We start from the raw sequence: 72,089 nt of genomic DNA, 5'->3' as shown, positions 1-72,089 counted from the left end.
TCCAAAGTTTTTGAGCACAATAACTTCTTGCAGCAATATACTCAGCTTCCGCAGTTGAAGTGGAAATTTACTTTTGTTTCTTGCTAAACCAAGAAACCAATCTACCACCAATAAATTGGCAGCTTCTTGAAGTGATTTTCATATCTGCTTAACTTGTAATCCCACAGTATAACTTAACTCTCCCATCATGCTCATTTGATATCTAGACAACATTAGCTTGGCAAACCTCTTATAAAGTTTATTATTGGTAGAGCCAAAAATCATATCATCAACATATATTTGAATTAACAAGTTCTTACCATGGTACTAATAAAATAGAGTTTTATTAATTGTACATCTTTTGAAACCCTTAAAAAATGATAGATCTTGTTGTAATGATCGTTTAGGTGCTTGAATCGCTTGATTTCAATTTACGGTTCAAAAGTTAGGCCTATTTTAGTCAAAATGATTTACGCGATAAAAACTGCTACAAATTAAGAACTTTGGAAATAGAAATGATCGACTTAAAAATATTCAAAAATCATGAAATTTTATAAAGAATAAGAAATGGAGTTTATTAACTTCCATAAAAATTTCAAGTAAAAATATGGATGTTTCAATTTTATAAAAATGTCAGAGTTGAGACCGCGCGAATTGAAATCCCTAAAAATCGCGAGTGGAGCCGAGGGGCGAAATGTAAACGATATTAACGAACGAAAGGGATTATGAAAAGAAAGCGAATATGACAAGTACTTGTACTTATTGGAATAATGAGAGTAAAGTGAGTCACGTAAATAAATAGTAAGTATCGCGTATGTACAAATAACGATAAATACGAACGAAATCTAACATGACGATAATTTTTCATGATTATATATTTCCGGACGGACCATAGAGCACCCTCCACCTCGGAGCACCCAGGAAAGTTCATGAAACCTATTCTATATAATGTTGTGTTGTGAAGATTATTTTACTGTTTTCATACAAATGTCATATTTTCCATGATAGTAAAATATGAGTTTTACGTATCAACATTGATTGAATTTACGATGAATATATCGTAGAATATTTTAACGCTATGATAGAGCGTTGTATAAGTTGATGAAAACTCGGAAATATTTTGGTGGTGTTTTAAATAATAATATTAACGCTAGCGAGTAGCGTGACATATATTTAGACCGAGAAGTGGTCGGTATATTTATTTAAAAAAATCGGAAGTATTCCAGAGATGTTTTTGGAAGAATAAAGTATATACTTATTATATTTCAAGGGACATGATGTCCTCTTGCAAAGTATTAAATACCTCAAATTTATTTAAAACGATTTCCAAATATTGTATTCACTCAACTATATTTAATTGTTGGGTTTCGAGCACATAAACGCAACGGAAACAATAATTAAAAACGTAAAAAATCATAATTTTCGAAACCCGCCGCAGGATCCATGCGAAAAATATATATTTAATTCGTAAATCAGATTGTTTACCTTAAGAAGCTTTACCAATTGGTTGACTAATGGAGATCCAAAGCTTGTTCAATCACCACGCATCTCGCTCTCGCGATCTACGCTCTATCGGTATCCACACGAATGCTTGAACTCAAGGATTAGATGTGTACTAGCACAAACCCGTTTCTTCTTGCTCTCTCCATCTTCTCTCTTGGTGGCTAGGGTTTTAGTAAAAGTCTTGCCCACCAAAAAATCAGTCACACAAAAGATATTATATAGAGAGTAGAAGAACGAATTATAACTCTTAACTAATTAGGAGTTATTATTAATTCGAAATTCCTATTTGTATTATAATTAAGTCTGACTTAATTATTTAACAAATAAATCTCATAATTATTATTAGTAAATTTGAATATCATTATTTATCTAATTAATTAAGTCAAACTTAATTAATATTATAAATGATTCAAATTACTTTAATTTAATTTAAATCCAATTTAAATTAAATAATCCTTCAAGCATTCTTTATGTGTGGCCCTATAGGTTATTATTACATTGGCAACGAATTTTAAATCTAATTTAAAATCGTAAACAATGAGCGGCATCTATTAATACATCATCGCTACCCAAGTAATAATAATTGAATCGATGATCGATTAAACCTTTCGTGAATAATGTACAATGTAATATAATCCCTTTAACCACATATTATAGATTAAACTAGAGGAATGTAATGTGTCATTCTCATCAATGTTTAATCCAGGTTTCCTTAATCAAGGAGTAGACTATCATATCAAATCAACATTTGAGCGTTGCCACACATTTCGTAGTCTAGCTCACACAAGAGGCCAATAATATCACTCCTAAAATAGGAGGGTTAAATCCCTTCTAGATCATTCATATTTCTCATACAATTCATAATATACCCAATGTCCACTTTTATTATTACCCGGTCAAGGATAACTTTTAATGGAATCAATGTATATTAATTCTCGTATAGAAATATAATGACTTCAGGTTTAAGGACCATTAATCATTATCACTGTGAGAATTACTTATGACACAACAGACATGTAGAATCTTACATCGGGTCTGTCCAGCACCATGTACATGTACCTCTACCTGTGTCTTTGACTTTAGTATCATTATACCTATGATCAATGAGATGTGATCATCAGTCAACAAACACGCTAGACTTAATACATTATTATTGTCCCTTAATAATAATACTCGAATAGGGACCTTTAGGAATATTGATACTATTCTCATAATCTCATTTCTAAGTCACATACTTAGAGATATAAAATTGCATATCATATTCCAAGGACATTTATTAATCTAACATTTATATCGCAGTAAATTAAGAATTAATAAACTATAAAGGGAATAATCGATAGAACATAAACATTAATAATCCTAATTTCTTAAACTAAAACATCACAATGTTGTCTCTATGGCACAAACACTAGCAATCTCCCACTTGCACTAGAGCCAATCACCCATGTATCTAATACTCATGGAACTAGTATGACCATCGTGCTTATGCTGCGTTAAAGCCTTAGTCAGTGGGTTTGCAACACTATCATTGCTATGCACTTTAAATTTATATCTCATTGATCATTAATCTCATTAATAAGGTGATATCGCTTAAGGACATGCCTAAACAGTCTCCTTGGCTGTTTCGAAAACATCAATATATTCGGCTTCCATAGAATCATCAATGTTCTTGCTGTGAGCTATTCAAGCTAATATCAATTATATTTAGACAAAACACAAACCAAATATAGACACATAATTATCCTTGTATATCCATAAATTAAGTTAAGAAACTAGTATAAGTGTAACACTTTACAACTAGTTCCCTATCTTCTCCTTACACCATCTTTAGTCCTCTTTAAGTACTTAAGAATATTCTTGACAACTATCCAGTGACCCTCACCTGGATTAGACTGTTATATGTTCGTCATGCTCAAAGTATACGAAATATCAGGATAAGTACATATCATTGCATATATTATAGATCCAATTGCCAAAGCATATGGAGCTTTTCTAAGACGACCCTTATCATCTAATGATTTAGGGGAAATTATCTTTTGAGATCACTATCCCATGAGACATCGAAACATATCCTTTCTTTATCTCCTGCATCCTAAAATGATGCAATATTTTATCAATGTATGTACTCCGACTAGGTCGATTAATCTTTTCAATCTATCTCTATAGATCTTGATCTCTAATATATAGGTAGCATCGCCTAAGTCTTTCACCGAGAAACTATTTCCCAACCAAGTCTTAACAGCCTGTAGAGAAGGTATGTCATTCCTTATTTGTTATATGTCATCTACATATAATACTAGGAATGTCACATGGCTTCCACTAACCTTCTTGCAAACACATGGTTCATCTTCATTTTGAATAAAGCCAAACACTTTGACCATTTTATCAAAATGAATATTCATTCTCCTTGAGGCTTGCTTCAATCTATAAATAGATAGAAGCAACTTAAAAACTATCTTAGCAAACTTTGGATTGACAAAACCATCAGGTTGTATCATATATACATCTTGTTCAAGGCTCCCATATAAGAAAGCAGTTTTGACATCCATTTGCCAAATCTCATAGTCAAAGTAAGAAACCATTGGTAACGAAATCCTGATGGACTTGACCATAGTAACCGGTGAAAAAGTCTCATCATAGTCTATACCATGAATTTGTTTGAAACTTTTTGCCACTAGTCGCGTCTTATAGGTCTATACTTTACCATCCATGTCAGTTTTCTTCTTGAAAACCCACTTGCATCCTATAGGTTTTACCCCTTCGAATGGATCAACTAAAGTCAGTACTTTATTTTGATACATGGATTCCATCTCAGATTTCATGGCCTATAGCCATCTCTCGGAGTCTGAACTGTTCATAGCATCTTGAGAGGCTTATCATTATTCATAAGCATCACATCACCATCTTGAGTCAGAATGTATTCATAATTTCTCCCGGACTCATGGTGAATCCTACTATATCTACGAATAATCTGTGTTTCCTAAACATGATTACTTTCAACATTTTGATGTACATCTTGATCTTATTCCAACTCTGGTTCAATGTTATCATGTGGTTTTCGATCTTCATCCAGATGTATTATCCTCCCACTGATTTTCTTAGAAAGTAGTTCTCCCTCAAAAAATACAACGACCCGGGCAACAAACACTTTGTTCTCGAAAGGATTATAAAACTATACCCTAGTCTCACTTGGATATCCCACAAAATAGCATCTATCTAATTTTGGTCCATGCTTGTGAGAGGCTAAACGTTTTACAAACGCTTCACGTCCCCAAATTTTCATAAATGACATGCTATGACATTGATCACTCTATATCTCATACGGAGTGTAATAACCCCAATTTTTGGAAATTTTTGAAATCCTGATGAATAGTAACTTTTGCTGACTATGCTGATTAAGGAAAATTATTAGACCACGCTATATAGGAGTACTGTTATGAAAATTCTAAGATCATTTTAGTATTCAATAAAGTAAATGAATGTATGTAAAGGTCGTTAGAATTCGAATCCGGACACTTTGATTTTTTCCTAAATCCACCAGATACCGAAAGAATTGAGTATAAGGTAACATAATTAAAAGGATTTAAATTCAAGGATTATAAGAGAGGATCATAAAAGTAATATAAAATATTGAGAAAGGTTTAGGGGATTCCAAGTAATAAGATCCCGAATATGATCCCTCAAACGACAAATGAAAACAAAAGTTAAGCGAACCGTATAACATATAAGCAGTCATTAGCCAAGTAATTAAGCACTAATCAAGAAAATAGCACAAGATGAGATCATTAAGCTTTAGGGAATTGACATGTGGCAAGTTGATGACATAAGGAAGGTGATGTAAGCATGGTTAATAGATATTTGTGCAAGTTGACAAGTAACCAAACTAAACACCACACAAATCACCAAGACAAATCAAAGAAGCATTCTCCTTCATTCTTCTTCTCTTGCTCACGGTTTTTCTTCAAAAAAGCAAGGAGAAATTTCCAAAGTTCATCATCCAAGGAAGCATAAATTCCTAGGTTGGTTTGGTTGGATTCTATAATTATAAACTTAGTTATACCATGAATCTAAGCTCTTGATTTCAAGGATTTCATGGCTAATCAATTCTCTAAAGTTTTGAGTGAATAGTGATTTCAAAACTTTAACTTTGTGTTCTTGAATTCTTTTACAAGATCAAGCTTGTAGGAGGTTAGATCAAGGCTCCCTAAGGCTTCCTAAAAAGTTATCACCCACCAAGGAAGCTATAAACTTCAAACCCTAACTATTACTTAGCCAAAATCTGTACAAATTGAAACACCTCAAACACCAAATTCTCCCACACACTTTTTGGATGTTGACATGATTCAAACATCTCAACCATATTCTCCATCTGTAACTCTGTTAGAGAATCCAAAAATCCATGCAAGTGAGCATCATCTTCTAGATGATTTGTTGGCTCACTTGCCATTTCTTTATGAGACTGTTGAGACATCTGTGCCAAAATTTTCATCAATCTGCACAGAGTCTACAATAGTCTCCACTCCACACTAATTCATTTATACTCACTCGATGGATATTGTTCATCCGTCGAGTCGTGATTGTATCCCGACGGATGTGCCTAACAGCAGTCATCCTTCGGATAGTCAAATTACTAACCCGATGGATATTTCTCATCCGTCGGGTGTCTCTGCACAACTCCAAAGTTCAACTATAGTTACAAGTGCAGATAACTTAGTAATTATGCAATCACTATTAGGATTGAGGGAAGGTAGTGACTTGAGTGAGAGTCTGGGTTGCTCCCAGGAAAAAGGAGGGGAAAAGAGTGATCCAATGCAGTCCATTTCTTCAGGATTGGAAAAAGTGACTGTGAGGAGTCCCACCTTAGACGGTGAAGGTGAGGGTGTGAGGGTGAGGAGCCAAGGTGAGACCTTGATGTAAGAAAAGAGAGAAAATGAGAAAAATGCAGGTACTGGAGATATAAAGGTGGATGTCATTATAAGTGAGTTAATAAATGTCCAGGATGCAGACAGGGAGGGACTATCTCAGCAAACTCAAGCTGTTATAGATTCTACCTCCTTGGATGCTGAGACATTTACTCACCCTGTTCCAGCATATCAACTTCTAGCTGGACAGGGAAATGACAATGCAGAAAGAATGCTCAATTTGGTGCACACCACACAGTCCATGCAAAGAGCTAAGGATGTCATCACAGCTTTTCCCTCAACCACTGGTGATGTTGATTATGAGACTGGTGGTTCAGAAGAATTCTTTGGAGGTGAGGGTGGATATAGGGGAGAAGTAGGCCCTAGTTCCCGATCAAGCATGCCATCATGGGCATTCTCCAAGAAATATGATGATCACCATTTCAAGACCACACTCATCCAACTTATCAGCCAAACATAGTCTGCACTTCAATCAACCACAAATGCTAGCACCAAGAAACTTCTACAAGCACATCTTGCTTCTCTCCAACTATAGCAAATCTTAGGCTACCAACAAAGTCAAAATGTTTCCCTCATCAAAAATGAAGTTGATCAACTTAAGAAAGACATCTCTGACAAGTTGGAAGCTAGACTTCCAGAGACAACAATGACAGATATCAAAAGATAGTTCAGGAAAAACTCTGATCTTCCAACCAAGGTGGATTCCTTGGACAAAAGAATGGTTGCTATGGAAGCTTATCTTACAGCAATCCATCTACACCAAGCTCAACAAACAGACTTGCTTCAGAGACTGGTGGCTGCACAGACCTCCTCCTCTACTCAACTTGCTGATAACAAAAAGGGGGAGAAAGAGAGTTCTAGGAGTGAGGGGGAGCAAAAAGTGCTTAACATTCAAGTGAGTAAAGCAATTGTGCCAATAATTGCTTTCACAAAGACACCAGCTAGAGATAGCATTGATCTGATAAATAAAGCAGCAGCCACTTTGAGAGCAGCTAAGAAGAAACAGTTGAGTCCAATCAACTAGGAGAAAATTGATGAGGATATTCAAAAGAAATTTGTTCTAGCGAAGAAGCCAAAAAAATCAGTCATTCATCACTCTCAAGTCAGGCAAATTTCTGTGAATGATATGAGCATGAACTATCTGGAGAGAGGCTAGGCATCCTGCATCAAATCCCCAAAGGCAGACCTAATCATGAAGCCAAAGGTGAACTACCCAAAGTCTTCACTCAAGAACCCTTTGGACACAGTGTATGAGACATCAAAGCCTGATGAGAATAAGCTGTTGTCCAGGTCTATAGCATTCTACAAAGATCCTGCAGATTCAGCTCTAAAAAGGAGAATTGCCAAGATTTTCAGAAATGGTAAGGAAATTTGTGTGGTGGCTGGACACCCTCAATTTGCTGAAGCAAAAAGGGAAGAAAAGGCAAGATTGAAGCAAGAAAAGAAGCAAGTTGCTCTAGATGCTTAAAAACTCAAACAAAAGAAGGAACAAGCTGTTATCTTGGCCAAGTTGCAAGCTGTGAAACCCACAAAACAAATTTCTGAACAACCATCTGAAACCACTGAATCTAAAGATCAGAAAATGTAAGAAACACCTCAAAAGAAAAGAAAATTCAGATACAAGCTTCCTTCTAAGAGAAATTGGATTTCATTGATGAGGAGATGGAAGTCTACTTTCCCAAAGAGTCTACTTCTACAACAACTCAAACATCCATACAATTTGTGGCACATGAAGAATTCAAGATAGATCCATCCAAGAATTTCCATGGTGAACCTATCATTCCAAAGGATGAGCCTATAGACTGGGATAGTCTACCAATTTCTGAACTCAATCTACCTCATTTTATGAAGCCAAAGAAAACAAAGACCGGGGCAGTCAAGAAAGTGAAGCCCTCAACTCTCAGATCCAAGTCCCTAACCAAAGCTCAAACCAAGGTCAACAAGAGAGATATCATGTACATCTGTGACATCAAGGAATTCTCTGATCTAAACCTCTATCTAGATGAACTGGAAGAAGTTAGAGGGATTGATGTTTACAAGAATCTACCTGAAAGGCTAGTATTCAAGTACGAGGGAGGAAAAGAGATGACATGGCCACTTCACAGGATTCTTCAAGAGAGCCAATCTATACTGATAAAAGTCTATTCATCTTTCAAGAAGAACTTTGGATTCAATATGACAGCTAGAAGACTAGTTCTAAAGAAGATTGAAGAACTGAGGAGTATTAGAGCCAAAGATGCACTCTCAAAGACTTTAACTATTCCTTACACAGGAAGTAGAGTGCATCTAAGGCCCTACTGGCTGATGGAATTCATGGATGATAAGGGAGTTAGAAGATTCTTCAGACTAGAGGACCAGCTGAGCATCTTTAGCAATGAGACTCTACTGGAAATGCAAGAAATGTTAGATCTGTCAGAAGCTGATGAACTTGAATTCCACAGACAGCTCCAAAATTAGATAGAAGAAAACAACAGGAAGCTTGGAAAGAAATCCAGACCATCAAGGAAATAGATCAATCTGCTCAGACTAGAGGAGCACCTTGAAAATGACTATGAGCAAATCTTTGTACACTTTGTCTTGTAAATTCTTCAGTAAAAATTGTAGCACCTTTTAGTTTTATCTACTACCTTTTAAATTTTTATTTTTAGGGTGTTTTGTTATCATCAAGTTTCTCTTAATTTATGGCTACAATTCTAGTAGGCATAAATTGGGGGAGATTGTTGGGAATATGTTGTGAACTTGATGATTACATTAACAAAACACCTTAGTAGATTTAACTTAGTGAAAAATGTAGCACTCGACGGATGATCAAATATAGTCCCGACGGATGACTCAAATATAGTCCCGACGGATGATGATTTGACATCCATCAAGTGAGTAGCTTATGTAATAATAAGTATTGTAACTCATTTATGCGAACAACTTTGTATAGATTCTGTAGTAGCATATAAGTCATGCTGACTCTTATTAGATATGTAGAATAGGTTGATTAATTGTAAATATAAGATGTCTTGTAATTCTGCATAAGTGAAATGAAGTCAAGTGTCAAATAGCTACCCGACGGATGATCAACAAAGCTACCCGACGGATGATCAACAAAGCTACCCGACGGATGACAAGCATGTACCCAATGGATCATCAATTCAAATGTCTGTTGACAGTGACAACACAGTCACATGCATTGGGTGTTTGCAAAAGGAATGTGGCAGCCTGTTTAACAGGAAATGAAGAACAAAGAAGCATTACCATTTCCATGCAAGTTAAGAAGATTTTCAAAGATGCTGGAATAGAGTAGTAAAGCAGCATGGAGTTTGACTTGATAGTTTTGTTTTATTATCCTATCTTATTAGCATGTAAACTTGGTGGTATATAAACCAAGTGTAGCTAGTAGAACAAACAACCAAGCAAACACTTTTAGAAGAGAAATAGAAAAAGCTGTAACTGTTAAGAATTTCTCTGTAGTTTATTTGTTCACTTGTAAAGCAACTGTGAGACAATTTGTTCTTCACAGAGTTCTTAATTCGATATATATATATATACCTGTGGTGGATACTTTCAAATCCACCAGAAAGTTTTAAAGACTTGTGTTTTTATTACTTTGTGTTTTTGATTTATTTAACTTGTGATTCCGCACCTTACAAATCAAAACACTTATATATATATAGTTTGAGTTAGAATATTTTATAGTTCAAGAAAAAGTTTACTAGAATTACATTCAACCCCCCTTCTGTAATTCTTGTTGCATTGTTAGGGACTAACAGTACTCCTATGGGGAAATTCATGGACCTTCCTAAATAAAACTTATACTTTCACCCCCAACCACTACCCTGAGGAAACAATGTGGTAGGAAATTCTTTCAGGACCTTTAAGTCGCTAAGCTCTCAGAGTTCCAAGGAACAAGTTGACCCAGTCGAGGCAAGAGCCTGGCTAAAAGAAATAGAGGAATCATTTGAGATTCTAAATGATTGACGAAGCACAAAAGACTATTTTTGCCACTTACATTCTCAAGAGAGAAGCCACCCGCTGGTGGAAGGCTAAGGAAGATAGAGAGATGGTGCAGAAGTTTTAAAACCAGGCCAGAGGTGGACAAGTATGATGAATCATGAATCTAGATTGTGAAAGTCGTCAAGGTTCGTATGAAGGACACGAATCCAGAATGACGGGATGTTTGAAATCAATGCTTATGTTGTGTTGGTTCATGAAATGGTTGTAATAGAAACGAAAATAAAAGACTGAAAGGGGAAGGAGTATAAAGGGATATAAAGGAAATAGAGTTGAGAAGTGATAAGGGAGTTAGGTATGGGAAACCCTAAGAAACCCTTACAATAAATATAGAGAAGTGTGTCATCATCAGCGCGATGGTGACTGATCATGAGATAAATTCAAGGTTGAAGGCGTAAGCGATACGTATAATTAATCCCCTTTAAGTTGAGAGTATTCGATGAAACTTTGAGATATACCGATGGATTAATAAGGAAACACAGATGGGCTGAGGAGACAGGATAAAAAGATATTAGGAAAATGGGATGAAGGAAGTGACCTTCTAGAATGGGAAGTGTATGTAAGACCTGTGACTTGATGCCCAAAAAGGGAGACACCAAGTATAGAAGATATCTCAACATTGAGAAAACTGTTGAGATAAACAACAAAAGTAAATGAGGATTTAGTAAAAAGAAGTTCACGTTGAACACGACCAATATCTTCCAGAACATCCCTGTTATCATTACCAAATCAGGAAAGAAAAGTGGATAACCGTTGTTATCTTTTTGGAGGTCATATGGATTGACCTCATTTTGGATAAGGATATTATTGTGAAATTAGGCATAGACTATCGAGGTGAGAATGATTGAATAAAATACCCTTATCAGGGATATATGACTTGATTTACCTATGAAAGGATACAAGTACCTTTTTAAAGGTAAAATTAAGGATGGAACCGCGATAACTTGAGATGAACCATGGGGGAATGCATACAGGTTGGCATTTCACCCTTAATAGGGATAATATGAGTTTTGACAGTATGAAGTGGAAAGGATTAAGGTAACACCAACCTTTAAGGATCAGTGGAGAAATTTTTCAAAAGTATATTGACAATGGTTCTTGTATTAGTAAATGGTGTCTTGATATGCCCTGTACCTAGGGAGTACATGAGGAATGATTTAAGAATAACCTTGGAGAAGTTACAAAAAGAGTGGTGATATTTAAGTTTTTACAAATAGAAACTTTGGTAAAGGAAATATAACGTAATAATAATAATGCCAAGTGGGGCACGTGTTAAACCATGAGAAAGTATGGATCGAACCAGTAAAGGTCAAAATTGTTTAAGGCAATTAGGACCTAAGATAAAAGATGTCCTAAGTATGACCGAGAGTCAGTCATGACAATGTTAACCTTTAAAGACCGAGGCAATAAGTTTTGGAAAAATGGTGATATTTTTTTCTCACCAAAGCTTAAGGAAGAGCATTTTCGCACAAGCAGTGATTGGAAATGAGGTAGAAAATTTAGTTGAAGATCGTTCAAAAGACATTGATTATAAGGAACTATTACTATCAGGAAAGGCCAATGAGGTGGCCGACACTCTAAGTGTAAGAGAGAAATTATAGGCGCTCGTGCCAGAGGAATACAGTGATGATGGTTAAAGCCGTGAAGGTTGTATTATGGTGTGAAAGATTGACATTCCTTCTGATGATTGTGCGATACTCAACCGTAATAGTAGTTTGGTAAAGATTTAATTCATGTAATCTCTGTGAGCGGGCTATCTATCTTAGAAGGTCCTATCTTGAGAATAAGCCAGGACCATGTTTCAAAAAGGACTAAACAAACCTTTGAGTTAAGTCTTCTATTGAAGGAATATGATTAAGAATGGTATTAACCTGCTATCGTTGCTTCGATTGAAATTCTTCTGCAATTTTATCTACTTCATGTCATGAATGTACGTCAGGATCTGGAGTGTTCTTCATGAATCATGAATGGTGATTATGTTACCTCCTTAAAAGATTTTGATACGGCAGGTATGGACTCCGTATGATTAGATATTAATATTCCGAGGAAAATGAATGACTACAGTAGGTCAGTGATGGACCATAGTAATGCAACAATGATTATGCGAGTAATGAGCCGATTACAACCGTAAGAGTTGTATTAGAAAGGATGTTAAGATTGAGTACCACTAATCGGGTCGTGGTGATGTATAATTTATTATTGATAGACCAACTAAGCCGAACATTTACCTATGATATATTTATTCCTTCTTATCGATAAAGAGTAGTATTACTATACGAAGAAGGTTACGGTATAGGAATGGATTCTAGTAACTATGATGTCTAGAATGAAATATGAGATTCGATTTTTCCTGTCGAGGGAGTTTCAACGGTGATTGTTTATAAGCTCGAGCAAGAGCATGGGTCCATAGAATGATGGACGGAATAGCAAAAATATTTAGGCATGTGAAATATGATGCGATAATACTTGATGTTGAGATATATACATATATATGTTTTGTTCTCCTGTGATAAACCTCTATAGTTCAGGGGTAGACTCCAAGCCAGATATTTTATGGCAATATTTTTTTACATAATTCTCTTAAATTCTTTCTTTTCTCTTCTTTTCATTTTCGTGTAAACTGAGAAGAACAACCCTTCCAGAAGGGGAGGTATTGCCGAATGACTATCTATCTGTGTGATAAAAGCCTAGTAGGATACCACATGTTGTTTAATTGCTTGTCAAGTACTAAAGGTTGGCCACCTTCTGTACTAACTATGCAATAGAACAAGTGTTCATGATCATAGTGATCTCTCAATAAATTCTTTTACTTCTATATTATTGATCAAACTTTGGAAGATGGAAGCAGCTAGAGATGAAGTGGTATTAGTACGGTGGTATTCTGAATCTAACGCGTTTGTGATACTAAGGTTGACACAGTTATTAAAAGGTTATAGAATGCTAACGAGCAAAAGTGTAACCAGTATAATATTAGGTACGGAAGATAGTAACGATTACGAACTAGAAAAGTGTGGGTACTGAGAAGCAAAAGCTATAATGCTAGAAGCTATGATGAGAGTCTGTGCAATGGACTTGAAAGAATTTGGAATGATAACTTAACGCGGATTGAGTTTTCTTATGACAATAGATCGTATGTCAGTATCGAGATGTCGCCTTATGAGATCCTTGAGGGAAGACAATGTCGATCTCCCTTATGTTGGGATGAAGTTGTAGAGCGCAAGATGCTCGGACCAGCAGTGGTCCAAAGGACCAAGGATATAATAGATCTAATCAGAGGACGGCCGGTAGTAGCCCAAGATGGACATAAGAAGTATGATGATTTGACAACGAAATGACAAAGAGTATGAAGTAGGGGACCTAGTGCTGTTAAAGGTATCCCCTTGGAAAGCCTTGAAAAGGATTGATGAGGTTCGGAAAGAAAGGAAAGCTAAGTCCACGATTTGTTGGACCCTTGGATATATTAAGATGTATTGGGAAGTTATCAAATGAACTAGCCCTACCCCCGAACCTGCAACAAGTTCGCAATAAGTTCCAAGTATCAGTGTTAAGGAAGTATGATCCAGAAGCGATACACATAGGGAATATGAACACGTAAACCTTTGACCAGACTTAACCTATGTGGAGCAACCAGTGAGGGTTATGAATCAAAAAGGAACAAGTGCGTAGGAACATGGTTATCAAACTAGTTAGAGTTTGGTGGTAGAACCACCATGTGGGAAAATTAACTTGGGAGTTAGAAAGTGCAATGCTAGAAAAGTATCCCCAACTGTTTTCTATCTGATTCCGAGACAGAATCCTTTTAAGGAGGGGAGACTATAATAACCCCAATTTTTGGAAATCTTTGAAACCCTGATAGAATAGTAACTTTTGCTGACTATGCTGATTAAGGAGAATTATCAGACCACACTATATAGGAGTATTGTTAAGAAAATTCTAAGATCGTATTAGTATTCCATAAAGTAAATGAGTGTATGTAAAGGTCGTTAGAATTCGAATCCGGACACTTTGATTTTTCCCGAAAATCCACCGGATACTGAAAGAATTGAGTATAAGATAATATGATTAAAAGGATTTAAATTCAAGGATTATAAGAGAGGATCATAAAAGGAATATAAAATATTGAGAAAGGTTTAGGGGAACCCAAGTAATAAGATCCTAGATATGATCCCTCAAATGACGAACGAAAATGAAAGTTAAGCAAACCGTATAACAGATAAGCGGTCATTAGCCAAGTAATTAAGCACTAATCAAGGAATTAGCACAAGATGAGATCATCAAGCCTTAAGGAATTGACATGTGGCAAGTTGATGACATAAGGAAGGTGATGTAAGCATGGTTAATAGATATTTGTGCAAGTTGACAAGTAACCAAGCTAAACACCACACAAATCACCAAGAAAAATCAACGAAGCATTCTCCTTCATTCTTCTTCTCTTGCTCACGGTTTTTCTTCAAAAAAGCAAGGAGAAATTTCCAAAGTTCATCATCCAAGCAAGCATAAATTCCTAGGTTGGTTTGGTTGGATTCTATAATTATAAACTTAGTTATACCATGAATCTAAGCTCTTGATTTCAAGGATTTCATGGCTAATCAATTCTCTAAAATTTTGAGTGAATAGTGATTTCAAAACTTTAACTTTGTGTTCTTGAATTCTTTTACAAGATCAAGCTTGTAGGAGGTTAGATCAAGGCTCCCTAAGGCTTCCTAGCAACTTATTACCCACCAAGGAAGGTATAAACTTCAAACCGTAGCCTTTATTTTATTTGATTAGTAAGTTTAATTGTTGTATTTTTGAATGAGAAGCATGGATTATGATTATTAGTAGTTTGGTTTGATTTTGAAGTGATTTGGTAATTGAATCTTGGTTTTTGGTTAATAAATCTTGATTATAGTTTATAGGTCTTGTTTGTGGTTGAATGAGTTGGAAAACTTTGGATTAAGGACTGACTTTTCCTTGATCTAAGTTGTGATTGATGTATTGTTGATGTTTGGGTGGTTGTGGTGTATTGGTAAGGAATTGGAGTAGTGTAATTATTGGTAATCGCGTAAACATAGCCGTCGTAATGCCCGTTTTCATTCAACTGCTTATACTTAGTGTTCGGGACAGAAATCTCACTTACCAATCTGTAACTTTGCCATATTTAACTAGATCGTGTCGTAAGCTTCGTTTTGGTATGTGGTTCTCTTAGATCCGATGTACGGTTTAGGAGAAACGACCGTTTTAAGTAACGGCATTTCGCGAGCGAACCATTACCCCTCGCTTAACTTTGAAACCTTGTTTAAGGCCCTTAAAAGACTAATTGGATTACGAAACAATTATGTAGGATTAATTGGTCATTTGGTAGAGTATTCGCGAAGGATTCGCCTTAATATTCATAACGGTTAATTTATTAAAATTAGTGGAGCCAAGGGTACGCGAGCGAATAACGTAAATCGTCAAGCATATAAGCAACCGTTAGGGTGTGAGTGAGTTTTGACTAGTTTCTTAACCGACCATGGTCTAATTCTGGCTTATATTGTTGTTCATAGGTTACCTGACCCACTCTAAGCTTAAGTCTACCCCGGAACGCTCAGGCAAGTTTTCTACCCGTTATACTGTTGTTGTGATGTAAATATATTGATGCATTATCTTGAGATAAGTGCATGACTATTATTAGCAATTCTTGCGATATATTGGAGTATGTTGATATGGTATATATATGCATGTTGTGAAATCTTGATATTCTATTATCAATTCAAATTCTTATAAATTGCATAATACCTATGCTAGAGATAAGCAGTAGTTGCGTATAACCTTAGTATAGGGGACCCAAAGGTGAACATTTTTATAAACCGGGAGTCGATGTTCCCGAGTATAATATATATATATATTTATATATATGTATAGTTTTCTATAACTATTAATCGAATAAGGTATAATTGATGGTTTTGAATAATAAGCAAACTTATTTTCGATTATTCAAATAAGGATCGTATTTTCGTATAAGTATATCTTTTGTTATTTATTATTTGTTTCAAGTATGAGTTTTAAAACTTCCACTTCAATTATTTTTATAAATATTATCCTTTATGGGAATATTATTTAAATAATAATATTCAGATATTTTCTAATATATCGGGACTGATTTATTTTATTAAATCATAATTACTCTAAACATTCTTTAAAATGTTTTCGAGTCTTCAAAATGATTTTAAAAGTTAGAGCGGATCCCAAAACTCGTTTTCAAATTTAAGATCTCCCTTTCGAAGGGGACTTGAATACTTGCTCAAAAATCTAAGGGATCTGGCTCTGTGGTGTATTTTATATTCGCAACGAGGTTGCTGTTTTGAGAAAACAATTTGATTACTTGCCCAATGTTCGGGAAGTAAGTCCATCTAATTGAGTCGGCATAAGCGACAGGCCGGGGTACGGTATATGAAGGTGTAAGAGGCTGGATGACAGTCCATCCACGTGTGAGTGGCAGGGTAACGGTCTAGTACGAGGTCCTAATGCGGCCAGGGTGATGACCGGCGAGAAATTCATCCATCTACAGTAGAAAAGGTTACTTAATGGGTATCTTTGCCTGATTAGCAAGATATTGGGTTTATGCCAAAGTTTTCTTCTTTCCAAATTCATTGGGTATTATAACTCAGTTTATACTTTTCATAACAGAGGGTTTCAAGAAATATATGAGATATATATATATAGGTGTGTATATATATATCGGGAATTAATGAAGTATCTAGTAACTTCATTTCTTTAAATGATATTTCAAAAATTGAATCTATTCAAGTCTTATCTTGTAGTCTCATCTATGTGATGAACTTTTGAAACTGATTATACCTTGAACGGTGGTAGTTCAAGTAGTATTCGGAAAAGATATAAGTATATTGGAGTATCTTGTAACTTTATCTTTTCAACTTATATCTAGTAAATGATTATCTTATGCATGACAAAGATTTTCAGAAAAATGTTGAGACAAGGTTAGATATATGAGATCACCTTGCAACGATATTTTTATACAGTTATAAACTGGAACTCTGTGTATATTATGCATGGAAGAGGACTTCTAAGATTTTGAAAAGTATATATACATATATACTGAATATTTTGCGACTTGGTCGCGTTAAGATATCAAACTTGGTTCATTTCTGCTTGACCAAGACTTTCATGAATACCATGAAGATGCTCATATATTGTTAATTATTATACATGTTATTTTGGTGGGCTTGTTGCTCACCCTTGCTTTATTTTTTCATCACACAACAACAGCTAGACAAGATGAACAGGACTAAGCTCCCAATTCGCGAGCGGATAGGAAATGTTCAGCAGTTTCCTGTAGGCGTTGATGCCGCCGTAGCTGAGGTAGGAACTACCAATAGGCTAGGTTTTCAACTGTTGATGTACCAGGCTTGTGTATATTTATGAACTGTAATAATGGCAAAGAAAATGTAAATTTATTCAGAAACCCTATTAAGGTGTAATGGTTTATAATTGTGGAATAAAATGACTTGTGTTATTTTTGGTATTCATCTCTAAGGCTATAACTTGTGGTGTGTGTGTATATTATGGGGTCACAGTATGCAGTAGTTGGTTGTTTATTAAGATTGAGTGTTATTAAGGAAAATGAAATTCGTGACAACCCGGATCCCCGACCCCAGGATTTGGGGGTGTTACACAGAGTATTTTTAACCGCTTTAGTCGGAACTTGGTTAACTGTATATGTAGTCATTTCTAGAGCATAACCCCAGAAACTGAACAGAAGATCCGCTTGACTCATCATCGATCGTACTATGTCCAACAAGGTACGATTTCTCCTCTTAGAATCTCTATTCCATTGAGGTGTTCCAGAAGGAGTAAGTTATGATACATTATCACACTCCTTCAAGAAACTCTTGAAATTGAGGTTTAAATATTATGTTGCCCAGTAAAGATATAATTGTTTAAGGGGGGTTGGATACAATTGTATAAATGTTTTGAACAAGTAATAAAATATAACAGCTTTTTATATATCTGATAAAAACTGTTAAAAAATCCTCTCAAGAAATACTGATGTTCTTGAGAGCTGCTAGGTCGAATGATCCTCGAGTGTTGTACACTAAGTGATGACCTAAACTATGTTTATATACTACACAGCTACAATAGATTAATCTAAGATATGCATTATTAAAAATTAACTGAAACTGATACATATCTTAAACTAAATAGATAAATTCCTATCTCTCAGACGTAACAGATATCTGCTCCATATTATAAGGAACTGAACAAATCCTCTGATGTTGACTATCTTCAAATACTGATGTCATACAACATACCAAATCCTGACGGTACATCAGATCCTGATGACATCCGAACATCCAGATCCTGAGCTTCTTCTTGATAATTGAGAATTCAATATGTAACAATCTCCCCCAATTTATGCTTAATGCAATGAAGCATAAATTCCATTCTCAATGATGCCAAAACCAATCTACAAAATGTACAAGGAGTAAAGCTTATTTCAGTATCTTCAGATAACTAACAGTTTTTCCAAGAAAGTTCTTTAATCTTTTTCCTCCTTGTCTCGTAGGATTTTAACAAGCTTTTTCTTCAACTCTCTCTTCTCTTCAGTGTCTTCTCCAAGCTGATAGATAGCGGACCTTAACTTAGAAATTGAACTTTTGCTTATCTCAAGATCATCAATCAACATGAAGCTTAAACTGACATCTTCATGATCAGGACTGAAGGATAACTGAGGACTGTTGAGAAAAACTTGTAGCATTGCAGCTCCCTTTTTCATATGCATTTCTTGACCAGTATAAGTTCTGTACTTAGGAACATAATCACCATTGTATTTATCATCTTTTGTCATGACTCTTCTTCTGATCATTTCAAGTATCATAGAAGACCATTTTCTGGTGACTTTATTCTCAACTCTAAGAAGATAGTGAATGTATTTCAATCCGGCACAGTCTTCATTAAGAGTTGCTGCAATGTAAAGCTTTTTACTTTACCATCTCTGAAAAAGTACAGAATCTCTTCTCTGACATCATTATCATTTATCTTTATATGAACAATCTTCACAGCTTCAACTTTCTCAAGATGTGAAAGAGAAATTCTTTCACCAATATTTTCTGTTAAAGTATCTGTATCAAGCAGATCAGATTCCAAGATCTCCACGCTGGAATGACCAATGCCTCCTCTGGTTCGAGATTTGATAAGTTTCAATTTTTCATTGTATACCACCCAAGAAGGCTTCTTGATGGACTTATCAACATCTTCCTGTTCTGAGATAGAATCTCTTAATCCAGCTGACACAAATTTAACATGCTTGAACCCTTTATAATAATTGAATACATGGATGTCTTTCCATCTTCTATTCTTCTTGCCGAGAGGAACATAACTTGAAGACAAATCATCAGTCTTCCCTTCTGCTTTATGCCATAGCTCCCTCTTTGATTTTAAAACTCTCTGCAAATATTATTTGCATGCTTGATCAGTTTCCCTTCTATTAATCTTTTCTTTTTCATCAATCTCTAAAATGTGAGGAGTGATTACCAGAGAAAGAGCTGACTCATTTAATGCTTTGATCACCTTTTCATCAGAGTTAAAATCAGTTATCAGGTTCATAGCATCAGGATCTGCTTTTATCTCAGGATATGTGTCTACATCAGGAGTTACATTCTGATTTGATGTATCAGCTTGATCAATTTCAGTGGCTGATCTTTTATTCCTTGGTACAATAACCTTCTCTAGATAGAAAATTCAGAATAGTAGAGTTGAATGCAGTCACTTGCCTTGATTCAGAATTTCTTCCACCTCTTCCTCTTCCTCTTCCTCTTGAGGATGATGATATTACAATCTCAAATTTGGCAGAAGCTAAAGGGATGTTCTTTCCTTACAGATATAAGGAAACAGGTGAAGAGATTGTCTTGTACTATAAAGACAAGAAGTTTGAGCAAAAGAATGCTAGGAGTGCTCTTGTGTATATAACTGAAAAATTTCCTGATCTAACACCTGAAGAAGCAGTTATGCAACAAAAGGAGCTTTTGGCTCAAATTGAAGCTGAAGCTAAGACTTCTAAAGGAAGAGGATCATAAAAAGATGATGGTAGCTGCTGATGTTTATGCAGAGCTAAGTAATTGTTACTGCCAAATGTGTTTCCATGAATGATTGTCATTTGACTAAAGATTGGTGAAACTTCAGCAGTTGCCATGATGTGAATAGCTTGTGCGAGAGAGTAAGTATGAGATGTGTGCAGTGAAACTATGTGTATGATGAATTGTGTCACGGAATTTCTTCTGGTTTTATATCTTCACTTTTCAGAAATATGTTTAACACACTTGTATGAAGAAGGTAACCTAGAGAATTTGACTTCGAACAGGAAACAATATCTGAGTAATTGATTTTAACGTTGGAGGAAATTGCGGAAGTAAATACATAATATATACAGTTATATCAAGACACAACTGTAGAAATTTGTTTATCTGATAATCCACCAATAATCATTAATTAAGTGGGACACTTAATTGCAAAAATAAAGCTTACTCAGAGATTGATTAACACTAATATACTGAATTAGAACGTGCTGACCTGTCATCAGGATTTGAGACCTTTCTTCTGTCAAGATTTGACTAACTTAGGATATATCGATTTAAATTCAACATTTGTTTGTCAAATCATCACAAATTATTAGTACCACAATTTTAATCAAAACATTCATCAAGAAATACAATTCAAGTAGATGAAGTAAAGATTAAAAGGCTTCAATGAGAACATTCACATGCACATAATACAAGATAAACAAAGACTAAATCTTACAATCAAAAGAAATTTCATTAAAATATCAAAAGAGTACATTTTATGAAATTTGTAGATTACATGCAAAAGATTACAAGATAATCCTAGTCTAAGATGGTAAATATCAACAACCTTGGTCTAAGAAGCCTGACAAAGCTGATGATAATAAGAAGGGGAAAATTAAAAATAAGTCAGGAAGACCAAAGAAAGGATGGATGTTCAGAGCCTTTTCTTCATGTCTTCAACAAAGAGCACAGCAAGACGAATAATTTGTTCTTGCTGACGGATGGCTTCCAAACGATCTTCTTCCATATGAACCAGATGGCGATAGTAGTCCCTCCGGAAAATCAAGAGATTAGTATAGATATCTTGTGGAACCCAGCTCCAAATCTTATCAGGAATGGCAGAGATGTGCCACTCCTGTTCCCACTCATCGCAACAAAACTCGACTATAAACGTCGGATAATCAAAGAACATGTTGAAGAAGCTCATGTTTTTGATAGAAAAATATGATAAGGAATAGAGATTTAGAGAGTTTATATTTCAGAATAATGAGAAGTCTGATGAGTGTTGGTTTAAATAACCAAAGAGTTGGTAATAGAGAGGGACTCTAGGGTTCGGTAAAGAAGATTAACTCTAGAGTTATCTTAAAACTTTAACCAAAGAATATCTTTTTAAGGCGCGTCTCTCTAGACCGATGTGTAATGATGACAGTGATATATTTATTCGGACATGCACAATTAGCAAATAAATTCACTTAATTTTTCATGCATATAAAAATAGAATACATCAAATATTTCTGGCTTAACAACTAAAAATCACAACATTTAGGACATATCAGGATTTGATCAATATACATCAGGATTTGATCAAATAGATAAAATAAAAATTTACTTGTCCTAATTAACCATACCAAGTTCATTCACAAGCTTTTTAAATGTTGCTTCAGGTAATGGCTTTGTGAAGATATCATCCAGCTGTTGTTCAGTAGGAACAAAATTGAAGCTCTATGGTTTCTTCCATGACATGCTCTCTTATGAAGTGATATCTGATGCTGATGTGCTTTGTAAGAGAGTGTTGCACCGAATTTCCTGTCATAGCAATAGCACTTTGATTATCACAATAAATAGGAATTTTTGAGAATGATAATCCATAGTCCATGAGCTGATTTCTCATCCACAACAACTGAGCACAACAACTCCCAGCTGCAATGTATTCAGCCTCGGTAGTTGAAGTAGAAATAGATTTCTGCTTCTTGCTGAACCATGAGACTAATCTGCCTCCCAAGAACTGACAGCTTCCTGAAGTACTTTTCCTGTCTATTTTGCATCCAGCAAAATCAGCATCAGAATAACCATATAATGCAAAATAAGCTTCTCTTGCATATCAAAGTCCAAGAGAAACAGTACCCTTGAGGTATCTAAAAATTCTCTTTACTGCAATAAGATGTGGCTCCCTTGGATTTGCCTGAAATCTTGCACACAAACAAGTGGCAAACATAATGTCTGGCCTGCTAGCAGTTAGATATAATAGAGATCCAATCATACCTCTGTAGGTTGTCACATCAACTGTTGTACCTTCATTTGGATCAAGTTTTGTAGCAGTTGACATAGGAGTACTTGCAGTTGCACTTTCTTGCATATTAAACCTCTTCAGTAGATTTCTTGTGTACTTGGACTGATTGATATAGATGCCATTATCAGTCTGTTTAATCTACAAGCCTAGGAAGTAACTCATCTCTCCCATCATACTCATTTGATATCTTGATTGCATCAACTTTGAAAAACTATTTACACAGTGTTTGATTAGTTGATCCAAAAATGATATCATCAACATAAATTTGAACTAAAAGCAAATATTTACTTTTATTCAGATAAAACAGGGTTTTATCTATTGTACCTCTTTTGAATCCACATCCAAGTAGAAACTGAGCAAGGGTTTCATACCATGCTCTAGGTGCTTGCTTCAGTCCATAGAGTGCCTTATCAAGTCTGTAAACATAATCAGGATCTTTAGGATCCACAAATCCTGGTGATTGTTCAACATAGACTTCTTCTTCAAGTTCTCCATTGAGAAATGCACTCTTGACATCCATCTGAAAGACTTTGAACTTCTTGTGAGCAGCATATACCAAGAAGATTCTGATTGCTTCCAACCTAGCAACAGGAGCAAATGTCTCATCATAGTCAATACCTTCCTATTGAGAATATCCTTTTGCCACCAATCTTGCCTTGTTTCTGATGATTGTTCCATCGGAATCAGTCTTATTTCTAAAGACCCACTGTGTGCCCACAATTGACCTGTTCTTAGGTCTAGGCACCGGCTTCCACACTTCATTTCTTTCGAACTCATTCAATTCTTCTTGCATAGCCATGACCCAATCTGCATCCTTGAGTGCATCTTCTACTTTCTTTGGCTCTTCTTTTGAAAGTAGATTATGATATAAACATTCATTCTGAGTTGCACTTCTTGTCTTTACACCATCATCAGGATTTCCAATGATCATATCAGGAGTATGATCCTTAGTCTATTTTCTGGCACTGGGAAGTATCCTTCTGGAACTAGATGCTCCCCCTGAATTATATGCCTCATCAAATCCATTTAAGGCTCCCCCTGAATCTGTTGGGTTATTTCCTGATGAATTATTGGGACTTGAATCATGTTCTTCTGATGTTGAATCATCATTGGATTGAGAAGAACTTTGAGATGATTCTTCAGTGTTAGTATCATCAACTGACCTTTATTGTTGCTCCCCCTCAACTTATGCAGGCTCATTAGCACAATGATTATCTTCAGAATCTGAAGGAGTGTCATAATTTGGATCATCAGGATTTGACAGTTCATTAGAGATTGATCCAGATTCCAACAATGCCTTTTCATTTGCAAAGATTAAACTTTCATGAGTGTCTTCTTCAAAACCAGGAATCTTTTTATCATCAAAATATATATTGATGAAGACTACTACAGTGTGTATTCTTAGGTTGAACACTCTGTAAGCTTTTGATGGTGAGTATCCAACAAAGATTCCTTCATCAGCCTTTGATTCAAACTTTCCAAGCTGATCAGTATGAGTTCTCAAAATAAAGCACTTACATCCAAATACATGAAGATGTTTGAGACTGGGCTTCTTTTCTTTTAACATTTGATAAGGAGTAACACCATGTCTATTTATCAGAGTGATATTTTGAGTATAACATGATGTGTTTACTGCTTCAGCCCAGAAGTAAGTGGGTACTTTTGCTTCTTCTAGCAGAGTTCTGCCAGCTTCAATTAAGGTTCTGTTCTTCCTCTCAACAACATCATTTTGATGAGGTGTACCAGGAGCTGAGAATTGTTGCTCTATGCCTTTGTACTTGCAGAATTCCTCCATCTTTGAGTTCTTGAATTCAGTGCCATTATCACTTCTCAGGATTTTCCCTTTGTGAGTAGATCAATTTTCAATTTGCCTTATGTGGTCCAGAAGAATTTCTGGAGTTTCATCCTTTCCGTGTAGAAAATAAACCCATGTATATCTAGTGAAATCATCAACAATTACAAGTGTGTACCTTTTCTTGTTGATGGACATTATGTTCACTGGTCCAAAAAGGTCCAGGTGCAGCATGTGATATCGCTCAAAGATAGAGAATTATGTTTTACTTTTGAAAGATACTCTTCTTTGTTTAGACTTTTGGCAAGCATCACAAAGACCATCACTTGAGTATAGCATGTTTGGCAATCCTCTTACAAGCTCCTTCTTGGCAAGTTCATTGATTGAGTTGAAATTGAGATGTGAGAGCTTCTTATGCCAGTTCCAGCTCTCATCTACTGATGCCTTAAAGATAAGGCAAGTAGCTTCCTTTTCAAGACTTTCATGTAGCCTTGCTTCATAAATGTTACCATGTTTGTATCCTATCAAGACAATTTTCTTTGACTTGTTATAAACAACTTCGCAGTGTGAGTCATAGAATACAACATGATAACCTCTGTTAGTGATTTGACTGATGCTCAGAAGATTATGCTTCAGTCCTTCCACCAGAGCTACATTCTCTATTGCTACCTTTTCAATTATTAAGTTTCCATATCCCAGAGTATGTCCTATATTTCCATCTCCATAAGATACATCTGGGCCAGCCTTCTTCTCAAATTCTGACAGCAGGGATTTATTTCCAGTCATGTGTCCTGAACATCCACTATCCAAGACAAGTGTATTTTTCTTGTTACCCTGCAATCAGAAGAATAATTAATTATAAGGATTTTTAAGGACCCACACTTGTTGGGTCCTCTTTTTGGAAAACTTAATTCTTTGTGTGTCATGAGTACTTTTGACAGTCTTTCCTTTGTCAGGATTTGTCTTGTCAGAAGCAAGTTTAGTAAAACCAACAGAATTAACCACACAAGCAACTTGTGATAAGAACTACAAGTATAAATCGAATGCCAACTACTGCCACAATGAAATCAAGGATTTTGTGGTTTATAAAATACTGATCTACCCCTAACATCAGACACAGGAATAGCAGTTTTCCTTTTCTTATTCCTCCTACAATCAATAGCAAGATGATTAGTGTTTCCAAAGTTAAATTAAGTTTTCCTAGAAGCATTGGGAACAACCTTGTAATTTGAATCCTTAGAAGCATCTTGCTTACCATTCATGTTTCTTTTAGGACTTTTACTTGAGGTTTGTCAGTAACCTCAGATAATTTCTTTTTCAATTGTCTTGCTGACAAAAGTCCTATATTCTTTTCTTTCTGAACAGACTTAATGGTTTCCTTGCTTTTCTTTCTTTGAGTTTTATCATCTACCAGTTTTTCTTATGATACTGATGTTGAACCCTTTTCAAAAGTGGATTTGGGTTCATCAGCTTCTGATGAAATAAACTTAACAGGAGTTTTAAGGGAAATTTTATTTTCAGTGTCAACATCCTTAATTTCATCTTTATAGCCTAGGCATTCTTTCCAGTTTTTCTTTGAGATCATCTCATGAACCTTTTTGCCTGAATCAGGCCAGGCTATAAGGGTTTTTTTTTCATTTTCTAGATCCTTTTCTAGCATACTGTATCTAGCCTCTAGAATCTTAACTGTATGTTTAGCTCTCTCACATTCCTTCTTCAATTATATCTGATGAATTAAGTCAGACTCTAACTGATCATTCCTAAATTTCAAGGTGTTAATTTCAGTTATAAGTCTATCATTTTCTAAAGTCTTTTTCTTAAAACTACCATACAAAGATTTAAGAATAGATTTCAATTCAGATATATTTTCAGTATCAAAAGGGAAGAAAGGAGTTTGTACCTTAGGCTCAGAAGCAGCAGGATCATCAAGACTGGCCATCAGTGCATAACATGTGTTTTCACCTTCAGAGTCAGAGGAGTCAATCCAATTCTTACTTTAAGTGATCAGGGCTTTGCTATTCCCTTTATCATGCTTTGTTTTCTTGTACTCTGAGGCAAAGTGACAAGGTTCATCACAGTTGTAGCACTTGATCCTTGTCCTGTCTAGCTTCCTAGCTTTAGAGTCATTTCCATCTTTTCTCCCAGTTGACTTCTTTTCACCTCCAGTGAACTTCTTCCTGAAGCTTCTGTTGTTCCTAGACTTTCTGAATTGCATTCTCCTGAAGCCCTTAACCAGCATACGTCCATTTGCATGACATCAAAATCTGTCATGTTCTCATCAGTTTCAGAATCAGTATCATCATCAAGATTTGATGATGAATCATCAGTATCTGATTCTGGAAAATTGTTCTTCTTTTGTACAGCTCCAACAGACATTTCTTTTGAAGCTTTATCATTAACTTTCAAAGCAACAGATTTCCCTTTGCTGCTTTTCCTCTCTCTCCTTTGCTGAACCTCCAAATCATGAGTTCTCAGCATGCCATAGACTTCATCCAGAATAATTACGTCCAGATCATACTGATGTCGTATGATTGAAGTCTGAGTCTCCCATTCTTCACTCAAAGCTCTCAAAAACTTGGTGTTTGAATCCTCTCGATCATACACATTTCCCACCAAAGATATATTGTTTAGCAGAGTCAGAAATCTGTCATAGATGTCAGTGAGACTTTCATCAGCTTTGGCCTCAAAGTGTTCATATTCTTGAATCAGAAAAGCCCTTATGTTCTTCTTGATGGTCATGGTTCCTTGACATTGAGTTTCAAGAGCATCCCAGATTTCTTTGGCAGTCTTGTAGGCTATGACCCTGTTTAACATCACAGAATCAAGACTGTTATGCAAAATGTTTCTTACCTTTGCATCTTTCAGCACAACTACTTTCTCTTCTGGTGTCCATTATGTCTTCTCCTTCAGTTGATAGTGTTCAGCAACAGTAAGAGTTGCAGGCACCAGTTTTGTTGGCATGAAGGGTCCATCATTGATTACATCTAGATAATCTGGATCTGTAGCTTCCAGGTACATGAGCATCTTTACCTTCCATGTTGGATATTCAGTCTTTTTCAGAATGGGAATTTTAATGCTTTCATACTTGTTCAGAGACATGTTTAGATCGTTTATGATTGTAAATTTATCAGTGTGCTCTGATACCAATTGTTGCCCAGTAAAGATACAATTATTTAAGGGGGTTGGATACAATTGTATAAATGTTTCAAACAAGTAATAAAATATAACAGCTTTTTATATATCTGATAAAAACTGTTACAAAATCTTCTCAAGAAATACAGATGTTCTTCAGAGCTGCTAGGTCGAATGATCCTCGAGTGTTGTACACTAAATGATGACCTAAACTGTGTTTATATACTACACAGCTACAACAGATTAATCTAAGATATGCATTATCAAAAACTAACTGAGACTGATACATAAATACATATGTCATACAAATCCCGATGACACACCAAATCCTGACGGTACATCAGATCCTGATGACATCCGAACAGCTAGATCCTGAGCTTCTTCTTGATCATTGAGAATTCAATATGTAACATATTCTCCTCCACGATCTGATCGTAAAACATTATACTTTTACCTTGTTTTCTTTTCTACTTCTGCCTTATATTCTTTGAACAATTCAAAAGAATCGGATTTGTTCTTCATAAGAACCACATATCCATATCTACTGAAATCATTAGTAAATGTTATAAAGTAGTATAAGCCCCCCATTGCCATCATACGCATTCGACCACATAAATCATTATGTATAAGTCATAATCGTTCGGTCGCCCTTTCACCTGATTAGGTAAAAGAAGCTTTATTCATTTTGCCAATGAGACAAAGTTCGCATCTTCCGTATAATTCAAAATTAAACTTATCCAAGTATTCATCTATATGTAACTCAGAATTGCGTTTCTCATTAATATGGCTTAACGACAATGCTAGAGGTAATGTTTGATTTGAGTCAACTTAGAACATATAAATTGTTAACTAATTGTGCAACATTATAAGTCTTATCATTGAAATAAAATAAACAACTATTATTTATTTAATTAAAATTAAAACCTTTCTTGTCCTGACAAGAAATTGATTTAATGTATCCAAAAACAGGAACGTAATAACAATTTATCAAGTTCTCAATCTCGCCTTATGGGAAAAATTAGGTATCGAGTTCCTTCAACTAGAGCAACAACTTTTACTCCAATTCCTATACCTGAAACTTGACCATTGCTAGTCTTCTTCTTTAGATCTTCTAAATAAGCTCGATAATTTAACTTCCATTCATCCAGTTATTTCCATAGAAATGACAATCATCTCCTTTAGCAACCCCACTATTAGGCTTCAAAAGCCCTTTGGGATTGGACTTTGGTTTGGCACCGAATAAGATCAAATCTTCACCTTGCATGTCCACTTTCCTTTTCCATTTGCATTCCATGTGTACATCATCACTATGGACGTAATTCATGCCTTCACCGTGTTATTTTCAGCAGTTCTAAACATGCTTAACAACTCAGTGAGTGTTCTGTCTATCTCATTCCTTTTGTTCTTAACAAACTGTGAATAGAAGTTGTTCAAAGATCGTTTGATCAAATCAAGCTGAGTTTCTAGAGACTCGGCTTGATTTGATCAAACAATCTTTGAACAACTTCTATTCTTAGTTTGTTAAGAACAAAAGGAATGAGATAAACAGAACATTCACTGAGTTGTTAAGCATGTTTAGAACTGCTGAAAATAACACGGTAAAGGCATGAATTACGTCCATATTGATGATGTACACATGGAATGCAAATGGGAAAGGAAAGTGGACATGCAAGGTGAAGATTTGATTTTATTCGGTGCCAAACCAAAGTCCAACTCCAAAGGGCTTTTGAAGCCTAATAGTGGTGTTACTAAAGGAGATGATTGTCATTTCCGTGGAAATAACTGGATGAATGGAAGTTAAATTGTCGAGCTTATTTGGAAGATCTAAAGAAGAAGACTAGTAATGGTCAAGCTTCAGGTATAGGGTTAGAATTGGAGCAAAAGTTGTTGCTCTAGTTGAAGGAACTCGATATCTAATGTTGCCCATAAGGCAAGATTGAGAACTTGATAAATTGTTATTACGTGCCTGCCTTTAGCGGATACATTAAGTCAATTTCTTGCCAGGACAAGAAAGGTTTTCATTTTAATTAAATAAACAATAGTTGTTTATTCTATTTCAATGATAAGACTTATAATGTTCCACAATTAGTTAACAATTTATATGTTCTAAGATGACTCAAATCAAACATTACCTATACCATTGTCATTAAGCCATATTAATGAGAAACGCATTTCTGAGTTACATATAGATGGATACTTGGATAAGTTTGGTTTTGAATCATACGAAAGATGCGAACTTTGTCTCATTGGCAAAATGACTAAAGCTTCTTTTACCTGATCAGGTGAAAGGGCCACTGAATAATTATGACTTATACATAATGATGTATGTGGTCGAATGCATATGATGGAAAGGGGTGGCTTATACCACTTCATAACATTTATTGATGATTTCAGTAGATATGGATATGTGGTTCTTATGAAGAACAAATCTGATTCTTTTGAAATGTTCAAAGAATATAAGGCTGAAGTAGAAAAGCAAACAGGGGAAAAGTATAAAAGTTTTACGATCAGATCGTGGAGGAGAATACTTAAACCTCAATTTTAAGATTTTCTTGAAGGAGTGTGATAGTGTATCATAACTTACTCCTTCTGGAACACCTCAATAGAATAGAGATTCTGAGAGGAGAAATTGTACCTTGTTGGACATAGTACGATCGATGATGAATCAAGCAGATCTTTCATTCAGTTTCTGGGGTTATGCTCTAGAAATGGCTGCATATACACTTAACCAAGTTCTGACTAAAGCGGTTCAAAATACTACGTATGAGATATAGAGTGATAAATGTCATAGCATGTCATTTATGAAAATTTGGGGACGTGAAGCGTTTGTAAAACGTTTAGCCTCTGACAAGCTTGGACCAAAATTAGATAGATGTTATTTTGTGGGATACCCAAATGAGACTAGGGTACAGTTTTTATAATCCTTTCGAGAACAAAGTATTTTTTTGCTCGGGCCGCTGTACTTCTTGAGGAAAACTACTTTCTAAGAAAATCAGTGGAAGGATAATACATCTCAATGAAGATCGAGAACCACATGATAACATTGAACCAGATTTGGAATAAGATCAGGATGTACATCAAAATGTTGAAAGTAATCATGTCCAATAAACACAAGTTATTTATAGATCTAGTAGGATTCACCATGAGTCGGGGAGAAATTATGAATTTCTTTTGACTCAAGATGGTGATGTGATGTTTACGAATAATGATAAGCTTCTCACCTACCAAGATGCTATGAATAGTTTAGACTCCGAGAGATGGCTAGAGGCCATGAAATCCGAGATGGAATCCAGGTATCAAAATAAAGTATTGACTTTAGTTGATCCACTCGAAGGGGTAAAACCTATAGGCTGCAAGTGGGTTTTCAAGAAGAAAACTGACATGGATTGTGAAGTACAGACCTATAAGACGCGACTAGTGGAAAAAGTTTTAAACAAATTCATGGTATAGACTATGATGAGACTTTTTCACCGGTTACTATGGTCAAGTCCATCAGGATTTTGTTAGCAATAGTTGCTTACTTTGACTATGAGATTTGGCAAATGGATGTCAAAACTGTTTTCTTAAATGGGAGCCTTGAAGATGATGTATATATGATACAACCTGAGGGTTTTCTCGATCCAAAGTTTGTTAAGATAGTTTGTAAGTTGCTTCTATCTATTTATAGATTGAAGCAAGCCTCAAGGAGAATGAATATTCATTTTGATGAAACGGTCAAAGAGTTTGGCTATATTCAAAATGAAGATGAACCATGTGTTTGCAAGAAGGTTAGTGGGAGCCATGTGACATTCCTAGTATTATATGTAGATGACATATAACAAATAAGAAATGTCATACCTTCTCTCTACAGGCTGTTAAGACTTGGTTGAGAAATAGTTTCTCGGTGAAAGACTTAGGCGATGCTACCTATATATTAGGGATCAATATCTACAAAGATATATTGAAAAGATTAATCGACCTAGTCGGAGTACATATATTGATAAAGTATTACATCATTTTATGATGCAAGAGATAAAGAAATGATATGTTTCGATGTCTCATGGGATAGTGATCTCAAAAGATAATTGCCCCCTAAATCATTAGATGATAACGGCTGTTTGAGAAAGTTCCAGATGCGTCAGCAATTGGATCTATAATGTGTACAATGATATGTATTTATCCTGGTGTTTCGTATGCTTTGATTATGATGATCAGATACCAGTCTAATCCAGGTGAGGGTCACTTGATAGTTTTCAAGAATATTCTTAAGTACTTAAAGAGGACTAAAGATTTATTTTTGGTGTATGGAGAAGATAGGGAACTGATTGTAAAGGGTTACACTGATACTAGTTTCTGAACCTAATTTTTGGACAGACAAGGATGATTATGAGTTTATGTATGTTTTGTGTTTTGTCTAAATATGATTGATGTTAGCTTCAATAGTTCACAACAAGAAAATTGATGATTCTATGGAAGCCGAATATATTGATATTTTTTTGAAACAGCCATGGAGACTGTTTAGGCATGTCCTTAGGCAATATCGCCTTATTAATGAGATTAATGATTAAGGAGATATAAATGTAAAGTGCATAGTAATGATAATGTTGCAGACCTACTGACTAAGGCTTTATCGCAACAGAAGCACGATGGCCATACTAGTTCCATGAGTATTAGATACATGGGTGATTGGCTCTAGTGCAAGTGGGAGATTATTATTGTTTATGCCCTAGAGACAACACTATGATGTTTTAGTTAAAGACATTTGGATTATTAATATTTATGTTCTATCGATTATTCCCTTTATAATTTATCAATTCTTAATTTACTGGGATATAAATGTTAGATTAATAAATGTCCTTGGAATATGATATGCAGTTCTATATCTCCAAGTACATGACTTAGAAATGAGATTACGAGAATAGGATCAATATTCCTAAAGGTCCCTAGTCGAGTATTATTATTAAGGGACAATAATAATGCATTAAGACTTGTGTGTTTGTTGATTGATGATCACATCTCATTGATCATAGGTATAGTGAAACTAAAGTTAAAGACACAGGAAGATGTACATATACATGGTATTGGACAGACCCGATGTGAGATTCTACATGTCCGTTATGTCATAAGTAATTTTGACAGTGATAATGATGTAATGGTCCTTAGACCTGAAGTCATTATATTTCTATACGAGAATTAATATACATTGATTCCATTAAAAGTTATCATTGACTGGGTAATGATAAAAGTGGACATTGGATATATTATGAATCGTATGAGAAATATGAATGATCTAGAAGGGATTTAACCCTCCTATTTTAGGAGTGATATTATTGGCCTCTTGTGTGAGCTAGACTACGAAATGCGTGGTCACGCTCAAATGTTGATGTGATATGATAGTCTACTCATTGATCAAGGAAACCTGGATTAAACATTGATGAGGATAACACATTACATGCCTCTAGTTTAATCTATAATATTTGGTTAAAGGGATTATATTACATTGTACATTATTCACAAAAGGTTTAATCGATCACTGATTCAATTATTATTACTTGGGTAGCAATGATGTATTACTGGATGCCGCTCATTGTTTACGATTTTAAATTAGATTTAAAATTTGTTGCCAATGTAATAATAACCTATAGGGTCACACACAAAGAATGCTTGAAGGATTATTTAATTTAAATTGGATTTAAATTAAATTAAAGTAATTTGAATTATTTATAATATTAATTAAGTTTGACTTATTAATTAGATAAATAATGATATTCAAATTTACCAATATTAATTATGAAATTTATTTGTTAAATAATTAAGTGAGACTTAATTGTAATACAAATAGGAATTTCGAATTAATAATAACTCCTAATTAGTTAAGAGTTATAATTTATTTTTCTACTCTTTATATAATATCTCTTGTGTGGCTGATTTTTTGGGGGTGTGCAAGACTTTTACTAAAACCCTAGCCACCAAGAGAGAAGATGGAGAGAGCAAGAAGAAACGGGTTTGTGCTAGTACACATCCAATCCTTGAGTTCAAGAATTCGTGTGGATACCGATAGAGCGTAGATCGCGAGAGCGGGATGCGTGGTGATTGAACAAGCTTTGGATCTCCATTAGTCAACCAATTGGTAAAGCTTCTTAAGGTAAACAATATGTGTGAATTAAATATATGTTTTTCGCATGGATCATACGGTGGGTTTCGAAAATTCTGATTTTTTTTTTACATTTTTAATTACTGTTTCTGTTGCGTTTATGTGCTCGAAACCCAACACATGGCATGGGTGTCATATCTAATACATACATCCTTAATCTAATTAAGCATGCATCTTTATAAACTACTCTACACATATGTTCATCATATGCGCATATATATGTAAAGTGCAATAAATAAACGTGGTTGGTTATGACTTCATCCTATGTGATCTTTATCAAGCTAATGACAAAGATCTAGGTCAATCTATGGTGGAAAATAAATACAGGCTAACTATTACATGTCTTCTTCTTGTATTACTTCCTTGGATGGCCTCTGTGTGGGATTACCCTTGATCTTCAAATTTTCATGTCTTCATGTACATTACAAGAATGAAATATGAAAACTAATCTAATGAACTTACAAGAAGAACTCGAGTTATATTTGAGATTTAATAATTACAAGATTAAACGACATGCAAGCCGTTTTTGAAAAACCAAAACCATTAACCTAAGGTCATAAGCCATAACCATCCACCATGCTCAATTAACACAAAATAACATGTTAAAACACATAATCTGATCTTAACATATCATACCCATCGCGATCTAATCATAAAAACCAAATATTGAGAAAATCAGAAAATTCAAAGTTAAATCAATAATTAAAAACGTAAAAAATCATAATTTTCGAAACCCGCCACAGGATCCATGCGAAAAATATATATTTAATTCATAAATCATATTGTTTACCTTAAGAAGTTTTACCAATTGGTTGACTAATGGAGATCCAAAACTTGTTCAATCACCACGCATCCCGCTCTCGCGATCTACGCTCTATCGGTATCCACACGAATGCTTGAACTCAAGGATTGGATGTGTACTAGCACAAATCCGTTTCTTCTTGCTCTCTCCATCTTCTCTCTTGGTGGCTAGGGTTTTAGTAAAAGTCTTGTCCACCAAAAACTCAGCCACAAAAGAGATATTATATAGAAAGTAGAAAAATGAATTATAACTCTTAACTAGTTAGGAGTTATTATTAATTCGAAATTCCTATTTGTATTATAATTAAGTCTCACTTATTTATTTAACAAATAAATTTCATAATTAATAGTAGTAAATTTGAATATCATTATTTATCTAATTAATTAAGTCAAACTTAATTAATATTATAAATAATTCAAATTACTTTAATTTAATTTAAATCCAATTTAAATTAAATAATCATTCAAGCATTCTTTGTGTGTGACCCTATAGGTTATTATTACATTTGCAACGAATTTTAAATCTAATTTAAAATTGTAAACAATGAGCGGCATCTAGTAATACATCATTGCTACCCAGGTAATAATAATTGAATCGGTGATCGATTAAACCTTTCGTGAATAATGTACAATGTAATATAATCCCTTTAACCACATATTATAGATTAAACTAGAGGTATGTAATGTGTCATCCTCATCAATGTTTAATCCAGGTTTCCTTGTTCAATGAGTAGACTATCATATCAAATCAACATTTGAGCGTGGTCACGCATTTCGTAGTCTAGCTCACACAAGAGGCCAATAATATAACTGTGAGAATTACTTATGACACAACAGACATGTAGAATCTCACATCGGGTATACCCAACACCATGTACATGTACATCTACATGTGTCTTTGACTTTAGTATTATTATACCTATGATCAATGAGATGTGATCATCAGTCAACAAACACACTAGTCTTAATGCATTATTATTCTCCCTTAATAATAATACTCGACTAGGCACCTTTAGAAATATTGATACTATTCTCATAATCTCATTTCTAAGTCACGTACTTAGAGATATAGAATTGCATATCATATTCCAAGGAAATTTATTAATCTAACATTTGTATCGCAGTAAATTAAGAATTAATAAACTATAAAGGGAATAATCGATAGAATATAAACATTAATAATCCTAATGTCTTAAACTAAAACATCACAATATTATCTCTAGGGCACAAACACTAGCATTAATTACTCGAACAATGAATATTATTCAACTATTCATTAAAAAGGGAGAAGTATTCTCCAAAGATTATTTTATTTTAAACTAAATTATTTTATATTATTAAATATTAATTTAATTACTTAAACATAAATTAGTTGAGGAATATTATTTCAAATATTCTTTTAAAATAAAATTATTCAAGGTTTAATTATTTAATAATGATTATTTAATCATTGATATTTATTAAATGATTTAATATCATTCATATATCATAAAACTTATTTAAATTTTTTTCTGAGTTTCAGAAAATCATTCTAATAATTTCGGATCGTCGAAAAATATTATCTCGACATATTTTTAAATATTTTGAATATAATGTCAAAAAAAACTCCCCCTTAAATACTTATCTGTTGACAACGATCAACTCACATTATCTTAGTACTTCTTTCGAAAATTCTCGGAAGTACATAAATACATATATGAGATGAGTTGTGCCTATCAACAAGAAATACGCTTGGGGAACTTCGATATAGTTCAAGTTCCAGAAATATGATAGGATTCTTCCGAGACAAGGGAGGGATAGAGATCCAGTACTTCGTGTACTGGGGAGACTACTAGTACCGTAGGAGACGGTACCATGTGTACTCAAAGACCTACGAAGTGTGTGTATACCCAGAATGAGACACATAGCCCGTATGCGGCCAGGGTGATAACCAAGAGTAAGGAAGTCATCCTTCTACATGTAGAAAATAATATTATTCTGTTGTACGACTGATCATCATATAGTAGGGCTCTGGAGACCGTCCCATCCTTCCAATTGGAATTGTAATGCAATACCGTAACCCAAGCCTATGTGCTGGGTTTACCATTAAGGTATTTGCAGACTAATAAGTCAATCAAAAAAATGTTTTGAAAAGAGGTGTGTATCACCAAGAAAAACTATTTTAAACAAACATATATATCATACACGGAATCAGATATGAAATTCTTATACAGTCTTTTCATAAAGTACATCATTACGCAGAGCATTATAGCTCACACTTGTTTTATTAAATTGACACAACAAAACAGTGAATCAATATGCCTATCGTGAAACTCACGGCTAGGAAATGGGTAGGAAACAGCCAGCTATTCCGTAGGATGTTCGGTGCAGTACCCCTGGTAGATCGTATAAGCTGGATTGGTTTTCAATTTTTTTAGTCCGGTTTTATACAAGTATGACTTATGTAAGGTAATATTGAAGAAACATATATTTGGTCACCGGTCTAACCTTAAATAAAGGTTACACCCGTGGTAAGACTTAATCATTTTCGGTCTGTAATAATTATCACTTTACGGATTTGATAAACTCTAGTAATGAATTGTTCATTTCCATGACAATAACCTGTAAGTATGTGTGTGTGTATCAATAAGTGTGGGGTCATAGAGGTGTGAGTATATACATATTGTTGTACGAGATAAGTATTAAACATGATTCAAGATGGCGTGGCCTCCAAGATCCCTGACCTCGGATTTTGGGGCGTCGCATGTAATATTCTTGTCATTAAAAGATACATGAATAGATTCCATGATCACTCTTATTCTCAGACTATAAACTCTGAATGCTTTTGTAGACAGTGGATATCCAACAAAAATGCATTCATCAGCTTTTAGATCAAATTTGGTAAGCTGTTCAGGATGAGTTTTGAGAATAAAACATTTGCATCCAAAAATGTGAAAGTACTTCAAATTTGGATTCTTTCCCTTCACTATCTCAAATGGTGTTTTTCCATGCTTGTTTATCAATGTTGCATTTTGTGTCAAGCATCCACTTTACACAGCCTTTGTCCAGAAATAGGTAGGCAATTTTGCTTCTTCAAGTATGGTCCTTGCAGCTTTTATAAGATTTATGTTCTTTCTTTCAACAACTCCATTTTGTTGTGGAGTCCCGGGGGTAGAAAATTCCCGTTTGATCCCCTTGGACTTATAGAATTCTTCCATAGTGCTGTTTTTGAATTCAGTTCCATTGTCACTTCTATTGATCTTTACTTTGTGAGTTAATCCATTTTCCAGTTCCCTTACATGATCAAGAAGAATGGATGTAGTCTCATTCTTGGTGTGTAGAAAATAGACCCATGTGTATATTGTATATTCATCAAAAATTACAAGTGCATACCTCTTCTTTACAATAGACATAACATTTACTGGAGCAAAAGATTAATATGAAGTAAGTGATATAGTTCAAGAATTAAGGATTCATTTTTACTCTTGAAAGATGATTTCCTTAATTTGGCTTTCTAGCATGAGTCACATAAGCCATTAGGAGTAAATAGTGCATTGGTCAATCCTCTCACAAGATCTTTCTTCACAAGTTCATTGATGTTGTTGAAGTTGAGATGAGAAAGTCTTTTATGCCAGTTCCAGCTGTCTTCCATGGTTGCTCTACAAAGTAGACATATTTCAGAACCATCAATATTTATAGAGATTTTGGCTTCATATAAGTTACCATGTCTATAACCAGTCATTGCAATCTTGTTATCTGATTTACTAACAATTTCACAAGGTTTTTCATAAAATGTCACATGATAACCTCTAACACAGATTTGACTCACACTAATCAGATTATCTATGAGTCATATTGTTGGGTTTGGGGGTATAAAAACACAGTGGAAACAATAAATAAAACCGTAAAAATAGAATAAAACTGAAACCCACTGCAGGTTCCATACGAAAAATAATATTTAATTCATGGATGAGATGTTTACCTTAAAGAGCTTTACAATTATGGTTGTCAAAAGGAGATCATAGCTTTAACTGAACACCACGTATCTCGCCTTAACGATCTACGCCGTAGAGGTATCCACACGAAAGCCGGTACGGAGGAGGCGTGTACTAGCACCAAGAACAGACATGTTTCCCACCCCTTTCTCTGTCTCTCACCTTTACCTGCTTGGGTGTTATGTTTTTATCTAATAAAAATGTAACCCTAATTTTAGCATTAAGGATGTTTATATAGAGAGGCCAAAAACAGTCATTACATTAATCCAAGTTAGAGTTTATTAAAATCTGAAATATTTATTTAATAATTAAGGCTAACTCAATTATCAAATAACAACTGAATTTTAGATTTAATAATATAAAAATTTAAAACATCCGTACGCGTCGATATCATCGATACATTATAGATCCAATTGTCGAAGCATGGGGAACTTTACTCATACGACCTTTAACATCTAATGATTTATAGCAGTTATCTTTTGAGATCACTATATAATGGGACATTGGGACATATCCCCTTTTTTCCTCTTGCATTCTAAAATGATGCAATATTTTATCAATATATGTACTATAACGCCCTCCAGACCCGGGGTATAAGTCTGGGGGTTACTAGCTAATTATCAAACCTGTACAATCTAATTAACAAATAATAAAGAAATGAATCTAAACCCCTTTAACACTAACCAGGATCTTTTTAGGTTGAAGTATGAAAACAAGAATTACTAACTACTTTATTACAAACCGAATTCAAATCTTACAAACTCTCTTTATTATGACCCATTGTCTAACCAGTTTTAAACTAAGTACATCTTTTATTCAAATACACACACTATTTATCTATATTCCACCTATTCAGGCAACTCAAAGCTTTCTTCCTGGATTGGGATCAACACCTTGGGTATGAGAGGATCCCGAGGCTTGACCCGCTTCTTTACCACTCGAGTCCTGATGGGTTTCATATTCCTTCTTAACTAAAACAATAAGGTGAATAACAACAAAAAGGGGTGAGCTAAAAATTGCTCAACAAGTCCACAAAATATAAACAGTGTTTAAGCAGTTTAAATGAAACGGTAACCTGGGTATATCTTCAAAGATATAACCCCGCGAGAGTAGGAAGAAGGCCATTACTGGCGAGTGCAAATGAACTAAACTGGACACAAGTTCGCATCTATACCCTGCTGATCAGCCAGGATACAGTGCAGATCTATATCTCACTATATAGATTCCGTCGGGCACCCAGGCACTACGGCCCATCTCAAGGATCCGGTTATGTCCCGGTCCTTAGGATTAAGTAAACTTAATCCCCAAATATATCACTATCCAGTCCATGAAATAGCAACCGGAATAATCAGTATGCTTTGATATATTCTAATCACCAAAATATGTCAATATTTGTGAGTAACAATTGGAATATGAACAATAAATTCAAATGAAAAGGAGAAATCGATAATCGAAATGAAATATGAATAGGAATCAAAAGAGTGCAAGCGAAATCAGAATCTAAAGAAATATCACTATTTTAAAATTAGAATAGGGGAGAAACTTGCCTTTTACGCGACTCACTGTAATTATGTCACCTTTGTCTATCACCGACTCAACCTACCTTGCTGGCTTACCTTCTTTTAGAGAAAGAGAATGTTTTAAACATCTCGTACTTCAAATGTATCTCAAACCGACTTCACATCGTTCCTAGTGTCTACCCATGCGCTTATGACCGACTCATATATCATAATGAACAAACAAGACTCAATTAACCACATAATACACATAAGCACATAATCATTTTTATAACTAAAATAATTTTTAGAATCAAAACTAACTCATTGTTCACTCGACTAACCATTATCTGACTCGTTTCCTATTTTTCCAGAATTTTTCGGAATCGTCTCGGTACGCGATTTGACTAATAATCAAGCAAATAACAAGGTCAACTAATTTCGAGAAGAAATTAGGTCTGAATATTATTTTTAATGAAAATAATTCATTTTTTTCTGAGCCAAAGGGATTTCGTTTTGCTCGAATCGGACTAACGGTCTATTTAATATCAATTTAACACTGATAATTCAATTTATTATTCAATATAAATAATTATTACAATTTTTTAAACTCTAAAATAATTTTAAATAATTATTTAAGAAAAATCATAATTAAAAATGATTTTTCTATAATTTTTAGAATTAAAATAAATTTATTATGATTTATTGAAAATTATTTGATTAATTATCAAAATAATTAATCATTTTTAAATAATTAATAATAAATAATTAAATCCGATTTTTAGAAAATATTTCAGAATTATTTATAATATAAATCAATTAATTAAGTAATTAAGTAATTAATTTGTAAAATAAATAAATCTAATTTTTAAAATTAATAAAATAAAATAAAAATTAAAAATCTAGAAACATTTGTCAGAAATTAAATTCTAACAAAATTGGATCAAACCTGGGTTTTAAACCGGGTTTGAATTCGGGTAAATGGGTCATCAAGAACCCAGATTCCGGTAGCTTTTCCGGTCACCGGAAAATTATCCGGCCAGATCAATTCAGGCCAATACAGGGATGGTTTGGACTATTTTTGAGAGGGTTTCTATTCAACATCAACACAGCAACTTCAGACTGCCATCAACCACCACACACGATCCCTGAGTCGTGTTTTCCGGCCAAAATCCCAAAAACTCCAGCTAACATTTGCAGATTCCGACGAAGTCAATTTCTGGCCAAACTACGAATCGTTTGTGCTCGTTTTTACATGGAATCGATTGCAATTTAAGTTCTAAGCACATATCAACTATCAACACAAGTTAACAACCCCTGAAACAGGATTTCGGTCACCACCGACCTAAAATTCCGGCCAAAATACCAACTTTTGATTTTGTAAACGAAACTTAACGTTCTATAGTGCAAATCAAAGCGAAGAACACATACAATCTAACCCCTAACATATCAAGAACCAAATATTCACAGAAATCATCGAGCTGTAATTTGAAAATTCGGTATAAACCCTAATAATCGAACTTTGCTATTTAGGAATCGTTTGATCAATTAAACACCATGAATCGACTGCAAAACATCTCAGAAAGCTATATCAATCATCAAAACATTATAATAACCCTAGAATCAAAAAGCCCTAATTCAAACATAAACCCTAGAAATCGAAAATCAAAAACTACGGATTAAAACATGAAATTGATGCTAGAAACAGAAAAAAACAGATCAAAACCTTCAATTTCAGTACTTGAATCACTTGATTTGATGAAGAAATCAGCTGGAAATCACGGTTTGATTCTTCGACCCGACTTGGTTCTTCCAGACCCGGTTTGTAGAGAATTTGTGAATTTTCTGATTTTTAATTACTTAATTAATTATAATTAAATAAAAATTAGGCTATTTATAGTAGTAAAATTAATACTCCTAAATAAAATTTAGGCCCTAATTCTACATCTTTTAAAATTAATAAGACCCTAATTTTATAATTTTTGAGTATTAAAATTTAATTTATAAATATTTTATATATGCAATATATATGCCAAAATTTCCCAAAAATTGTGAATAATGCAAAAATGCAAAGAAATGGTATAAATAAAGGTCCTATAATTTTATAAAAATAAAAATGTGATTTTTGTGGTGTTTTTAACACCCAATGGGGCCCAGAAAAGTTATTTTTCGCAAAACGAGAAAATTTAAAAAATGCCTGGATGTTCAGAATAATGCGATGGTAAAAGCTTTTTGATGAAAAATAAGGCCCATTATTTTATTTGAAATATCTGCTTTAAAATCATGGTTCGGGTCGTAAAACTTTTGAAATGAAAGCTATGAATGCAAAATAAAATATCTTAAAAATATCTTAAAAATACCGAAACAATACAGAATACACGTAACACATAGCAATTAGGGTTTGACAGATAATTACATATAAATGACCCATTAATACACATAATTTATTATAAATATGATATAACACATACATAATTTTCCCAGACGTTACATGTATTCTGACTTAGGCCGATTAATCTCTTTGATCTATCTCTATAGATTTTAATTCCTAATATATAAGTAGCATCGCCTAAGTCCTTCATCGAGAAACTATTTTCCAACCAAGTCTTAACAGCCTGTAGAGAATGTATGTCATTCCCTATTAGTAATATGTCATCTACATATAGTACTGGGAATGCCACATGGCTCCCACTAACCTTCTCGTAAACACACGGTTCATCTTCGTTTTGAATAAAGCCAAACTCTTTGTCCGTTTCATTAAAATGACGACTCCATCTCCTTGAAGTTTAGTTTAATCCATAAGTGGACCGAAGCAACTTAAAGTCCATCTTAGGAAACTTTGGATGGATAAAACCCTCAGGTTGTATCATATATACATCATCTTCAAGGCTCCCATTTAAGAAAGCGATTTTGACATCCATTTTCCAAATCTCATTATCGTGGTAAGTAGCTATTTCTAGCAAAATCCTGATGGACTTGACCATAGCAACTGGTGAAAAAGTTTCATTATAGTCTAAACCATGAATTTATTTAAAACCTTTTTCCACTAGTCGCGCCTTATAGGTCTGTACTTTACCATCCATGTCAGTTTTCTTCTTGAAAACCCACTTGCATCCTATGGGTTTTACCCCATCTAGTGGATCAACTAAAGTTCATACTTTATTTTGATACGTGGATTCTGTAACGCCCTCCAAACCCGGGGTATAAGTCTGGGGGTTACTAGTTAATTACCAAACTCGTACCAACCTGTATAACAATTAAGCAGATACATATCTAACCCCTTTAATACTAACCAGGATCTTTATATGTTAAAGTATGAAAACAAGAACCACACTCTAACTTTATTATAAGTCAAATTTAAAATCTCACAAAACTTTCTTTATTACAAACCATTGTCTAACAAGTTTTAAACTACATTCATCTTTATTTAAACATACACATTATCTATCTACACTACACATGTTCAGGTAACTCAAAGCTTTCTTCCTGAATCGGGATCAGCACTTTTGGTATTAGAGGGTCCCGTGGCTTGACTCGTTTCTTTATCACGCAAGTCCTGATAGGTTTCATTTTCCTTCTTAACAGAAAACAATAAGTGAATAACAACAAAAAGGGGGTGAGCCATAAGTCGCTCAAAAAGTCCATAATATATAAACAATGTTATAATAAGCTAAATGAACCGGTAATTTGGTTAAATCTGCAAAGATATAACCTCGTAAGAAAAGAACAAAGGCCCTTATTGGTGAGTATCAATAAACTAAACTGGACACAAGTTCGCACCTATATCCTGCTGATCAGCCAGGATACAGTATAGATCTATACCTCAATGTATAGATCCATTCGGGTTCCCAGGCTCTACGGCCCAATACAAGGATCTGGTTAATTCCCGGTCCTTAGGATCAAGGGTATACCTGATCCTAATCGTCACCATCCAGTCCATAGAGAAGCAACCAGAATAATCGGTCTGCTTTGATGTATCCCAACATCAGAATATATCAGGATATATATATAAATATATATATATATATAATATTGGAATATGAATAAAGGATTTGACGAATTTGGAGAAATCAGGAATCGAAATGAAATATGAGCAAAGGAATGATAATTGTGTATTAGTGTTTGTGAACAGGAATTATCAGTGTGTAACCGCGATAAGAATCTGAAAGTAATTCACTATTCTGAATTTAGAATAGGGAAAAACTTGCCTTTCACGTGATCTACCACAAGCATATCACCGTTCTCTAACACTGGCTCGGTCCACCTTGCTGGCTTCGTCTCTAACAGAGAAATAGGCTTATTTAGTTAACTCATATCTCAATCGCGTCTCAAACTAACTTCACGTAGCCCATATCGTCTACTCGCATGCGTATAATTGACTCGTATAATAAGTAGTAACAATTAAGACTCGATTAACCACATAATTCACATAGCGCATCAGTCACATAGTCATTTTAGGTTTAAAATAACTTTTAGAAGCGAAATCGACTCGCTATTTGCTTTACTGAAGAATATATGGCTCGTTTTCTAATTTTCGGAATTTATTGGACTCGTCTCTATAAGTAATAGGGCATATAAGTAAATAACTATCGAAAGACAACTCGCTTCTAAAAAAATTAGGATTTAAAACTATTTTTATTGAAAACAGACCATTTTTCTGAGTCGAAGGGCTTTTGTTTCGCTTAAATTTGATAAACGGTTCAATTATTGTTCGATAAATAAGAATAAATCAATTTATTATTCAATATAATTAATTATTCAAAATTATTGAACCTCAAAAATATTTTTAAATAATTATTTAGGAAAAATCAGAATTTAAAATGATTTTCCCATAATTTTTGGAATTAAAATGAATTTATTATGATTTATTGAAATTAATTTGATTAATTATCAAAATAATTAATCATTTTTAAATAATTAATAATTAATTAATAAATAATAAATAATTAAAGAAATAACTAATTTAGAATTTTAAAAAATATTTCATAATTATTTATAATATAAATCAATTAAATAATAATTAATTAATCAATTTATAAAATAAATAAACTTGATTTTTATAATTTATAAAAGTAAAAATAAAATAAAAGTAAAATAATTTTTGAAAACAGTTTTATATAAATAGTTTTGGGGAAAACCGAATCAAAACCGGGTTTTATTCCGGGTTTGAATCCGGGATGCGAAGAACACCAACGGGTCGCCGGCCGGAGGTGCAGATTCTGGCGACCCCCCTCCCCAGTTTCCGGCAGCCCAAAACTCGAACAAATCGTGATGAAATCGAGTGATTCCAAAAGGGTTTTCACTCAGTTTCATCCCAGAAACTCAACCCCACCATCTAAAACAATCGACGATTGCAGAGTCGTCTTCTCCGGCCAAAAACGAAGCTTTTTTGGCGGGTTAATCGGAAAAAATGGGTCTTCCTAAAAATTGAACCAAACTTGAGGTTCCTGGTGTCAAATTAAAGCCTAAGACGTCTACAATCGATCCCCAACAACCAAAACAATCACAGATTCATCAATAATTCAGAAAATTAAAATTAAAATCGTAAAATTTTCGAGACTTCGATTAGCACTTTCAAGGAATCGTTTGGTCCAAATCTATACTCAAATCGACTGTAAACAACCTAAGGAACCTATATCAATCATCAATAGCATATAATAACCCCTCGAATCAAAAGCCCTATTTCGGGGCACAAACCCTAAAATTAAAATTGAAAATCGATGCATCTAAACATGAAATTGATAGTAACATCCGAAAGTAGAGATCAAGAGCTTTCAATTGACTACTTATATGAACGATTTGGATAACAGAATTACGTTAAAATCGCTGCTTGAATCTAAGAACCCTAATTTCTGGAAATTTTGGAATTTTCTGAATTTTTGATAATTAATTAATAATAATTAAATAAAAATTAGGTTATTTATAGTAGTAAAATTAATACTCCTAATTAAAATTAACTGGCCTCTAATTGTATAATTTTTGAGTATTAATTTTTAATTTTTAAATATTTAATATATACAATATATATGCCAAAATTTCTCAAAAATTGTGAATAATTCAAAAATACAAAGAAATGGTATAATTGAAAGTCCTATAATTTTATAAAAATAAAAATGTGATTTTTGTGGGGTTTTTAACACCCGAAGGGGGCCGAAAAAGTCATTTTTCGCGAAACAAGAAAATTTATAAAATATCTAGATATTCAGAAGAACGCAATGGTACAAGCCGTTCTAAGAAAAATAAGGCCAATTATTTTATTTAAAATATCAGCTATTAAAACATAGTTCGGGTCGTGTAACTTTTGATACAAAAGCTTTTAACACGAAATAAAATATCTGATAAATATGCAGAAAATACCCTGATGATACAGAACACACATAGCACATATCAGTTAGGGTTTTATAACTACTTACACATAAATGACATAATAAAACACATAATTTATCTTTATTACAATATAATACAAGCGTAATTTCCTAGTCGTTACAGATTCCATCTCGGATTTCATGGCCTCTAGCCATCTCTCGGAGTCTGGACTGTTCATAGCTTCTTGGTAGGTTAGAAACTCATCATTTTCTATGAGCATCACATCATCATCTTGTGTCGAGAGAAATCCATAATATATCTCTGGCTCATGACAAACCCTATTAGATCTACGAACAACCTATTTTTCTAATAAAGGGACATCTTGATGTACAAACTACCCACTTTCTAACTCTAGTTCAATGTAATTTTGTACATCTCGATCTTCATTGAGATCTATAGTCTTCCCACTATTTTTCTTGGAAAGTAACTCTCTTTCAAGAAATACAGCGGTCCAAGCAACAAAAACTTTGTTCTCAGTAGGATTATAGAAAATATACCCTTTTGTTTCTTCAGGATATCCCACAAAATAACATTTATATGATTATTTTCCTAGCTTGTCAGAGACCAGGCATTTCACAAATGATTCTCATCCCCATACTTCCATAAATGACATGCTATGATGTTTCTCAGTCCATATCTCATATGGAGTCTTTTGAACCGATTTAGTTGGAACTCAGTTTAGTGTATATGTGGCCGTTTCTAGAGCGTAACCCCAGAAACTTATTAGAAGATCTTCTAGACTCATCATCGATCACACCATGTCCAACAAGGTATGATTCTCCTCTCGGAAACTCTGTTCCATTGAGGCATTCCAGGAGGAGTAAGCTGTGATATGATACCACACTTCTTGAAGAAACCTTTAAACTCGAGGCTTAAGTATTCTCCTCCACGGTCTGATCTTTAGAACTTTTATACTTTCCCTGTTTTCTTTTCCACTTCGGCCTTGTATTCTTTGAACTTTTTAAAAGAATCGGATTTGTTCTTCAAAAGGTACACATATCCATATCTACTGAAATCATCAATAAATGTAATGAAGTAGTAAAAGCCACTTCTTTCCATCGTACACATTGGACCATATACATCACTATGTATAAGTCCTAATCGTTTGGTAGCCCTTTCACCTTGTCCAGTAAAAGGAACTTTAGCCATTTTTCCAATGAGACAAGATTTGCATTTTTCGTATGATTTAAAATCAAACATATACAAGTAGCCATCTTGATGTATTGGAAATCAGTTTCTCATTTATGTGGCCTGAACGACAATGCCAGAGGTATTTTGATTTGAGTCTATCATCTTAATATGTTTGTTATCATTATTATTTACATTATAGACAGGAGTATTAAGATCAAGAACATATAAACCATTAAACAAACGTGCAACCCCATAGGTAACATTGTTCGATGAAAAGGAACAACTATTATTCTGAATCAAAAATGAAAAAACCTTTCTTGTCCAAACAAGAAATAGAAATAATGTTTCTGCAAATCGCAGATACGTAAAAATAGTTCTCTAGTTCTAAAATGAGCCCAGTGGGCAACGATAAATGATAAGTCCCTAAAGCTAAAGTAGCAACCTTTGCTCCATTGCCAACATGTATGTTGACTTCTCCCTTTGCCAATGTCCTACTTCCCCGCAGTTCCTGAACATTTATATAGATGTGAGAACCACATCCAATATCTAATACCCATGAAGTAGAACAGACAAGTTAACTTCTATAACATAAATACCTGAATCAGAAGCGCCAACAGCCTTTTCTTCTTCAGATTCTCCAAAAAACATGACAGTTTCTCTTCCAATGACCTGGTTTCTTATAGTAGTGACAAGTATCACCCTTTGCAACACCACCTCCAGGTTTCAAAGCCTGTTTGGGGGCAGTTTTAGGAACAATATCAAATTTGAATCTCATCCTCTTCTTTCCTTTTCATTTACCTTTCCCTTTGGCACTCCGCTTGTTCACCATCATTATAGGAGCAGGGGTAGCCTTCTGAATGTTACTCTCAGCAGTTTTTAACATAGCCAACAATTCGATAGGTGTCTTGTCTATCTCATTCATGTTGTAATTCATTACAAACTGATCATAATTGTTGTTCAAAGATTGTAAGATCAGATCTATCTGGGCTTCTAGACCAATCGTGGAACCTAGAGTAGAAGGGTACTCCATATATTCAATCATCATCAGAACATGCGGTCCAACCGGATCATGATCACCCTATTTGCATGCATACAAAGCTTTGCTTGTATCATACCTCTCTTGACGAGCCTGTCCTTGAAACATATGTTTAAGGAGCTCAATTATGACATAAGCATCCATATGCTCATGTTGTTTCTGAAGCTCAAGACTCATAGACACTAACATCAAACAAGTGACATCCGTGTCATCATCTATATGCTTTTGATAAGGATTCTGTTGAACATGTGTTGCACCTTCAGGAAGAGGTTCGGGGCGAGGAACATCAATGATATGCTTCTGATAAGCAATCTGCTATTTGCCATTTGATATCCACAATATTAAGATGCATAAAATGAATTAGTCTACAGATGATCATTAAATTATGTTCAAGTGATTATTCATATATATTCACATTCTAAATCTCCCACTATTTTTATCAAATCAATAGCCCTAACTATTAAGTTTGGAAAGCATATCTTCTATATCCTTTCTAGTGAGCCAAGATCCAAATTTCACAATGTCTTAGTTCAGCTTTGGCCTTACTCCTAAAACATGATTTAATAAGGTATACAACATTTGTCAATTATATCAACTATATAACTCTTGGATAGTTCGGTGGAATAATATTTATTCATATTTATCTAATAAATCTCATCAAACTCTATGCCTCTAAGTTCACAATCCTATTGTGGTAACTTAGTTAAATCAAACTCAATATTCAGAAAATATCAATATACTTCAACGAATCTCCCATGATAGATGGGTGTACTTTGCTCTAGAGAACCCACATCTTATCAATCTAGGGGTTAACATGTTGGACATATTGGAAGGTATCTAAACAATATAATATAAACTTTAGGGTTTTGTTAATTTTAAAACGATCATGATCCCATCATAAAGAGATTCCCAATTTTTCCTTGAATGAAATATTTTAAATCAATATTCGTCAATGATTTGATTTCCAGGTAGTGAGGGAGTCACAACGGTCTCTCTTAAAACCCACAACCTTACAAGTTCAATGAACACGCTTTTGAAAAAATCATTGCATATTAGAAATAAAGAAAATTCGTATTTTATTCCGTGTTTCTGAAACACGGAAATCTCATTATCATTTGTTAAATTTTAAAATCATGAATCGTTATAGATTTTATCTTGTTTAGCAGGCATGTCATGGTGATGTATCTAATACATACATACATTGCTAATCTAATTAAGCATGCATCATTCTAACTACTCTACACATTCATTCATCATATGATATATGTAAAGTGCAATAAAATAAACGTGTTAGGTTATAGCCCCATCCTATATGATCTTCATCAAGCTCATGATAAAGATCATGGTCAATCTTAGGTGGTTACGTATATAAATACAACTATCTATTACATCATATATCTTATTGCTTTATTTGCTTCCTTGTATAGTTTCCTTAGATCACCTCTAATGGATTCCTTCTTCTAGTCTTAAATTCTTCAAGTACATTACATAAATGAAATATAAAAGACTAATCCAATGAACTTACAAGAAGAACTCGAGTTACATTCGAGATTTAATATTACAAGAATTAAAATAACATGCATGTCGTATTTAAAAACCAAAACTATAATTTAAAAAACCATTAATCTAAGGGTCCAAAGGCCATAACCATCCACCATGCTCAAACAACATATAATAATCTAATATAATTTACTTATCATGATTAATCTAATTAGTCTTATCAAGTGGAACATATCTGAAACACTATTTTGCGGATCGAACTCTAATGTAGTTCGCGGGGGGGGGGGGGGGGGTTACGGGGCTGCGGGCCCCCGTCCAGGGTTCGAGGCGGGTTCAGAATTAAAACATAACCTTTCTGCTTGATTCTTCATCTATGTATCATCGTATCATATACATATAGTGTGTTCTAGTCCCCTATTAAGTCCATACACAATTAATCATAACAACAGTCATCTCAGATCATCGATACATGCATAATATCTTCATATCTATCATGGCAGATCATCAACATACATAATTTCATCATATTTATCATGGCAGGTCATCAAAACATGCATAATAACATAATATTTATCATGGAAGATTATCAACACATGCATTATATACAAATCGCATACATTCAGTCATGAAAGATTGTATACATGATATTATCAACAAACCTAAAAACACGCAAACAAATTAAAACCCTTTGCAAGTAGCTCTGATGTCATTGTTGGGTTTCGGGGTATAAAAATACATCGAAAATAATAAATAAAATCATAAAAATAGAATAAAACCGAAACCCACCGCTGGATCCATGCGAAAAATAATATTTAATTCGTGGATGAGATGTTTACCTTAAAGAGCTTTACGATTATGGTTGTCAAAAGGAGATCCTAGTTTTAACCGAACACCACGTATCCCTCCTTAACGATCTACGCTGTAGAGGTATCCACACGAAAGTCGATAAGGAGAAGGCGTATACTAGCATCAAGAACAAACATGTTCCCCCCTCTCTATCTCTCACCTTTACCTGCTAGGGTTTTATGTTTTATCTAATAAAACATAACCCTAATTTTAGCCTTAAGGATGTTTATATAGAGAGGCCAAAAACAGTCCTAACCCTAATCCAAGTTAGAGTTTATTAAAATCTGAAATTCAATTTATTTAATAATTCAGTCTAACTCAATTATTAAATAACAACTGAATTTTGAATTTAATAATATACAAATTCAAAATTCATTTATCCCATTAATTAAGTCCAACTTAATTAACAATAAATAATTCGAATATCCTATTTAAATCAAATCAGAATTTGAATTAAATATTCCTCCAAGCTTTCTTTGTGCGACCCTATAAGTTATTATCACGTTGGCAATAATTTAAATATCTCATATTTAAATTATAAACAATGAGCGACATCTAGTAATACATCATTGCTACCCAGGTAATAATAATTAAATCCGTGATCGATTAAACATTTCGTGAATAATGTACAATGTAATATAATCCCTTTAACCAAATATTATAGACTAAACTCGAGGCATGTTATGTATCATCCTCTTCATGGTTTAATCCAGCTTTTCTTGATCAATAACTATCATTTCAAATCAACATTTGAGCGTGGCGCCACGCATTTCATTGTCTAGCTCACACAAGAGGCCAATAATATCTCTCCAAAATTAGGAGGGTTAAATTCTTTCTAGATCATTCATATTTCTCATACGATTCCTAATATACTCGAAGTCCACTTTTATTGTTACCCAATCAAAGGCTACTTTTGATGTAATCAAATTATATTAATCATCGTATAGAAATATAATGCTTTCAAGTCGAAGGACCATCACATCCTTATCACTGTGAGAATTACTTATGATATAAAAGACATATAGAATCTCACATTAAGTCTATCCAGCACCATGTATATTTACATCTGCCCGTGTTTTCGACTTTAGTATCACTATACCTATGATCAATGAGATGTGATCATCAGTCAACAAACACACTAGTCTTAATGCAATATTATTGTCCCTTAATAATAATACTCGATTAGGGGTATTTGGAAATATCGATACTATTCACATAATCTCATTTCTAAGTCACGTACTTAGAGATATATATAATTCATATCATATTCCAAGGACATTTATTAATCTAATATTTATATCACAGTAAATTAAGACTTAATAAATAATTAAAAGAATAATCGATATAACATAAACACTAATAATCCAAATGTCATAAACAAAATATAATAGTGTTATCTCTAGAGCACAAACACTAACACCTACAACTAGAGCTACATCTTCAATAATGACATTTCCAAGTTTGATTTTAGCATATCCCAAAGTTTTTCCTAAGTTCCCATCTCCATAAGAAATACTTGGGCCAACCTCCTCCTTAAACGATAACAGGGATTTATTTCCAATCATGTATCCTGAACATCCACTATCTAAGACTAGAGAATTTTTCTTGTTACCTTGCAATCAGATAAATAATTAATTAGTGTTTTTAAGGACCCAGACTTGCTTGGATCCTTTGGCCTTTAAGTTTGTAAACATTTATAACAAAAGACTTTATATCAGAGTTTACGCTAATATTCTTAATATCAGAGTTTAAACATGCAGAAATAAATTTTGTCTTATTTAAAAGGGTTTCAGTTCATAATAATCATAATACAAACTGTGATACTCTTTACATATGTAAATTGAATGCCAAACACTCCTACAATGAAAACATGGATTTTGTGATTTATATCTAACTGTTCTATTCCAAAATTCTGACTTCAGAGGAACAGTGTTTATCCCTTTATTTTTCCTGCAAGCAACAACAAGATGATTAATACTACAACAATTTAAACATGACTTTCTAGGTGCATTAGGAATGGAATTGTATTTGTTCTCCTTATTGACACTTACTTTTCCATTTCAGTTTTTTCTAGGTTCTTTCTCCTTATTTTTCATTTTCACTTCCTTAAGCTTTTGCTTAAGCTGTTTCTGAGTCATTGAACCAACATTTACCGACTTGGTGTGAACTTGTTCACAATTATCATTTTTTAAGTTTGACTTAGGTGCTGAGGTTGAACCTATTTCATCTATTGACTTAACAACATTGACACTTATATCAAACTTGATAGGTCTTAACTGAGACTTCTTCAGTTTTACCTTTCTATAAGTATTTATTGGTTTAATTTTCTAAGTTTCTTTTTCAATTATATCATCAAGATTAGATTCATTAGCATAACCTAATCATGATCCCCAATAGCCACTCTCTAATAAAACTTGAGTTATTTTATCTGAATTAGTCCAAAGCTCAATAACTTCTCTTTCTTTAGGTGATTCTTTTTTAAGGTAAGAATGTTTTTTAATAGTTTTTCTTTAACATAAAAAGCATCATCTCTTTCTTTTTGAGTTTTTAGCATAAAAATCAACTCAGCTTCTAGGTAATCATTCCTTTTCTTTAGGTCAGAATTTTCAGTTCTAATCCTAGCATTTTCAAGTGTTTGATCCCTATAACTAACATGCAGTGTTTTAAAAAATAGTGTTAATTCACAGACATCATCAGTATCAAAAGTAAGAGTGGTTTGAGGTATTTCCATCTCAGTAGTCTCATCCCCTTTTTCGGTATTTGCCATGAGAGCATAATTGACATCCTCATCAAATTTTGATGTACCATTCCAGTTCTTCTTTTTTGTAATCAAGGCTTGTTGTTTTTTCAGCCTTTGGCTTTCTGCAGTTAGCTGCAAAGTGTCTAACTCCATCACAATTGTAACACTTTATCTTGGACTTGTCAATCTTCCTGATCTTTGACTCCTTCTCATCGGAGTTTCTTCTGTAATTCCTCATATCAGAGTTTGAGGAACTAGAGCCTTTCCTGGAAAACCTTTTTCCCTTCTTGAAATCTTTATAGGTTATCCTCTTGAAGCTTTTTACTAGTAGAGCAACCAATTGTAGAATTTTTTCATCATTACTATGATCACTTTCAGTATCTGATTCATTATCAATGTTTGAGTCATCATCAGAGTTTAATGACCCAGTATCATACTTTGCAGTCATACCCTTTCCTTTTGAATGGCTTTTTTCTCCCAGCCTTCTCCCTTGGTTTCTTTTAAACCTTGAGTGCAACATTTCTTGCTCTAGGCCATTTTCTCTTGCCTCTTTGCTCAATCTCCAGTTCATTAGTCTTTAACATACCATAAATCTTATCTAGAGTTGTTTCATCAAGATTATAGTTGTCCCTTATTCATGTGACTTTTAAGTCCCACTTTTCAGGGAGTGCAAGAGGAAACTTCAAGTTAGAATCTTCTTGATCATATTCTTTATCAACCATTGACAAGTCATCATCAGCTTTTGAAATGTGTCATAGATTTAAGTTAAGGACTCATCAGCCTTTACATCAAAGTGCTCATATCCTGAGTGAGTATAGTCCTTCTGCTCTTTTTAATAGTAGTGGTGCCTTGACACTTGACCTCCAAAGTATCCTAAATTTCTTTGGCAGTTTTGCATCCAATGACTCTATTGGACATGACACTGTCAAGACTGCTATGCAAGAGATGACTTACTTTTGCATCTTTCATGATTGATGAAAGATCTTCAGGAGTATAGTCCTTATTTTCTTTATTAATCATATTTTCCTCTTGGCCAACAACAAAAAAAACTAGCTTCATTGGCCTGTGAGGACCATCATAAATCCTGTTCAAATATTCAAGATCTGTTGCTTCCAGACACATGGCCATCTTCACTTCCCAGATTGAATATTCATGTACCTTCAAAATTGGAACCTTGATAATCTCATATATACGCATGTTGTGGCTAATTTGATTTGTGGCTGATGGAGGTGGGGGATTTTGTTGAGCTTCTTTGTCTGCCATTAAAAATTGTTTTGTGGTTCTTAAACTGTTTGTGTATCAATAGTAAGCTCTGATACCAACTGGTAGGCCTTTAAATCAACTGTAGAGGGGGGTGAATATAGTTAAACAATCAAATCAAAATAATAAGCTCAACAAGAAGAACAATTTTTATATTAAAGAATAAAAACTGGTTATAATACTTTCTCAAAGGATGAACAGATATCTTTGAGAGCTGCTAGGTTTTGTGAATAATATAACAATGTTCGACCAATCAAGTGTAAACCTAACATGTGCTTATATACTGCATAACTACACAATCAATAAGGAATCCTAATACAATACAAATAAGGAATTCTAATATATATATCCATCTATTGATTACTACAATAAGTAAAGTCCTACACCGACATATCTTGTGGCTCATATTCTTTATCAACCAGTGACAAGTCATCATCAGCTTTTGAAACCTGTCATAGATTTTAGTCAAGGACTCATCAGCCTTTGCGTTAAAGTGCTCATACTCCTGAGTGAGTATAGTCCTTCTGTTCTTCTTGATAGCAGTGGTGCCTTGACAATTGACCTCCAAAGTGTCCCAAATTTTCTTGGCAGTTTTGCATCTAATTACCCTATTGGACATGACACTATCAAGACTGCTCTGCAAAAGATGTCTTACTTTTGTAACTTTCATAATTGATGAGTAATCCTTAGGAGTATAGTCCTTTTTATCCTTGTCAACCATCTTATCTTCTTGATCAGGGACAACAATATCTACCTTCATGGGCCTGTGAGGATCATCATAAATCATGTTTAGATATTCAGGATCTGTTGCTTCCAGACACATGACCATCTTCACTTTCTATATTGGATATTCATGAACCTTCAGAATTGGAACTTTGAGAGCCTCAAATCTACTCATGTTGTGGCGGATTTGATTTGTGGCTGGTGGTGGTGTGGGATTTTGTTGAGCTTCTTTGTCTGCCATTAATGATTGTTTTGTGGATCTTAAACTATTTGTGTATCAACACCAAGCTTTGATACCAATTGTTAGGCCTTTAATCAACTGTAGAGGGGGTTGACTGCAGTTTAAACAATCAAATCGAAATAACAAACTCAGCAGAATGAACAATTTTTATTTTCACTGATAAAAACTAATTACAATACTCTCTCAAGGGATGAACAAATATCTTTGAGATGTGCTAGGTTATAAAAATGATATATCAATTCGTAACCAACACATAAAGTATAAACCTAATTTGTGGTTATATATTGCTCAACTACACAACCAATCTAGAAGATATGTTACAATTAAATAAGGAATTCTAATACATATCCATATATAAGCTACAATTTATAAAGTCCAACACCGACAAATCTTTGCAAATATATCCTCCTTGTATATCTCTTGATTTCCATCTTGACAGATACTAATGTGAATAAATACTGATGACAAATACTGATCATCAAATACTGATGATGAATGATGATGGCGTCATCTTTGTCAAACTCTGATATCAAATACTGATCGACAAACTCTGATAGCTAAACACTGATAATATCAATTTCTTCTAACAAATGTTATATAGTATAATGAATCACGTCGTTGAACAGGTTAAACAAAGCTCCTCTAGTGAATGTTGAATCAATTATTATTAGATTGTTAACACTGGTAGTATGAATGTATGTAGATAATAAGTGTAAGTATGCATAAAAAAACTACCAGAGTCCATACATGTATATATGTAAGTTGTAGAGCAGGTATGAGCTGAGTATTGAATCAAATGCCTGATAGATTACGACAATATGTTGAACTGTTTGTCTGGCAACTATTCTTGCAGTTGATCCAAACATAATATGATTAGCTCGAATAATATTTTAGGTATAACACTTATAAAATAATTTCTAATAATTCTCGGGTTAGGAGATAATTAAATTCAGATTCTTGGATGATAAATGATTAGACCGCTCTAAAATCAATTTTTAGAAGAAAAAGGTTGAAGTTAAATTTTAGTTTATAAAGTTGTGAGACGTATTTTTAAAAATTATAAATTTTGTAGTTATCTGTCTAAAATTTGGGCTTTAGAAGAAAAATATCATACTCAAGGACAAGGTATAAAAAAAGCGAAACCAAAAATATATGTATTTATGATATAATTAAATTTAAAATTAAATTATTAATTTAAATAAATTAAGAAAGGGAACTATATGATGTGGGGCCAGGTGGTTAAAAAAGCAGGGAGCCTAATAATTATGAAACCCCACCCCCCGGCGCTGGGTAAAACCCTCAAAAATTGGGGATTTTGATTTCCTGCAAATCCCCGACCCACCCATGGCTTCTCATCACGCTTCCCTAGGCCGACGAACGGTAATATTATTATTAATATTTTTTTCTGAATTTTAATTATAATAATCCGATATGTAGTTGATGTGCTAATAATTAATTAATTAAAAAAATGTGGTAGTTGGAAGAAATTCGACAGAAGAGAGCAGCAGAGAGATTGAACAGAGTCTCTTCTGGTCCCGATCTCTCTAAACCCCCTATTCCTGATGGTCCTCCTTTTCTTCATTTATTTTTATCCCCCTTTTTTTTCTCCATTTCGTTTCTATATTTATTTAACTTTGTTTTTCATTCAGATGTTGGAATTAAACCATCAGGCAGCGGAGGTCGACTCAATGAGGTAATCATACACACTTTTATTGTATCTGCATTGCTTTCATTTGTCATTGAGAATTGAGATTATTATTATATGCAATGTCACAAATCTGGAACTTGGAACATCTCAAGTATAAGAATTTGAAGATTGGTTTTGGAAATGTAGTGTCGTTTGCTAGTATTCGTAACCGTTTTTATCTTATGTTTGAGGTTTTGTATGGATGGCGACTTTTTCTGTTGACATGTTTTTTGTTGTATGTCCGGAAACGTAATTAAGGAAGTTCATTTGGATGTTAATGCAGAATGACGTTAGTAGCTTACTATCACAGTTGAAAGACATGCAACATAAGAATTCTGAATTAGCTGATGAAAACAAGATTTTGGTTCTCAAGGTATCATTTTTCTTATATATTAGGGGTTATTAGTTTTTCACCTTGCTTTTTGACTTGCGTTTTTTGTTTGATGTTGGTGTTCTTTCTGTTTCAGTTTCAAGCAAAAGAAGCAGACAATGAAATGTTGAAACAAAATCTTAATGAATTGGTATGTGCAAATTGTTCTGTACATTATTGATGGTAGTACATACTACCTTCGGATAACCTTAATATATACCTGTTTATTTGCTATGGTTAAACTCATTTCTTTTACCATGTCAGTGCAAGTCAGCCTAGATTTATCTTTTATGCATAAATTCACAGGAGAGCACTGTACCATCTTTAAGAAAGGCCTTGAAGGATGTTGCGATGGGAAAAGATGCTGCAGTTGTTGCAAAGGTATACACACACTAACTATCATGTTTCTTTTAAGATTTTCAAATGCTATATTTGTCATCATTGAACCTGTTTTTATAAAAGTGTAGGAAGATCTCTCAGCTCAGCTTCGCACAATGAAGAAGCGGCTAAAAGAATCAGAAGAAGAACAATATCGGGTAAACAAGTGCTTTAAAGCTAAACAACAAAACCACATTTATCTCTGTATGCTGATCAAGGAATCTTGATATAGGCCGAGGAAGATGCAGCAGCATTGAGAGCAGAATTGAATTTGTTACAGCAACAAGCAATAAGTGGTTCGCTTGTTTCTGTCAGCACAATGGGAAATTCACAAGATCAGTTGCAAGCTTTGGAAACTGAACTAGCCAATTTGAAGTCTCAGCTGGAGGTTAGTACTGTTTTCTAAATCGTATTTGATGTTGAACTTTTGTTCTTTAGTCTCTCATTGTTGGACAAAATATTTAGCAAGAGTCGCTGCTGAGGCAGCAAGAGCAACAACGATTCACAGAAGTGCAAACTCAACTAACTGCTCTTGCAAATGAGAAACACGTGTTGGAGGAGAAGTATGCGGCTGTATCAACAAGTGCTTCAGGTATGCATATCAGCTGTCACTGATCGATTGACGGTTGATGCTTTATTTAAAACGTGTTTCCCGTGAGTTTTTCTAAAAATTCTCCGAGAGAATGTACATAAAATAGAGAATAATGGTGAACAGATTAACCTTATCCAAGCTATTTGCTTTATTCGCTTGCATCATGCTAAACGACGCCCTGCCTGGGAAAACAAAAACTAAACGTTGCTTTGCATAAACTGTGCACGTCATCTCAAGTAACTACTTTCCATATTATTTTTTCTGATCAGCCGTTATCAGTTTTTGGGATTTGTACGTAATTATCAATTTTTGTATTTTGTGAAACTTATAAACGAACATAATTTTTATCTCATTTAATTCTTCATATATGTTTTCTAAATAAAACTTTTTCAAATAATTATATTAAATAAAACAATACATATAGTGAAAGAATCATATCATTTTCATTTATTAAAGTTTTAAAGCAAAATAATGTTGAAAAAAATATATTAAAAATTACTCTCTATTTCCCTACACACTTATCTAAAAATTTAATTATGATCATGAATTTTTAGGAGAGAAAAATGATGTGGTCAAGAAGATTTTGTACTAATTTATCACAAATAATGCTCTTAAAGAATGATGTCATCGTTTTATGTTGTAACAGTCAGTAGAGAGGTCGTTTAACCTGATGTAGCAGGTCACATTAGGTCAGGTTAATCTGATTTTCTGTTCTCTGCATAAAATAAGTACTTTTCAAAAATGAGCTAAACCAAATCACCACATGTTGTGGAAACATCTTGCAAAAAATTTTAATGACCTAAAATAATATATGACTAGATCATGTTACGTTTAAAAGATTATAAGATATCTTAACATAACAAGGGGAGATATTTGTGTATTCCAGTCGAGGTCCATGAATGCCTTGCAAGTATCTTCTTATGTCGATGCAAATTAAAGTTGTTAGGGCCTTAGTTATAATGATTTAAAGTTTGGTTCAATTGAAAGAAACAAAAGGAAATACAGTTCTTATATCCCCACATGCAAGAAGCTGGCACGTTGAATAATTTTGTTAATATAAGAGAGAGCGCCTATATCTCGATCTTTGGTCCTGACAAGTAACATCTGTTATATATTTTGGAGAGCACACACCAGCACAGAAGTGCGCGCACACTTAATTTTATTTATCTTTTCTTTGTTATATTAGTGTTAATTTTGATATGTTTTTTTTAATGCAGAAAAAGTTACAGAACCCGCTCCCCAGAAGAAATTCTCACTTGTAAGTTACTTTAATTCGGTAATATCTTCTATAGAACACTGTGATTAGATGACTTGCAATATGACATCGCATATTCTCATTGCAATAACTTTGAAGTCATTATTGGCCTGTGTTCGTTCCTCTCTACATAATCCATGTCTGTGGATGTCTCTTCTCAAACTCTCACCAATGATGCTGTGTATATGATTGACCTAGATCTGGTCGTATACAATACCATTCTAGTATTTCTTACAGTTATATCTAGTATATGCAGAGAAAAGATGTGGCAATATATAAGCAAGCTCCGTTTTCCTTTCCTAGCCAATTCCTAGTTTCCTACCCATCAGCCCTCCAGTGTTTGTGTAGTGTCTTTCTTCTGAAGTTCGTAATCCTCTTATGATCATCCCATTACCTTCCCAGTGCTGGGCCTGGCATTATTTATAACTCAAAATCTACTACTTGGCCCAATTTATAATGACCGTTTATTGTAAATGTATATATATAATACACACACACACATATATAATTATCTTGATGTTTTTTGTATAACATGTTCTTTGTAAAGTTATTGCGTACTTTTAACTTTCTATTGTATGAACTTGGAGAGGTTTTGACTATAACTGCGGGTATTCATTCATGTGTACTGTTATCTATTGACAGCCTTTTCCTGTAGCTCTTGCAATTCTTAATTAATTTAAAAGGTTCTTTGAAGGAAGCAGTCTACTTCAAGAAATCACCAAAACGTCGTGAATCATTAATCTTTTCAATGCAGGAAGATAAGCAAAGACTTGAGCAGCAATTGCATGATATGGCAGTGGCAGTTGAGAGGTTCGAGAGCAGCAGGCAGAAACTACTGATGGAGGTAAATTATATTAACTGTCATCTATTTCTGGATAAAATATTTAATTTGCTTCTTCTCTTCAACAGATTGATTCACAGTCCTCGGAGATAGAAAGGCTGTTTGAGGAAAACTCAAATTTGTCAGCGGCTTATCAAGAGGCAATGGGTGTTGTAGCACACTGGGAGAGTCAGGTGCGTACCACCTAATAGAACTGCTAACAATTTATATTGATGCTAAATGTGCTCATTCTTCTCCTTATTCTTTCTTAGTTTTAATTTTTAAGAAAAAATAACTATTGTGAGAGGAAATATGAAATGGAAGATAGTCGGCGTTATTGCAAGAAGGCCGCAAAAGGAAGCAAATATGTCTTCTCTTGAAAACATACAACATTAATCCTTGGAGGAATATTCGTTTAAGTTTTTAATAGGAACCTATTAGTTAAAAATGACTAAGGACATTCCCACCAGTGTCTTCAAACACACCACATTCTTCATTTTTAAAGATAAAACCTCTTAAAACTATCTCGGTATCTCCAATGCCTGTTAATTATATCTTCATATTTGAAGATAAACACTGTTCGGCTCCAAATGTGAAGCCATACTGTTCATTTGGAGCAAACCATATGCAACTGCCACATGTTCCGTTTCTATATTATATTGCATGTTTAGCACAAATCAAATAAATTAATTTTATATACATAAAAGTAGGCAAGTTTCGATATAAATAACTGATTTTTAATTTTGCTCCTTGTTAATAATTTGGAAATAAGTATAATTTTGTTTGAAATAATATTTGAAGACATATTTAGAATAATGATTGGAGATGAGATAGTGATATAATGTGAAGAAGGTAAAATTTTGAAGTTGAAGTTGTTTTAAAATGAAGTTATGTTTGGAGATGGCCTAAGAAATAAAATTTTGGTACGCTTGTGTAAAAAGTAAAAGTGAATAATAAGCGACTTATAACTTGAATTCTGAGAAGTAGGAATATCCTTTCCGAATTATAGTTAATTATGTATTTAGCAATTGATACAGTTCTAAAAATAGGATACGGCGCTAGAACTGCATGATACACGATGTAATTTTATTCTCACAAAATTGATATGTTGATATGATATGTCCTCAGCTCGCTTCTTTCTTAATTCTGTCCTGCTATCCCATAGCTTATGTGGTATTGTTTGTCTGTAATTGCTTAAGAAAGTCCTGTGGTTCATTGTCTGTAATTGCTTAAGAAAGTCCTGTGGTTCATTATACGTACGTGTATGATTGTTCTCTTAACAATGTGTCGTTGATGCAGGTAAATGATTGTCTGAAACAAAATGAAGTGCTTCGTGCTATGTTGGATAAACTAAGAACGGAACAGGCTAATGTTTCGACATTAAGTGAGAACTCTATTCAAAGACATATTTTGGATTCCAGTAAAGATCTGGGTGATGAGACACCCCAGGCACATCCTTCTGAAGTTATCTCCCTCAAGGTTGGTTTCATTGGTATAATTTACTTACAATCTTTTAACAGGATCCATGTGCATCAGTTGCCACAGCTTGACCTTGTTGAGGACACCAGTTTGGTATATGCACTATGTTAACTGATTGTCATCACTCCCTTCATCCCAAACCATCCACCACCTACCTATTCGACATGTCTGTACCATAATATTAGTTAAACCTGTTAATAGATGAAGATGGTACATTAGTACTTCCATAAATAACAAAACAGTATCCAAATTGATATGGCACGAAAAGCACCAAATCTAGGTGAATCCTAATATTACTGGTAAATCAGTCATGCAGTGACGAGATTAAATATGCTTTCCCCTCTTTTGAGGATTTGAGTATGCATGCAACCCTTCTAGTTATAACTTTAGCACCGTGTATACTTTGTTTTAATTTTATCAAGACTTTGTATAAAATATTACTGATTGGGTTCTCTCTTTAGGGTCAACTTGCCAAGGAACAGAGTAAAGCAGAAGCTTTGTCAGCAGAGGTTTTGGAGCTCTCAGCACGCCTCCAGCAAGCTACACAAGCGTACAACGGTCTTGCACGCCTGTATGTCTCTTCTTTCAAGCCCTTGATGTTTCGTATGTGTACTTATCATATAACGCACATCATTATTTGCTTTAAGCTTCTTTTTCGTCCTTTACATAAGTTAACGATAATATCGATCTTTTGCAGCTATAAGCCTGTGCTGCGGAACATTGAGAGTGGTCTTCTCAAGATGATTTCCTTAACGGTACAGTGAAGTGTCAGTTTTGGGGTTTCTGTGGTAGTTACTTTGAGGACAAGTTCTGAAACTTTTCGGAATAATGTTCACTTTGGTTTTTATTTCTAGGTTCTACGGCTGTAATTCACGTACCAAATAAAATGTTTTTCATACTTCCAAGAGTTTGAATAGAGTACCGTAATTTACCTACCCCAGACTGTAATTCACAAATCACTAGTTAATTAATCGCTGTTTATATGAACACAAAACTTACAAATGTACACAGATTGGAGCATGCATACTATTTCATTTTTCATTTTCATAATTTTTAATGTATTATTTAAATTGTACTAGATTATTTTGAAGTTGTTGGAGTTTTGTTTTATAGAATCAGTTATTTAAAATTATATCAAAAGATATTTGTGAAACCTTTTGTATCTTTATTGAGAAGAGAAAGTAAGAAGGTTACTCCATTTGTTGTGGATTCTTTACATATTTTTCACTTATGCTTGACATGCATTCTAAGACTATTATAAAATTTAGTTCTATAATTTATTTTTAGAATTTCCTTTTTCTGTATAAAAGTTTAAATATTATATATTTATTTTTAAAAAAATATTTAAAATTATTTAGGGAACTATGTTTCACGGGAGCCTTAAAATGCATGTCGATCTCCCGTCCCCTAACGTAAAAAATCCAGTGAGACGAATGAAGTATAATTTAAGAAGAAAAGCTTAGAGAGTAAATGGCCTTCAAATTTATTATAGTTGTCATAAAGTTAATTTAAAAATTAAAGGGAGTTATGTTCTTGGAAGCAATATATAAGATGAATATATTTTGTTAGGTAGAAACACATTTATCATATTTGTTCCTCGGTCATTTAGGAAGGATACTAGTCACCGCAAGAAACAGAGCTTAAATCGACAAGGTCTTAAACCGACATATAATTAGAAATGAATTATATAATCGATACAAATCTTTTTTCGTATTGGTAGATGTGTAATCGAAATCGGAATTGGATAAAAATACGTTTCGAATATGTCCAACTTTCACCGGACAACGCATATGGGGACGATGTAGAAGTTTTTTTGAAATTTGCTCGTGCAAATGGGATGTTATCCGGGAAAATATTATGTTCATGTAACAAATGTAAAAATTAAACATGGCTCAGTTATGAAATTGTGAACTTCACTCGTATTTTTAATAACATTTTAGAAAATTATGAAGTATGGGATACACATGGTGAAAAGAAAGAAACTCCTACAAAAAAAGCGCAAGTGTATTCCGGAAGAGATTGTTGAAGACCCTTTTGATTTAAATGCATGTTACATGTTGTTAATGGTGGAAATATTAATATCGATGATGAATAAGCTACGAGTAGTATTAAAGTGGAAGAACCTCCAAACACGTAAGCTTCCCAATTTTATGCGAATGTGAAAGATTTCGGAGCTCTAATTTATCCGGGTAACTCAACTTTTACTAGAATGTCACTGGTGAAGTTCTTTCGAAGGACCATACTCTACCAAATTCTTATTACCATATGAAGACAATGATGAAGAAGCCCATTTTGGAATATGAAAAAATTGATACTTGTGAAAATGATTGTATGTTGTACTACGAAGATGATGTGAACAAGATTGTTTGGGTCATTTGTGATACTGATTACAAAGGTAAAAAAAATAAAAATGGAAAGGGGGCACCGAACATGGTCTTGAGATATTTTCCACTTAACCCTCATCTTCAAAGATTGTATATGTCCAGGCATACGGCTAAACACATGACATGGTACAAAAATAAGGAAACTAAACCGAGGGAATTTAGTCAACCCGCAAATAGGGACGAGTGGAAATAATTTGATCGTCGTCATCCAACATTTGCAAGAGAGAGTCGGAATATCCGTCTTGGCATTGGAACCGATGGATTTTTCCCGTTTAACCATTCAGGAAAACAGGTATATACGGTGTGACCGGTGGTAGTTGTGGTATAGAATTATCCTCCACTTAATGAAAAACCGTTTAAATTTATGACTCTTTTGATCCCCGGTAAAAAGAGTCCGTCCAAAAATTTGAATGTGTAGCTTAGAACCCTCATAAATGAATTAAAGCTATTGTGGGGTGTAGGGGTGGAAACATTTGGTCAATCATTAAAATAAAATTTTTCCATGAGGGCGGCGGTTTTGTGGACAGTTACCGATTTCCCCGGGTTAGGGATGGTTAGTGGATGGTATGAAATAGAAACTATTAATAAGATAATAAAAGAAACATTAATTATGTCTCAAGAAAAAGAACTACAATACTTAAAAGAAAAAGAAAAACTAGAGGAAGAAGTAAAAGAATTAGAGAAAATAAAAGGTAAGAAAAGAAAAATATGGATAATTGAAGGAGAATGGAGAAAACGAGTTTATAAATATGAATAATACTGAAAACCAAATAAAAGATATTTGGAACAAATATTTATAAAAGAAAGTTTAAACGCTATATTAAAAAAGATGGAAGAAAATCAAGAAATTAATAGAAAAATAATTAAGGAAGAAATAACAGCGTTATGGAATCAGAAATCCCAATCTTTAAACAAATATTAGATAAGTTAACCATTATACAAAATAGTTTAGAATAAAATAAATAAAAGAAAATAATTAAAGACGAAACAGAAGAACCAGAAATAGTACCTATAACAGTAATAGGAAGAAATAAAGAACCTATATTAATGGATATAAGCAAATCGAAACCGAAAATGACTATAGGGGTTAAAAGAGCAATAAATGGTTTAGCAGAACTTCATAAATCAGGAAAATTCTAGAAAAATGTCTATAACAGAACATAGTGCTATAACATTTCTTAAAAAACATGGAAAAGAGTTAATGGAAAAAGAAAGACAAAAATATGAACCTATAAAACAAGAAATAAGAAAAGATGAATTAGAAGAATTAAGAAAAGAAAATGCTAAATTAAAAACTAAAACCAATATAGAATGGTTAAATAAATATAAATTTTATATAAAAAAAATATAAAACCCAAAAGAAAGAATTAAAAGAAACAAAGTTAGAAGTAATAAATGTATTAAAAGAAATAGATAATTTAAAAAATGAGATTAATCAATTAAAGATAGAATTACAAGGAAATGAAATTATTAAGTCTGACGATAGTGATCCAGAAACGAATAAAGAACAAGGTGAGAGTAGTAATACAAGTGAATCAGATAGTAATCTAGGAGAAGAAGGATTAAATTACTTAGAAGAATCAGATAATGAGGAAAAGGAAATAATAATAAAAGAAAATAAAGAAATATTAGAAGCCCTTGGAAAAACCGTAAATGCAATTATAACAAATGAAGAAAAAAGCGATGAAAGTGATATAGAAGAAAGAGAAACTTCGCATAAACAAACAAATTATGAAACCGAATCAGATAATATAATGGATAAAGATGCATACCCGGAAGAAGAAATAGAAGATTATATAATAACTAAAAATAATATTAAAATGCCAGGAAATATACCTATAGGACAACAAAATGAAGTACAAGATTTCATAGGATCAATAAACCAAGGAATAAATATGAATGGATATTTTCTAGATTTAGATAATGTCTACGACGATCAAGAAATAAGTAGAAGAATAAAAGATTGGAATTTAGGGATGTATATAGCCTTAATGAATTCAAAAAATATAGAAGATCTGGATTATGTTTTTGAACTAATATCAAAAACAATTGTAGGAAAAGCAACATTTTGGTTAGAAAATATTATTTATGAATTAAAAGGACAAGTAAGAACGTATGCTAGAAGCTGGAAAGATACGTTAAACGCATTTGATATATTATTAAAAAGAGAATTTCTAGGAGAAAGATGGTTTGTAGCTCAAAAAAATATAACAGTAGAAAGAAAATTAGAGATAACAATGTATCTAAATAATATGAAATGTTGTAGGATTAGTAAATTACCACTAGTTTTTCTTGATTTTTTATTAATTCTTTTATTTTTCTATTATTTCTAGTTATTGCATTTGGATCTATCCAATTCATTTTTTAATTTTTTACCTTAAATCATTTATTAATTTATATTGTTCAGTTAATATTTCTTTTGAGTCTTTTATTTGAATTTCTAAATTAGTTTCTTTAATAAATTTTTCTCGTTTTATTAAAAGATTTTCTTCTTTCAGTCTTCTAATTTTTTCATCTCTTTCTTCCAACATTGTTCGTAACCTAGCTATAATATCTAATTTTTCATTTATTATTTGCATACTTATTTTACAACTTTCAATATGTTGATTTATATCTTTATTAAAAGTAAAGTTTTTATCTGCTATCATTTTAATACTTTCTAACTTATAATCTTCCATAAATCAAATATTTATTTATTTTATTTATATAAATATATTAACTGTCTATATAGATTTTTCTTACACATTTGTTTTGTTTCTTTATTTTCTACTATAAAATAAATTAATAGATTTACTATTATTTTAGACTTATAACTTTTATTATTATCTCTTAGTATTTTTGCTGGAGGTCTCATTTAATTATTATATTTTAATATTGATATTTCGTTTTTTACTATTCATATTCATAATTACTATTCCATTTTCACTATTCATCGGTTACTATTCATTGGTTACTATTCATACCGAAATTTTGAACTTTACTACTATTTGCTACAGTAATATACTGTTCATCTTCTCGGCCTATTTTCTAGCTCTGATACCAGATTGGTTGGGGATCGTTTTCTATATCTGATAACCATAAAGAGGGAAGGCACACAGATATATAAATCATAAAACATGATTTTATAATTTCTCTACAATCCATAACAATTTACACATAACAGTTATTTCTATATATTTAAGTATCCTATCATATTAATCGCATACCAAATAAGAAAAACCATTTAAACAATTATAGAGTTGATGAATCAAGAACAGCTCACCGGAGTCCCTGGTGAATGCTATGCCCTATTTCGACTTCCCCGTCATCTTGGGCTCTGCAACTTCAGGCGTCTCAACGGACTATCTACCGTTCCTTGCTTCTTCATCTTTATAATTATTATAATATGAAATGTTTATTAGGTACTTGATCTATATGAATTTCAGCTTAAATATATATATAAATTGTATGTTATCTTGTTATAGATTGCAGATGTGAGGTTTTTAGCTTGCCATTAATGTATATAGAAAATAAATTTGTATAAGAAAACTCAGAGAGAAAACAACTAAGCAAGTGATGGATTTTTTAAACTGATAAAAATACTGATGATCTTTTTGTTACAATTCTCCTCTTTTATAGAGTCATACGCTTTCCCGACATAATATTCCTTTTTCTTTCCTTTCATCCCTTCTTTTTCTTTTCTTTGTCTTCTTTTTCAACGTTTGCCCTCTTTTTCAACGTTTGCCACTTTTTCTTTCGTCTTCTTTTTCTTTTCTTCTGTCTTCTTTTGTCTTTTGTCTTCTTTTTCTTTTCTTCTGCCTTCTTTTTCAACGTTTGCCACTTTTTCTTCTGTCTTCTTCTGCCTTCTTTTTCAACGTTTGCCACTTTTTCTTCTGTCTTCTTTTGTCTTCTGTCTTCTTTTTCTTTCTTCTTTCTCTTTTTATTTCGTCCACTCCTTTTGATGTCAGCTTTCTTTTGTCTTTGTCTAGAATTCCATAATTTTTTGGCTAGTTTTATAACAGTCACCAATTTTCATTGGGCCGTACAATCATATATTACAGTCACCAATTTTCATTGGGCCGTAGAATCATATATTACAGTCACCAATTTTCATTGGGCCGTAGAATCATATATTACAGTCACCAATTTTCATTGGGCCGTAAAAACATTCTCTAATATGTTATGGTCACCAAACTTCGTTTGGGCCATAAGATTACTATAATATTACATGTTGAAATAACAGGAGTTATTACAATCTTACTCGAAAGGATTAGAACATGCTCCTTCCTTTACTAAGGGTTTTAAAACTACTACAGTCTTCTTTCTTTGTCCTGTAATAATATCCTTGAAAAACTCCTTGGTTTTTGGTGCATGATTGTAACTTCCACCTGTTATCCTGTTATGCATACCTGCTAAATCACTTGTATCTGTTTTCAAAACATCATTATTATAATATAATGTTAGTATTTCTTCTACGTCTCCCTTCGTACTTGTTCCTAATACGCATGCCTTCCTTCCTTTTATAAGATCTTCAAGTTTGGATTTTAGAACTAATAATCCAATTGCTCTTTTATTTGACATCCATTCTTGAAATCCTTCTATTGTGCATGGCATAGGGGACTTGAGACTAGTATTATCGCCTTCTATAGTAGTATTCCTTCCATACTTGAATATCTGACATATTATTATTGGTTTTCCTACAAAGTCGGTACAAGCATCAAATACCTGCACTCCATGTATTCCTCCTGGTCCGTATGATTGCATCATTGCACTAACGCTTTCAACTATTAGTGGTGGAAGTTTTGATATACTTCTTAATATTTCATCAACCATGATTTTATCAATAAATCCCAACATTAATAAGCTTTCTACCACTTTAGGATCAACGTCTTCTTTGTAGATATACCTTGGATATTTACTAAACTTTCCAGTTCTGAGGATGGTATTATTGGACTTGTAGTCATAAAATTTTGTTATCTTTTCAAAGGCTTCTATATACTCTTTTGGATATTTAATTCTGTCTGATATAGAAACTTGAGGTTTTGGTTGTTCTGGTTTGGATATTTCTGTTTGGGTAAGGGTTGATATTGTAGGAGTTGTAGCTAGTCTTGATACAAAAGTTTGGGGTGTAATATTTTTGTTAAGCTTTATAGCTCCTTCAAGATTTTTTATAAGGTTATTGACTTCTTGGGTCAAGGTTGCAATTTGTTGATTCTTCCTCTTGATTTCTTCTAGTATCATTTCCATCGGTTGTTATTCTTGTTATCTACTAAGAAAATCTGCAAGAATATTTTTAGTACCTGATATATTTTTAATAATAAAATCATAACAAGTAAAGAATGCTTGCCAATTTCTTCTCTTATTTGATTCTGGTAAATGGTCAATTTTATTGAATATAAATGATCTTACTTGAGTGTTATCTGTTCTTACAACAAATTTTACAGGTAGTAAATGATAATGAAATCTTTTAATTCCTAATTTTACAGCTAATAATTCCTTTTCATTAATATGATAATTCTTTTCATTGGGTTTCCAAGTTCCAGCTGCATATCCACATATTAAAGGGTTTGTTAGGTCACACACACACTGTAGAGGGGGTGAATACAGTGTATAGTACACTCAAATCGAACTTTAAGAACTTAAGTAACAGAAAACAAACTTTATTGAAACAATAAACTCTGTTACAGTATGGAACTGTTACCTCTCAGTGATGAACAAATATCACGAGAGCTGCTAGGGTTACAATGAATAATCTTCTCTAATAATGATAACACTTATAGTGTAAACCCTATATCTGTGTTTATATACTACACAGTTACAAGATAATTGCTAATTGATATGGAATATAATTCTGCTTCCTAAAATATATCAATCAGATATCTTTTCTTCCAAGTATTCCATTCTTTACGAAATTCCTTCTTCATGCATATCTCTTCTTATGTTTATCTTGATCTTCTTTCCTTTAATCAGCTACTGTCCTTATCTGATTATCCTTCAGCACTTAAGTTCAGATATCTATCTTCTGATGATTATCTCCTGATAACATAAGTACTGATATCCTTAAGTCCTGACTTCCAGTATAAGTACTGATCAACAATTAAGTACTGATTTATCCTGTTCAAGTAAGATCTGAAAGCTAAACATAAAACATATTAGCCATGACATTATCAAATATATCTAACAATCTCCCCCAACTTGTAAATTAACATAATATACAAGTTTAACAGATATTTGATGATGTCAAAAACATTAAGTACAAATGCATGAGAATTAGACTAGATAAGTACAACTTACAGTCCTTAAAGCTTTTACCAATTTCAACTTCTGATAACAACTCCAGTCTGTATAAATATCAGTATTTAAGCAGTTGTAGATCCTCGACTTGGCTTCATCATTTTCTGATCTCTCTGATGTTAGGAGTTTTTCTGAGATAGTTCTTCAACAAACATTTCTCAGCATATCTTAGTTCATCAATCATTCTCCTTTTGACATTTTTAAGCTCTGCAGTATCTTCACCAGTTTGAAAGATTGCAGCTCTGAGATCATTGATCTTTGCTTTTCTCAACTCCTGATCTAGTCTTATGACATAAGCTTTGTCAGACTCTAGATTGAATTCAAGTCCCTTAATACCAAGATATGTTCTGATCTGTGCAGTATTAGGCTTCATATCAACAATATCACCATTGTGATCTCTGTACTTTAGAACATATATGCTGTCAGACTTAACAGAATAAAGCCTTTTCTGTCTCTGAATCTGTTCTTTTAAGTAGTTTGCAGCAGTCCCTGTTATTCTGTCATCCACTTGAAGTAAGAAAAGTACATGCTCCAATTCTTCAAAGTACTTCAATGGAATGGCATTTTGTCTTATATGATAAACCCTACCATCTGTCATGAAATACAACATGATGTATTCTTTCAAGTAGGTATGGTAAACCATCTGTACAGATTCCAGTTGATTCAATCTCTCAGGAGTTGCTCCAATACCTGGTTCACTCAAGGAAGTTGGATCATTGGTAGTGTTGTGTACTCTTCTTTCATCAACACTTCCCAATCCAGTTTTATCTCTAGCTTCCTTTCCAGTAACTACTCTTGCTTCAAAACCACTTGCAGTAGTCTTCAAAGATTGAGTCTGTTTTGCTTTAGTGAATCCTGGTAGGAGTGTCTTTGATCTATTTTCTGATATCAAGTTAACTTGAGCTATGTCAGAGGTTACTTGCTTCTTCTGAATATCAGAA

General features: G+C 33.6%; 1 protein-coding gene across 2 annotated transcripts; it reads left to right on the top strand.

The window, feature by feature from the left end:
* Positions 1-57,146: 57,146 nt before the first annotated feature.
* Positions 57,147-63,541, top strand: LOC141667868 (uncharacterized). 2 transcript variants are annotated; one of them, XM_074474503.1, is made up of 15 exons: positions 57,147-57,290; positions 57,388-57,442; positions 57,560-57,603; positions 57,881-57,970; positions 58,065-58,118; positions 58,274-58,348; positions 58,435-58,503; positions 58,578-58,733; positions 58,811-58,937; positions 60,155-60,195; positions 60,947-61,036; positions 61,102-61,206; positions 62,312-62,491; positions 62,953-63,062; positions 63,189-63,541. In XM_074474503.1, exons 1-15 carry the CDS (start codon positions 57,255-57,257, stop codon positions 63,253-63,255), a joined length of 1,299 nt encoding a protein of 432 aa, XP_074330604.1. In that variant the 5' UTR covers positions 57,147-57,254; the 3' UTR covers positions 63,256-63,541. The 2 variants fall into 2 exon arrangements, with proteins under 2 accessions (XP_074330604.1, XP_074330603.1); XM_074474502.1 differs by having other exon boundaries at positions 57,388-57,475.
* The last annotated feature ends 8,548 nt before the right edge of the window (positions 63,542-72,089 follow it).

This window comes from Apium graveolens, chromosome 6 (genome assembly GCF_009905375.1).
Source record: "Apium graveolens cultivar Ventura chromosome 6, ASM990537v1, whole genome shotgun sequence".
Taxonomy (NCBI): Eukaryota; Viridiplantae; Streptophyta; class Magnoliopsida; order Apiales; family Apiaceae; genus Apium; species Apium graveolens.
Note: the sequence above shows the minus strand (reverse complement) of the source record. Positions and strands in the feature narration are given on the sequence as shown.

What these genes read in the sequence shown, in the direction of transcription:
- LOC141667868 (XM_074474502.1), top strand. Translation starts at nt 57,255, where the DNA reads ATGGCTTCTCATCACGCTTCCCTAGGCCGACGAACG. An exon ending in ACAAGATTTTGGTTCTCAAG is followed by an intron (nt 57,971 to 58,064) that starts GTATCATTTTTC and finishes TTTCTGTTTCAG; the next exon opens with TTTCAAGCAAAAGAAGCAGA. An exon ending in ATGCTGCAGTTGTTGCAAAG is followed by an intron (nt 58,349 to 58,434) that starts GTATACACACAC and finishes ATAAAAGTGTAG; the next exon opens with GAAGATCTCTCAGCTCAGCT.